Source organism: Equus quagga, chromosome 3 (assembly GCF_021613505.1).
Source record: "Equus quagga isolate Etosha38 chromosome 3, UCLA_HA_Equagga_1.0, whole genome shotgun sequence".
Taxonomy (NCBI): domain Eukaryota; kingdom Metazoa; phylum Chordata; class Mammalia; order Perissodactyla; family Equidae; genus Equus; species Equus quagga.
The window spans coordinates 86,885,787-86,957,875 of NC_060269.1; the positions used below are offsets into that span (position 1 = coordinate 86,885,787).

General features: G+C 39.2%; 2 protein-coding genes across 18 annotated transcripts in view; one reads left to right on the forward strand and one right to left on the reverse strand.

Annotated features, from left to right (window-relative positions):
• The first annotated feature begins 2,761 nt into the window (after window positions 1–2,761).
• On the forward strand, window positions 2,762–28,664 carry SLC10A6 (solute carrier family 10 member 6). 2 transcript variants are annotated; one of them, XM_046657320.1, is made up of 6 exons: window positions 2,762–3,375; window positions 18,838–18,956; window positions 20,570–20,658; window positions 23,217–23,392; window positions 25,964–26,121; window positions 27,303–28,664. In XM_046657320.1, exons 1-6 carry the CDS (start codon window positions 2,999–3,001, stop codon window positions 27,515–27,517), a joined length of 1,134 nt encoding a protein of 377 aa, XP_046513276.1. In that variant the 5' UTR covers window positions 2,762–2,998; the 3' UTR covers window positions 27,518–28,664. The 2 variants fall into 2 exon arrangements, with proteins under 2 accessions (XP_046513276.1, XP_046513277.1); XM_046657321.1 differs by lacking the exon at window positions 27,303–28,664 and adding an exon at window positions 24,572–24,711 and having other exon boundaries at window positions 25,964–26,108.
• Window positions 28,665–33,983: 5,319 nt separating this feature from the next.
• PTPN13 (protein tyrosine phosphatase non-receptor type 13) overlaps window positions 33,984–72,089 on the reverse strand; it is a 204,191-nt gene continuing 166,085 nt past the window's right edge. For 9 of the 16 annotated variants that reach the window (XM_046656433.1, XM_046656432.1, XM_046656431.1 and 6 more), the window contains 21 exons: window positions 71,725–71,884; window positions 70,150–70,364; window positions 69,937–70,035; window positions 67,722–68,086; window positions 66,650–66,833; window positions 65,174–65,332; window positions 64,464–64,635; window positions 64,154–64,364; window positions 60,991–61,061; window positions 58,207–58,268; window positions 55,745–55,889; window positions 54,953–55,090; window positions 54,766–54,854; window positions 48,286–48,341; window positions 45,565–45,665; window positions 43,418–43,566; window positions 41,842–41,932; window positions 39,733–40,070; window positions 37,987–38,202; window positions 36,557–36,619; window positions 33,985–34,716 (listed from right to left, as the gene is read on the reverse strand). In XM_046656433.1, the coding sequence (XP_046512389.1) occupies window positions 34,621–34,716; window positions 36,557–36,619; window positions 37,987–38,202; window positions 39,733–40,070; window positions 41,842–41,932; window positions 43,418–43,566; window positions 45,565–45,665; window positions 48,286–48,341; window positions 54,766–54,854; window positions 54,953–55,090; window positions 55,745–55,889; window positions 58,207–58,268; window positions 60,991–61,061; window positions 64,154–64,364; window positions 64,464–64,635; window positions 65,174–65,332; window positions 66,650–66,833; window positions 67,722–68,086; window positions 69,937–70,035; window positions 70,150–70,364; window positions 71,725–71,884 (3,180 nt within the window). In that variant the 3' untranslated portion in view covers window positions 33,985–34,620. Of the gene's footprint in view, window positions 34,717–36,556; window positions 36,620–37,986; window positions 38,203–39,732; window positions 40,071–41,841; window positions 41,933–43,417; window positions 43,567–45,564; window positions 45,666–48,285; window positions 48,342–54,765; window positions 54,855–54,952; window positions 55,091–55,744; window positions 55,890–58,206; window positions 58,269–60,990; window positions 61,062–64,153; window positions 64,365–64,463; window positions 64,636–65,173; window positions 65,333–66,649; window positions 66,834–67,721; window positions 68,087–69,936; window positions 70,036–70,149; window positions 70,365–71,724; window positions 71,885–72,089 lie in introns of all 16 variants that reach the window. The other 7 variants (XM_046656429.1, XM_046656440.1, XM_046656437.1 and 4 more) reach the window with 3 other exon arrangements.

Below are 72,089 nucleotides of genomic sequence, written 5' to 3' on the forward strand. Positions count from 1 at the left end.
TGGGATCAGTGTGATATTAACTTCATAAAATGTGTTAGGAAGTGTTTTTGTCTTTGAGGTTTAATTTTTAACAAAAATACAGAGTTAGGTTTTTTGCTTTGTGTCATGTCTGAGTAAACAGTCTTTACCTATTTCCTTTAAACTTGTTTTGGATTTGTATCTTATGGGTTTACCAGAACTCTTTTGGATCCTATATGATTTTCTATATTATTCAAGCTTCTAGAAGTTTCTCCTAGCTCTAATTTTCAGAGTTTGGTGGACAATTCCATAGCCACATTTAATTACCTTTCCTTTCCCTTCAGTCTTTACATTCCCAGACAGAAGAGTATGGGCTTTTCAGTTGGTTTTCTTGAAGAATAGCTTTCACTCCTGATTCTATTTGCAGAGAATAGAAGTACACGAACTACTTCCTGTGATTTGTAGAGCTGAATCTCAAAATAAGGTGCATATACACTGAACATAGTCAGGTGCCTTTGAAGCTTGTGCATATACAAGATAAAATGAGAGATTAGGGATTAGTTGGTTTATTTCTCCATCTTTATGCCAAATAGTGTTTTATTCCTGAGCTATGCCTGAGTGATGTCTGTCTTTTCAGCATGATCATGCTGTCAACTACTTTCCATTGCTTCCACTTCAGTGTCCTCCAGGGAAATGAGGACAGGCCGAGAATTAGACTGGAATTATTATGATTTTTTTTTTGGTGAGGAAGATTGGCCCTCAGCTAACATCTGTGCCAGTCTTCCTCTATTGTGTATGTGGGTCGCTGCCATAGCATGGCTTGATAAGCAATGTGTAGGTCTGTGCCCGGGATCTGAACCTGTGAACCCTGGGCTGCCGAAGCAGACTGCACAAACCCAAACCCTATGCCACCAGGCCTGCCCCTGGACTGGAATTCAAATCGCAGTGTTACAATTTACTTGCTTAATAACCTTGGACAAATCACATAGCCCCACTAGACCTTTGTTTGCTTCTCTGTGAAGTGGGTACTGATAGTACTTACCTCAGAGAATGGACGTGAAGATTAAATGGTTTCTCATGACCTGCCTGATTAGATCCAGAGGAACTTGTCACCAGACCAGACACTCCTTTCTTTCATGGTGACTTACTGGATCTTGATATCTTTTTCTACCAGTGGATGTCAGTTGGAACCATCCTAATTCATTTGAGAAATTCTGATAACAATGAATTTCAGGAGGGTAGTGGCTAAGATCACCTTCCCCTCCAGGAGGTTCCCTAAGTCCACTATGCTAATTTAGCCTGGTCCTCCCAGCCATCAGTGCTGAGTACCGAGCAAATCACAAAAGTTCCTGTTACGTCTCCTCTATCAGGAATGGAGTGCTTATTAAAATTATGTAACTAAGAAGGGCCATTCTAGTGACATAGAAGGTCTGCCAAGGAACTTTTTGACATTATCCAGACAGAAATATCTGATACTTTCTCTTACTAAGTAAGTAAAAAAGAAAAAAGTTCTGCATCATCAGACACAGCCACATATGCATACACCTGTCAGCCAGTAGGTGCTCAGAAAATGTGAGTTCTCTCCCTCTTCCATTCCTCCTCAGCTGGACCACACCTCTACATCATTTAAGCTGAGAACATGTAGCTTTCTAGAGACCTAACCCACTCCTAAGTATCCAGTTCTCTGCTTGGCTCTGTGTAAACGTACTACGGATGGTTCTGGGTTGCCTTTGGACAGGCTTGCCAAGCTTGGGGCAAACATTGGCTTGTTCTCCAGCATAAAACCACAGTTGGTGGCAGCAGGTCCTTGTGCTGACGTCTGATGGCCTCCAGCAGGATTCTATCTTCAGAGTGGCCTTTCTTCAAATAGGTAGATTTTATTTTACGGTTGGATTTAACTTGTATTTGTGTATAGTGGACATACCCAGAGCATTTTGTCATGGGAAAAAATTTGCTAATCCAAAAATAAACAATGTGTAGCTAGTATCCTTCTTAAGACAGGTAGAAGTGTTTATAAAGTGTGCCTTGTCACCAGCCTTTGCCCCACAGACTTTCTGCTCTTGGTGAGAAAGGGTGTGGCATCTGCTCTTTTGGACGTTTAGTTTCATGGAACCATATTTTCCTCGTCTGGTTTCGCCAGCAGTGCCTGGTCAGGATGAACAGAGGGGCCCTGGGGCCACTGAGATCGGGGGCTGACCTCAGACCCTGCCTCCAGCCTCCAGACAAGCTCTTTCCTACATTCCCTTGCACAGTTCACCACGAGGCCCCGGGTGTGGCATCTCAAAGCCGACTCTGTTCTCCACAAGAAAGCGACAGCTCCCTTGAATTATTCTGGTACAGAAATGAGTTTCCACATGTTTCATGAGACATAATCAGGTGCTTACTACCATATTATTCTTACAAATGTGTAATTATTGGCTCTAGACACAAATTCGAATAGAAATAGAAAGCAGAAACACAGACTAATTCTGAAGCTCTCTTGAAATTATCCTGAGTCCCTCCCAATATTTCCTTAAGTGGCCTTTTTTTTGCCTTAATATTTTCAACAAAAATGTTTTGCTAATGGTATGAGATGTGGCTTTGGCTTAGCCGCCTTTGTTTTTTCCAGAGTTAGCCTTTCTTTCTACAAAACATTGCATCCTGGCTCTTTGAAATCCCCACTGAATTTGAAGAAATTATTTCTTGGCATCCAGCCTGCTTTCCTGGAACACAATGTGATGCTGACGACACAGCCCAGTCATTCCACTTGACAATAAGCTTGCTTGTTTCCTTTCACTTGAATATTCAGTCTGAGTAAGAACAGAAGTGGAAAGCCTTAGTTACCACAGTTTATTACGTTTCATGCCTATAATAATTACTTTTGTAATGTCTCTCGTGAATTAATTGATCAGATTAGGATGAATCTCCTGGCTGGCCAATAGCTATCGGAATGATTCTCCACGTGTGACTTGGTTGCGTTATCACAAAACGTGGCAGGATAGACCTGCCCAGCCGTCGCGGCAGATACTCATTTGTAATGCTGCCTTAAGGAGATGAAGAGATGAGAGCAAATTGTTCCAGCAGCTCAGCCTGCCCTGCCAACAGCTCGGAAGAGGAGTTGCCAGTGGGGCTGGAGGCCCATGGGAACCTGGAACTTGTTTTCACAGTGGTGTCAGCCGTGATGATGGGCCTGCTCATGTTCTCCTTGGGATGTTCTGTGGAGATCCGGAAGCTGTGGCTGCACATCAGGAGACCCTGGGGCATTGCCGTGGGGCTGCTCTGCCAGTTTGGGCTCATGCCTCTTATAGCCTATCTCCTGGTCATCTGCTTCTCTCTGAAGCCAGTTCAAGCTATTGCTGTTCTCATCATGGGGTGCTGTCCCGGGGGAACCATCTCCAACATTTTTACCTTGTGGGTTGATGGAGATATGGATCTCAGGTAAGTTACACTAGGGAAGCTGAGTAGTCTTCCCCGGTGGCACTTAACCTGGGGGGATAACTGACAATTTCATGTTGAAAACTGCCAATTTTTAGATAGAGATTCCAGAGGGAATCATTTTACAGAGACTTGTTCAGCCCTGGAAGGACTTTGCCTTTTTGAGATTAAAATTTGCTTTGCTGTGATCGTCCTGTTTTATGGCAACTACTCTTATGAGTAGTGGGCTTGTTCATAGGTAATAGTGGGGCAGGTCTCCTCCTCCCGCAGTGGCCCTTCCTAGGTGTGTGTCCATTCTCACCCACACTGGCAGCTTTAACAGCTCCTGGCTTCATAATCTCCCAGGACACAGGCTGAGAACCCTGGGAACTAATGATAGTGGTGTAGTAGTTGCCGTAGGGTGGTGGTGGTGGCATAATGAGAACGAGGCCATCGTCCCTCTAATCAGCATGTGTTCCTGAGCACCTAATTTATGAAATCAATATTTGGGGGGACTGGATAAAGGAGCTTTAGGGGTATGTGATAGCAGATCCTGTTTTAAGTGCTGATGGTGGCCTATTGAGTTGACTTGGGGAGCAACGTAAAGACTTTTATGACTAAAAATGTTCTTCCTTGTGGCTTTGCAGATGCTTGACATCCATCACTAGAATCTCATTCCTTTCATTTAAGCCAGTGACCTTATTCCCGATTATGGTGTATCTAAATACCCCTGGGAGATATTAGGTTTTATCAATCGTTTACACTTTAATGAGGATGAATTAATCGCATATTTTTTGGAGTACGTATTTTGATGGGGAAAGAAAGAGAGAGCTTTTAGGGAAAGAATAGAGGAGTCACGTTGGAAAAATGAAAGCTGAAAACAGTGGCCTTTCTAGATTCTTTGCTTACTTATGAGCAAACTGTTTCACCTCCTGCTGAGGGAAAGAACTACTTAAAAATCGAAATCTTTGTTTGATGTGCATGTCATTTAGTTGAGATTTATTATACTGTGAATGAATGAATCAGAGGTGCTGACTGTGTTGGGAGTTGAATAAGTGAGTCAGGACATGTATGGGTTTCTAGTTTCCCACATGTGCTGAATGGTCAGCATATGGAATGTATTTCCCTTATAAATTTTAATGGTTTCATGCCATGCAGACCAATAATTAATTTTCGTATGGCGATGTTTTTTGCTACCTGCTTTATTAGAGATTTGAAAGGAATCACTTGATTCATTGCTAAATCAAAAAAACACTAATACGCATTGCTAATTCAAATTCAGTAAAGTTAATCATTAACATAATAATTGGGAAATGATAAATTTTCTTTACACAAAGTCCGTATAACAGTGACAATTCCCAGGACCTGAAAGTTTTTCGAAAGAAAAAGAAAACATATTTATTCAGTGTCCTGGTAGGCTGGGGGCGATGCTGTCATGTGTTCCTTTTCTCTTCTTTCCTGGCTCTTGTAATAACCTTGTAAATGACCTTTTATTATTCTGAATTTTACAACTGAGAAAATTGTGGCTCAGATTGGTTAAATAGGTTGCCAAATGTTACAAACGAGTATGGCAGAACTCAGATTTGAATTCACGTCTGTTTCTCATCATTCTGCAATTTGAGCACTTTCTTCCATGCCACTTATTAGCATAACTAGATCTTCTGTTCTGAGTAGGAGCATGAATCTTTAAACAGTGTTCTCAAACACTTCTGTTCTGGGAAAGAGAACACTTATTACTTTCATCTCTTGTTAGCCAACATTGTCATAAAAACACCAATTGATAGGCAATTCTATAAAAGATAAAGCTCATTTTACTTCCCTTAGTTAGCTTTTAAGTTTGGTCAAATTATTTAACCTATAAGCCTCTTCTCCTCATTTGTAAAATGGGATTAAAATTACCCATTCCTGGGCCAGCCCCTGTGGCCTAATGGTTGAGTTCCGTCTGCTCCGTTTTGGAGGCCTGGGTTTGGTTCCCTACACCACACGTCTGTCAGTGGTCATGCTGTGGTGGGTCACATCAAAAAGAAGAAGATTGGCAACAGGTGTTAGCTCAGGGCGACTCTTCCTCAGTTAAAAAGAAATTACTTATTCCTCCCAAGACTATATTTTAAGGAGGAACTACATATGGAGGATACCAGGCACATAGTACATATGCAATGAATACTAGCTGTTTTCCCTTTTTTCTTTTAAAATTTTGATTTTGAGGCCGGCCCCCTGGCCGAGTAGTTAAGTTCCTGTATGCCACTTTGGCGACCCAGTGTTTTGCTGGTTGGGATCCTGGGCGTGGACATGGCACCGCTCATCAGGCCACGCTGAGGCAGCATCCCATGTGCCACAACTAGAGGGACCCACAACTAAAATATACAACTACGTACTGGGGGGATTTGGGGAGAAAAAGCAGAAAAAAAAATTTTGATTTTAAGTCTCACAAACAAAATAAAAAACAAGCAAAAAATAAACTGTAAGAAATGAAATTTTAAAATGAGGACTAAATATTAGATTTTCAAAAGCTTATGGATATGAGAGTAATAAGATTTTAATTCTCAGTAAAAATTGCAAATAGAAAATCCAGTGTTATTGAGTGAAACAATATCCAAGTTCATTACATTTATTCCTGTTTGATTGCCAACAAAAATAACTTTTAAGCAAAATTCAGTAGGTAGTCATTATAGGGATTCCGGTTTTCATGCTGCATAAAATGCAAGAGCATTTAGTACAAGATCTCCATTTTACAAGTGAGGAAATGGAGATTGAGCTCTCTGCAGATGACCCCAAACATGCTCCTCATGCCTTAACTCTGTGCTTCCTTCAATCCACCTGCAGTTCTCCACGTGTTCACCCCAAACAGGGCATTTCAGAAGCAACATGTTTGAACCCATTTCTGCATACTGAGTGTCTGATGATGACACCCATCATTCATCAGTGAGTCACCTGGGCTCATCATCTTAGCTTTTCCCTGCGACTCCCTTCATTCTTCACCTTGGTCACTCAATCCGCTGTCTAGTCCTGTAGCTCATCCTCTTGCATGTCACTCACAGCTATCCCTCCTGCCATGACCTCAAGTCAGGCCCTCACAACTTCTGTCATGGCCGGTTGCCGTATCTTCACAATGTTCCCTCCACCTTCAATCTCTCCATCGTGGTCTTGTAGTAGGCGGATAAGGCAGGCTCTGGGGTTAGATTGCCTGTATTTAATTCGTGATTTAGGACCTCTTTTCTATAACTGGAAATCGTAGTTCTTCCTTTACAGTATTTTGAGGAGAAATGAACACGCTGTACATAAAGGCTTCTCGAAACCTACTAAATCAGGTAGAAACTCAGCCAGGTCTAACTTACATCTCCAGGTTTATTTCCCGTTGACCCCTGAAGGACAACTGGTCTACAGTCAAATGGACCACTCACTGTTCTCTAAACATACCCTATACTTTTCCAACTTTTTTTTGCCCATATTGTTCCCATAGTCTGGAGTGCCAACTGGTCTGATTCTATCCCCTCTAGTCGTGATGTCATCCTTCATTATATCTGTTCTGGAAAGCAATTGGCCCATACGTATGAAGAGCCTAAAAAATTATCCTGCTCCTAGTCTGAGCTCAGCTGATCTTGGCTGGACTCTCACGTGTTTGGGGACTGAATAAACGTAGACTGGTCTTGGATGGCCTCAGCTGGGACAGCTGGGCTCTCCTCCATGTGGTCTTGTTCTCCAGCAGGCTAGCCTAGACCTAACCACATGTCAGTGGCAGGCTTCTGAAAAAGAGGAAGCAGGCAAGGTCTCTCGAGGCCTGGCCTTGAAAACGGTTCATCATCACTTCCACCACATTTCAGTGGCCAATGCAAATTGCAGGGCCAGCCCAGATTCAAGGAATCAGGGAGTAGATTCTGTCTCTTGATGGGATGAGCTGCAAAGTCACATTGCAGAGGGCATGGATAAGAGAGGTGTGAAGAATTGGGGACATTTTTGCAGTCTATTGTACTAAGGATGGACAGAATTCTTGCCTTTGAGAGCAGGACCTGAAAACTAAGATCTGACAGTGCAGTGTAGTAGTTAAGTGCCCGACTCTGTAGCCAGTAAGTAGATCTGTCACTTACTAACTGGCTCATTTGGCAGATTACATAAATTCTGTATGCTTCAATTCCCTGATTTTAAAAGAGGGAGAAACGAAACCTACCTCATAGGTTGTTGTGAGGATTAAATGAGTTAATATATATAAAGTGCTTAGAAACTCACCTGGCACAAAATGCTATATGAATTATTATTATTATATGGAGCATGCGTCTGTGTTTTAGTCTCTGCTCAAGGAGCTATATGTCTCTGTGCAATGTACTTCGCTGGACCCGTTTCCTTATTTGTAAAATCAATGGGTTAGACTCTCTGAGGTCCTTTTTCCTATTGTGGTAAAATATACATAACATAAAATTTACCATTTTAACCATTTCTAATGCACAGTTCGGTGGCATTAAGTACATTCACATTGTTGGACAATCATCACCACCATCTATCTCTAGAACTTTTTCATCTTCCCAAACTGAAACTCTGTGTCTACTAAACAATGTCTACCCCTTCCCACCAGGCCCTGGCAACCACCATTCTACTTTCTGTCTCTATGAATTTGATTACTCTGGGTACCTTATATAAGTGAAATCGTAAAATATTTGTCCTTTTGTGTCTGGCTTATTTCATTTAGCATGATGTTTTCAAAGTGCATCTATGTTGTAGCATGTGTCAGAATTTCCTTTCTTTTTAAGACTGAAGATATTCCATTGTATGTCGATATCACATTTTGTTTATCCACTCGTCTGTTCATGGACACCAGGGTTGTTTCCACCTTTTGTCTGTTGTGAATAGTGCTGCTATGAACATGGGTGCGCAAATATCTTTGGGAGTCCCTGCGTTCAATTCTTTTAGGTAAAACCAGAAGTGGATCTGAGGTCCTTTCAAGTGTTTTGTTAAAATAGGAAAAGAAAAGCAAATTATGATGTCTAAGTGTCCTCCTCTCCCCACCCCATCAACAGAGATGCCTCCCCTCTCTGTCCCCATAGTGCCACATAGGTAATGCTTTCTTGTCATCCACTGGAGACTGTTGCAAGTCTGGGCTACTTTTATGTGCCTCACCTGCTAGGTCTTTAAGCTCCTTGAGGCCTTGTTCGTCTTTGCATGCTCAGTGCCAGCCTCGCGGTGGTAGGCACTCGATAAACCTTAGGTGAATGACTGAAGGAAAGTTTCTGATTGCCTGTGTGTGTTACAAAAACTACTCTTGAAATGGAGTCAGTTTATTGGTGCAACTCAGAACAGCTCTCAGAACAAAAGTTTGACAACTTTTTTTTTTTTTTTAAAGATTTTATTTTTTCCTTTTTCTCCCCAAAGCCCCCCGGTGCATAGTTGTGAATTTTTCGTTGTGGGTTCTTTTAGTTGTGGCATGTGGGACGCTACCTCAGCGTGGTCTGATGAGCAGTGCCATGTCCGCGCCCAGGATTCGAACTAACGAAACACTGGGCTGCCTGCAGCGGAACGCGCGAACTTAACCACTCGGGCACGGGGCCAGCCCCAAAAGTTTGACAACTTTTGATGTATGAGGTCTGTTCTTCCCTGAGCATGTATTTGTGTTCTCAGCTGCAGAGAAAGGATTCTGACCACTGTTGGTAGTGGAGTCTGAGGAGTTCAGTGGCCAATTTTGCCCTTTGAACTTTAAAGACGTTTTTGGCCCTTCAGTAGAGACCCTGGAAGTAGGACTTCGGATTCTTCAGGTCTGTCTGGCATGGCCGGGTAGGGAACTGAAGATCGTCTTAAGAGACAGAACTCAGATTGAATCCATATGCCTTTGTGTAAGTTTCTATAGTTCTCTGCACCTTAGTTCCCTTGTCTATAAAATGGAAATAATACCTCCTCATAGGGTTATTGTACAGGTGAAAAGAGAAAATGCATCTAGAAACATGCAGTGTAATCCTTAGCAGGGAGTGCTCAGTAAATGCTAGTTATTGTTCTTGGAAGGCAGCAGACAGGATTAACATTTATATTTAGAGATGAAAACCTGGCCTTGAACTTTTTTATGGGGCCAAGTGTGTTGACCTACTCTTGTAGCATTCTCCGTGTCCATCTGGCTAGCCAGATAATTCTTCATTTTTTTTTCAGTGGCTAAGCAAGTGTATACTTTCATAGTTTTGAGTGTCAGAACTCCTGATTTTATTGGTTTGAAACTAAAACAACATTTGATTAATTTAAACCCCAATTGCAAAATGGTATACTTATTGACACTACATTTTAATGTAACGTGTATATATGTAATTCCCCTATTTTAAGGGCGGTTCAGGATTTACCTGTTTGTCCAGACTTGCTGAATCTGTCTCATTCTTCTCTGTAATAGTTTGGGGATGGTGATGCCATTCGTCTTAGTGCAAGTGGAATCTTGTTATACTGAAGTCAGATTTTGCCAACAATGTTCCTATATGTGAGCAGCCAAGAGACCCAGTTAGGCAGAGCCTCTGTTTCTGCCGCAGTGGAATCTCATGGCAGTAAAACAAAAGGTGTGACTTTCCACTGAACTCACACGTGTTCACTGTGTGCTCTTCCAGATTTATTGGTGTTCATAACAGTTGGCAGAGCACCAGGATCTCTATCGCCATCCTGGACCATTGCTGTGAACATCGTGGGCTTGAACAATTGTATAAAGGATGGAAGCAGTAATGTATGTAATCAAGGGTATAGAATCAGTCTGATAGAAATCTCTCACTTTGCATCCCACAGTCATGAATCTTACTTTTCTGCTGTTTGAGCCAAAGCCATCCAGGGGGAAAATGCCATGCTAGTTCTCCAGAAGTTCAAGATTAAAGTGATGTAATATGGAATTCCGTTCAGGACTTGGCATTATGAAGAGCCAAGGAGCATAGCACTATCACAGACTAAGAATTTGGAAAAGCTTCCCAGATACACTCTTCACGGATCCAGAGGTTTGAGAGCTGTGTCAGACTGCCTTTCTTCCTTTACCTGCTCTCTAGCTGGGAGAAGCCTGTGCTCAAAGTAAGCATTCTTAATAGGATAAATTAATTTTAAATATCATGTGGAATAAAATATGTGCACGAACTGCTAAGAAAAACGTATGTAGAAGTCTCCGTTCTATCATATACAAAAACACACTATGAAAACACTGTAATCCACAGTCTGGTATTTGGTTAGGAAAAAAGCACATTTTTGGATACACTTGGACATTTAACATTTAATGAAGCTGGCACTCCTATTTAGTGGAAAGTTTTTATTTAGTGAGTAGTGTTGACACACTTGCCTCTCAATATAAAAGACAATAGATTAGTTTCATACCTTATGCCATATAAAATATAAGTTTTAGATGAGTTAAAAATATAAATATAAAATATCAACCTACAAAAAGTAAAAAGTAGGGGCAATATTGGCATAATGTCAGGCTAGGGGGAAATCTTTAACAAGACAAGAGATTCAGAAGCCATAAAAAAATAGACAGATTTGACTCAGTGTTAACTTTTGTGTGTGTGTGTGTGAGGAAGATTGGCCTTGAGCTAACATCTGTGCCAATCTTCCTCTATTTTGTATGTGGGACGCTGCCACAGCATGGCTGATGAGTGGAGTAGGTTCATACCTGGGATCCAAACCCATGAACCCCAGGCCGCTGAAGCGTAGCACACAAACTTAACCACTGTGTAGTTTGTAGGCTGGCCCCTCAGTGTTAATTATTTATTATGGCAAAAGTCATAAACGGAGTCAAAAATATGCGATAAGCTTGGCAAAGATATTTGTATTACATGCGATGATATGTGCTCTAACTTTAGAAGAGCTCCTACAAGTTGAGAAAAGAAAAATCTGATGAACAAGGCTGTTTAGAGAGGTCATCCTAGAGGCTAATAAACATGAAAGAAAGCACAGCCTCATAGAGAGTCAGGTCTATAACAAAATTAGAGTGAGACACGTTTTCAACGTTCTCATGAGAATTAAAAGAGATTGATCACATCTGGTGTGGACAAGGTTGTGAAATGCAACCATCTTTTTGGAAAATAATCTGGTAGTATTTATTAAAATAAAAAACACAGATTTTTTTTTAAATTGAGTTCATAATAGTTTACATCATTGTGAATTTCAGTTGTAGACTATTTCTTGTCCATCACCACATAAGTGCTTTCCTTCACCCCCTGTGCCCACCCCCCAGCCCCCTTCCCCTAATAACCAGTGAACCATTCTCTTTGAAATCATGCTATGTTTGTCTTTCTCTGTCTGGCTTATTTCACTTAGCATAATTCCCTCCAGTTCCAATCCATGTTGTTGCAAATGGGATGACTTTGCCTTTTTTATGGCTGAGTAGTATTCCATTGTATATATATACCACATCTTCTTTATCCAATTATTGGTCGATGGGCATGTGGATTGCTTCCATGTCTTGGCTATTGTGAATAGTACTGCAATGAATATAGGGGTACATAGGTCACTTTGGATTATTGATTTCAAGTTGTTTGGATAAATACCCAGTAGTGGGATAACTGGGTTGTAGGGTATTTCTATTTTTAGTTTTTTGAGGAATCGCTGTACTGTTTTCCACAGTGGCTGCACCAGTTTGCATTCCTACTAGCAGTGTATGAGGGTTCCCTTTTCTCCACACCCTCTCCAACATTTGTTATTTTTTGCCTTAGTGATTATAGCCATTTTAACAGGTGTAAGGTGATATCTTAGTTTTGATTTACATTTCCCTGGTGATTAGCGATGTTGAACATCTTTTCATGTGCCTGTTGGCCATCTGTATATCTTCTTTGGAAAAATGTCTGTTCATATCCTCTGGCTTTTTTTGATGGGGTTGTTTTTTTGTTGTTGATTTGTATGAGTTCTTTATATATTATGGAGATTAATCCCTTGTCAGATATATGATTTGCAAATGTTTTCTCCCAAGTGGTGGGTTGTCTTTTTATTTTGATCCTAGTTTTCTTTGCCTTGCAGAAGCTCTTTAGTCTGATGAAGTCTCACTTATTTACTTTTTCTTTTGTTTCCTTTGTCTGAGAAGACATGGTATTCGAAAAGATCCTTTTAAGTTCGATATCAAAGAGTGTACTACCCATATTTTCTTCCAGAAGTTTTATAGTTTCAGGTCTTATCTTCAAGTCTACGATTCATTTTGAGTTTATTTTTGTGTATGGCATGAGATAAGGGTCTACTTTTATTCTTTTGCATGTGGTTGTCCAGATTTCCCAACACCATTTATTGAAGAGACTATCTTTTCTCCATTGTATGTTCTTGGCACCTTTGTTGAAGATTAGCTGTCTGTAGATGTGTGGTTTTATTTCTGGGCTTTCAGTTTGGTTCCATTGATCTTTGTGCCTGTTTTTGTACCAGTACCATGCCGTTTTGATCACTATGGCTTTGTAGTACATTTTGAAGTCAGGGATTGTGATGCCTCCAGCTTTGTTCTTTTTTCTCAGGATTGCTTTAGGTATTCAGCATCTTTGGTTGTCCCATATGAATTTTAGGATTCTTTGTTCTGTTTCTGTGAGGAATGTCATTGAGATTCTGATTGGGATTACATTGAATCTGTAGATTGCTTTGGGTAGTATGGACATTTTAACTATGTTTATTCTTCTGATCCATGAAAAAACACAGACTTTTGCCATAGCAATTCCACTTTGGGGAATCTATTTTACAGAAATAAAAGAATTATTTCAAGTGAAATCTGTACAAGAATGTTTATTATAACATTGTTTATAATGGAAAAAACTCAAAGTAATATATTTATCATTAATAAAGTAATCAAAGAAATTATGACCTATTTAGAGTATGGTGTACTCTGTGGTTCTTTTAAAAAAATCAGTTAGAGTTATATGTATTGCCCTGAAAGGATGATATTAAGTGGAGGAAAAAAAACCCAATCAGATGCGACTGTGAAGTAGTGCAGCCACTATGGAAAACAGTATGGAGACTCCTCAAAAAATGAAAACTAGAGCTACTATATGATCCAGCTAGTCCACTTCTGGGTATTTATCTGAAGAAAATGAAAACACTAATTTGGAAAGGTATATGCATCCCTTTGTTCATTGCAGCATTGTTCACAATTGCCAAGACTTGGAAACAACCTAAGTGTCCATTGATAGATGAATGGATAAAGAAGAGGTTGTATGTATACACAATGGAATACTACTCAGCCATAAAAAGATGAAATCTTGCCATTTTTGACAATATGGATGGACCCTGAGGGTATTATGCTAAGCAAAATAAGTCAGACGGAGAAAGATAACAGCAACAGACAAACACATAGATACAGAGAACAGATTGGTGGTTACCAGAGGGCAAGGAGGGTTGGGGAGGGCGAAAGGAGTAAAGGGGCTCATTCGTATGGTGCTGGATGGTAACTAGACTTTTGGTAGTGAGTACGATGCAGTCTATACACAAGTTGAAATACAACGATGTGCACCTGAAATTTATAAAATGTTGTAAACCAATGTTACCTCAATAAAAAATGTTTAAAAAGCAGCCAAGTTGCAGACTAAGGTGCATTGTGTAATTGCTTTAAAAGGAAAAAAACAAACCTCTATTGATTGAACAAGCAAGCAAGTGGGAAACAGGATTGCTTAATGGAAAAAAAGGGGAGAAAACACAAATACTTGTGAATTACCTAAGTCTCAATTTCTGAAAGGGACATCAATCAGCTAACTGTTTGTTCTTAAAATGTTACATTTGTACTCGGAAGAGCATGATTTTAGTCATGTTTTAATAGAAAGTCTCTATTCCTTTGGATTGCTATTGGATGTGTCTGCCATTTGAATCCAGTGTAAAGAGGTTGTTTCACTAAAGTTTTCAAGGTCTACCCTCAGACATATGACATATGAGGAAGGCAGAACATTTTTCTAGCACCAGTGTATTGATACATTGGCTCATTCTTCGATTCATACAGTTATTCGGTAAGTATTTAATGAGCTCCTCCAATTTGCTGGAGCATGAGGCTATGCCGGGCCCTAAGCAGCTTCCAGTCCGCCAAATGTCAACAGGTACATAAGCTCTCATGGAGGGTACAGCGTGTAAGCAGCATGTGAGGTGACGGCAATAAAAGTGTGTCCAGAGGGCAATGGGAGCTGTTCCCCAGGGCAGAGAGGTGGTATCCAGCAGCACTGAGGAAGGACAAGTGCCAAGCCAGTCAGGTTTGGGCAGGAAATGCTTTAGATCATGCCAGCATGTGCATAATACGAGATTTGGGACCATGCCCATCAAGGTAAAATATGATAGAGAAAACCTCAGCTAACGAGATTGGTAGCAATGCTGTACAGTCCTCCAGAAAGATGGACATTTATTTATTTATTTTTTATTGTAGAAACTTTCAAATATATATGGAAGTAGATAGAGTAGTATAGTGAACCCCCAGTCCACTTTTATCCAGCTTCAGTGATTACCAACACATGATCTATCTCATTTTATCTCTACTCCCCACTCTCCCAATGGATTATTTTGAGGCAAACTCTAGGTATTATTTTAACTGTAAGTATTTCATTGTTTGTTTGTGAGAGATTGCAAAGTAGGGCCACAAAGTCCTTCCATTCTTGCATGCACCCTTCTTTGGAATGTGATAAGGCTGGTCCTCCCATCCAGAGGAGGGGAAATATTTCCCTTCCGCTGAATCTGGGCTGGTCTGATGACTTGCTTTGACCAATAGAATGTGGCAGAAGTGACGCCATGTGACTTCCAAATCAAAACTTCAAGGGGCCTTGCACTTTCTGCTTCCACTCCCCTGGAATGCTGATGCCCAGACACTGCCATGTCAGGAGATACAGTGAACACGAAGCTAATAACCTTGGCGTATGTCTTTTCCTAGTTTTGACGGTGCATCTTTGGGATAGAGTCCCAGAAGTGGGATTACTGGGTCGAAGGGTAAATGTGTGTGTAATTTTGCTAGATATAGCTAAACTCCCTCTGGTAGTTTGCCATTTTGCATTTTCAATAGCAATGAGTGAGAGTACAGAAGGAGTATTTTTTTTTTTTTCGGTTATTTTATTGAGGTCATAATGGTTTATAACGTTGTGTAGTTTTGGCTGTACGTTATTATTTATCAGTTTCTGTGTAGATTACATTGTGCTCACCACCAATGGTCTAATTTTTATCCATCACCATATATATATGCCCCTTTACCCCTTTCGCCCACCCCCAAACCCCCTTCCCCTCTGGTAACCACTAAACTGTTGTCTTTATCCATGTGTTTGCTTATCTTCCACATCTGAGTGAAATCATGTGGTGTTTGTCTTTCTCTGTCTGGCTTATTTCACTTAAGATCATATCCTCAAGGTCCATCCATGTTCTTGCAAATGGGACGATTTTGTCTTTTTTTATGGCTGAGTAGTATTACGTTGTATATATACCACATCTTCTTTATCCACTCATCAGTCCTTGGGTTCTTGGGTTGCTTCTGCATCTTGGCTATTGTGAATAACGCTGCAATCAACATAGGGGTGTGTAAGTCTCTTTGAATTGTTGATTTCAACATCTTTGGATAAACACCCAGTAGTGGGACAGCTGGATTGTCTGGAATTTCTATTTTTAATTTTTTCGGAAATCTCCATACTGTTTTCCATAGTGGCTGCACCAGTTTGCCTTCCCACCAGAAGTGGATGAGGGTTCCCAGAAGGAGTATTTTTAGTATCATTGAAGTAAAATTGTGGCTGCTTTGCCGGGGGTATAAGCATTCTTCTGATAGAAAACGTCAAAGTAATCATAGACAGAGAGGCTTCATAGGCAGGGCGATTAGATGGAAACACTGGTGATATCTGTTATGAGGAAGAACAGTGGGTGACTTGGAGGACAGTAGCTATCTCTGCAGCAGACCTTAGCCCTTGAAAGGGTCTCTGCCTCTCAGTCTCTCAGCCATTTGTGCCATGGACATAGATTGGGCCTGTGCTATGAGAAAAGCAGTCTGATGCGAGAACTTAAACAATGAGTATTAAAAAGTTCCCAGACTCTCTGGACCAGGTGTTGAGGTGAACAAACTCTTGCTTTACCCCGGGGTTGTGTTGCGATGTTCCATTCGCCTCACCTCATCAGGCAGACCAGCATTAATCGTGTCTGTAAACAGTTTGTACGTGCTTAAACAGATTGTGTAAGAGATTTTTTCCAGCAATTTAAAGATAAAATGTTTTGTTGGCATGAAGGATATCTTATTTCCATTTACCTTATTTCCCTTAACTGTACTGATTCATTCTTTCCCTGGTTCTGTCACCCAGATGGGGACAGGAGACAGCCTGAGCTTGGGAGCTGGGCGTGGAAGTGGGAGATGGAAAGGATAGATTTGGGGTGGAGGTGCAAAACCCTGGGGGAGGGTTGGACAGTACTGAATCAACTTCTTGGGTACTCATCCTCTCTGATGTCTTGTTGGCATTTTCTTTTTTTAGCTTTCATGAAATGTAACCTCCTGGCTCTCCACTCGCTTCTCTGCCTGCTCTGTCTCTGCGTGCAGTGCGGGCTCACCTCCTTCTCCCTGGTCCAGAGCAGCACGGGCCCCTCCAAGGCTCTGCTCCCTGGCCCCTGCTCTCTCATTCACATGCTTTTTTCCTTCTCCAAAGTTATGTATTTTAATGTGTAAAGAGAATGTAAATTTTAATGTGTAAAGTAATGTAAAGACTTACAAAATAAGGCTTTCTATATTTGGAAAAAATAAAAACAATATATTACAAATTCATGAGCAATGACATTTCATACGATACAACGAAAGTACGGTAACTGAGATACGCGGTCTTAGAAACTTCTGAACTGAAGGACTTTTTTCCTACTAGATATTATGTACTTGCAAATCCTTAAGACCCAAGGCACAAAATTTGTTAGCCTTTTTAGTTAGATATAATCTCAATAATGACAAAGATAAACCAACTAGTTTGTCTATTAGAAATCATTCCAGCTTTGTTCAACAAAGACCAAGAGTCGACTCTGTTATTCTCACTTGTTCACCTGATGAAGCTGTGCTGCACGGCTATTGGCTGGACTGTTTGGGTTTGGTTCATTCAGCTCATGCACCTTCATGTCACTCTCAAGATGGCCAGATCTGTATCTCGTGATGGCATCAGCTGTGGTCCTGAGTTTTCCTTTGCCTCCCTAGGATATTTCCAGTAGATGTCTCATTACCACCTCTAACTTAACATGGCCTCTCAAATTGATGCTAAATGAGCCAGTTCTTCTGTCAATCACAGCATCATTTTCAAGTCTAGAAATCTGACTTTTTACTCTAACTCGTCTCTCTACTTCAATTCCTATTTCTAATCATGAATCGCACAGTATCAGAATTGGAAGGGAACTTTCAATTTAGTCTAGCATCCCGTATCGAGCCTTTTTTGTTATGGTTCTGTAGCTTCTCTGGCTCTTCCCAGTTTGCTCTGTCTGAGGATCAGTACGTGGGGTCCCTTCTCTATTCAAAAGGAACCTTAGGACATGTGGTATCTGGGTGACTTCTTCCTGACAGATATCTAACAACACCTCTTACTGGGCAAACACTTAGTCAGCTTTGAGGCAAACTTCTCCCAGTCCCATCCCCCATACCAAAGACATCACAAGAAAAGAAAACTCAGACCAATATTCCGTATGAACATATATGCAAAAATCCTTAAGAAAACACTTTCGTATATTGATGGTAGGAGTGTAAAATGGTGTGGCTGCTTTGGAAAACACTCTGTCATTTCCTCAAAAAATTAAACATAGAATTACCACATGATCCAGCAATTCCACTCCTGTTATATACCTGAGAGAATCGAACACATATGTCTGCACAAAAAGTTGTACACAATTATTCATAGCAGCATTATTAATAATGGCCAAAAATTAGAAACACTTCAAATGTCCATCAATTAATGAATGGACAGAAATAATGTGACATAGTCCACACAATGGAATATTATTCAGTCATAAAAATGAATGAAGTACTGATACATGCTAAAAGATGGATGAACCTTGAAAACATTAGGCTAATTGGAATAAGACAGACACACCAAAAAGCCACATATTGTATGATTGTACTGATATGAAATGTCCAGAGTAGGCAATCCTATAAAAACAGAAAATAAGTTACTGTTGCCAGGGGCTGGGGGAAGAAGCGGATGGGGAGTGACTGCTAATGGGGTCGAGTTTCTTTTTGGGATGATGAAAATATTCTGGAAATAGTGCAGTCTTGTGAACATACTAAAAATGCTTTGAAATGATGACTTTTGGGGTCTACTAATTATATCTCAGTAAAAAAGAACTGTATATGGAAAAAAAAGAATCCGTATAGTGACTAGCAGAACGTTTAGGACAAGTAGATGCTCAAATAAACATGAGTTAATTGATGGATGGCAAGAACTGCTGGAAATCTTTTTCTAGACCCCGGTACAGCCATCATTTGTTGAATAATAAGACAGAAACTTCCAGTAACTTACACCATGTAATCGCTAAGAAGTGGAGTCCCAGGAGTTGCTTTGGGTTAGGACTAGATTCTTCATTTCAAACTCTCCCTCTTAAGCATCATTTTAATTTTACTTTCAGCATCAGTATGACCACCTGTTCCACAGTGGCTGCCCTGGGGATGATGCCACTCTGCCTTTATCTCTACGCCTTGTCCTGGAATCTGGAGCAGAATCTCACCATTCCATATCAGAACATAGGTCTGTATTGGGCTTGGAAAATGGAATAGTAAGAGTAGTGTGATGGTAACAATAATGGCTATTGTTTACTGTGTGTCTCCTTTATGCAGGGTTTTTTATATATTATCTAACTTAATTCTCTAAATAACCCTATAGTATAGATTCTATTACTAGTTTCATTTCCTATATTTTCAGAGTTAGAGAGACTAAGTAACTCAACCCAGGTTTTGCTGCTGGTAAGAGCAGAGCTGGTATTCTGACTTGGGAATCTGACTGCAAAGTCCAAGCTCTTAACCCCTGCAAGAGTTCACTTTTGAAAATAAAGCCCGAAAACCTACTTTAAAAAAAACCCCCCAAACCAAACACTTATATAATTCACTATAAAGCAATTGGACTCGTTATGACCCAAAGGCTGACTGGATCACAGTGGCTCTAATGAGACCTTCATTCCCATGAATCCACCTTTCCCGTTGCCTGGGAGCTTTGACTTCTTTCCTGATCAACATAAATGATTCCTATTGGTGACTAAAGTGTATCCACGTGTCACAACCCCATCCACATCTTTCATTGTCTCCTTTCCTGAATGTTATTTCTCATTAAACTCTGCCCTCTTTCTAGAGATCTCTGTGGACTTACTAGGCTTGGAAGAAAAACATGGTGAAATCACCTACCTGTTCTAGTTTGGGCAGAGTCTTTAGAGAATTGGTGGAAACCATGATTCTTAAAACTCTAAAGTGTCACCTGGAGTCTCCAGCAAGCACTTGGAGGACTTACAACCCATGGCCCATAGTTCCAAACCACGAATAGAGCCATCTCCTGGCAACAGCTGGAGCCCACTGAACTTGTATAATTTGAGTGAAATCTTCATTTAGAAATCATGAGTTCGTGTGCGACTTCTGATCAGTAGGTTATTTAGCATATTCTGTTTGATAATATATTCTGAAAGGCACTCGTAAACAATTAAACCCCAAAATGTTATGAGCAGCTCATTTGGCTTTGGAGCCACTATCGCAGGCATTTGGCCAGATTTGGACAGTGGCTTTGGGAAATGTCAGTGTGTGGACCCTGCTGGTGAGTTGAGCTCCGCTCTATTGAGCCTGTTTTCAGTGCCTTTATTCACATGTGTTAATTAAAAGGCATTTTTTTTTTTTTTACCCACTTTGGGTTATCTGGCTACACTTGGAGAATATGAGAAACTCCTTTGGTATGTGTAACAAATGGTGTTTTTATGTCTACAGTAGGCATTCTTTACCTTGTGAAGCAAATGACCATCGGCTTCAAGTAGGAAAACAATAGCTGCATTTGTAGGGTGGTGACCCCAGACGTGGAAACCAAAGAATTTCACAGACATAGAGAACAGGTCCTCCTGTTGTCTAATCTGTACATTTCCCCTTGTCTCTGAAATCCCATGTCACTGTCAGCGGAATTCCGAGAGAAGTGACTGCCCAGGTTGGTGGCATTAGTAGTATCATATGCCCTTTTTAAATCCAAAGATTTAAAAGAATTTTTTGGAGGTGGATGCAGAAATAAAACGCAGCCTTAATGAAAGCCTTTATCTAACTGAAGTAGAAATTGTTGAGGACTGGGCAGTTAGGGTGAGAGGATATCGTCTGACAGATTTTTCTTCTCTTCAGGAATTACTCTTGTGTGCCTGACCATTCCTGTGGCCTTCGGTGTCTGTGTGAATTACAGGTGGCCAAAACAATCCAAAATCATCCTCAAGGTAAGCAGCTTAGACTTGGAGACTTGACAGACAGACGTAGGTGATGACTGGAACAAAGGGGCCAGTTGAATACAGTGCATAATTTCTTCCTTTCCAAGCCTTGCTCCGTCACTCCCCTTGGTCCATCCGCTGAGACCTATCACACCCTGGAAAGTGAGGCACTCTTGCTTTAGATACAGAAAAGCCGAAGCCTGTGTGTGGCCAGAGAGCCCATTCATTCAGGAGGCTTCACACAGGTCGCTCTCACAGTGAAAGTAGTTCAGATGTGTGGGAAATGGAGCCCCAGGGTTTAGGAGTGTGGCTGCTTTCATGGGAAAGTAGGATGAAGAGCTGTCTTTCAGAAGCATTCCAGGAGCTTCTAAAGTTGTAGTTTGTACACAGGAGCAGGGGCTGCTGACCACATGGCTAACTGTCCAAATGAATCGTCCAGAACTGCACTGAGGACTCTCGCCACGGAATGATGGCAGCCAGAACCTCCTCCCTCCTGCTGACTTTGCCAAGCTGTCTTTTGTCCGCTGGAGAAACAAGCACACGTCCTTGTTGAATGGCTTTGAAAAATATCTAGCTGGAGAGGAGGCTTTCTCAATAACGGTGTCAATCTCCTAGCGTGTCTTCTCTTTTTCCGATTATGTATTTTTTTAGAAGATATAAGATTGTATTATGTACTGCTTCATGAAGACTTTAAAAATGTTTTAGTTATATTTTACATTTATAGAGAAATATACGCTTGGGGCTAATTGGAGCTTCAGCAAATACATCTCAGTTATTTTAGTTTGGGCTTTATGGTTTGGTTCAGTTTAAGCTCTCGATGTTTGCCTCTACTTTACAGAACACTGCCAGGTGGATGCTGCTTTCCTACTTTGGCACAAGACTGAACAGCTCCCACCGCCTGTCCAGTGAGATGAAGAATGAGAGAAGAGGGGTTGACAAGCAGGCAGATCGGTTGGGCCCAGGGAGCTGGATGAGGGCTTACATGTTGTCTATTCAGAGCTCATGTGGGTGACTTTAACATCGATCGTGCCCACTTGAGCTCAGTCTCTTTTCCAGCTGTGCGCATGGAATAGAGTCCTTTTTTTCCACATTCATTATTATTATCTCGGTAGGAGAAAATTTCCAATGTGGCAGTGTATGATTAAAATTTTGTTTCCAAAACAAGGGGAGAGAGTATGGTCGTGGGAACCTCTTACTTTTCAAGTACTCTTTCTTAGATTACTTTTCTTAAAAGGGCACCTAAGAAAAAAAGTCACAATTTTGGTGTTTCCAGATTCTCTATTAGTCCATCAATGTCAATGGAGAAACTAGATAAATTTTCTGTATGTCAGTTTTATTATCTATAGAGAACAGATTTAAAACTCCTTTCCTCTGGCTACTCCATAGGCTTTGTGGCAGAAAATATTTAATAATATGCATAAATATTCTAGAGTACCTTAGTAAAAAACTAGGATAATTTGACCATTATTTTGGTATATTGTAATTCTCTGTTCTTAGTCCTCTTTTAATTTTAGATCAGATACATTTTCTGAACAAATTGCTCTTGGTGAATTTTAAACTTTGAAATCTCTTTTTGGTAGAAAGATCAAGAGGGATTTTTACAATCAAAGGCCTTCCTTGTGTGTTGCAGCATCTTCCCGTCAGGTGGGGGCCCAGTTTGTCCCTGTTTCTAAGCAGTAAAAACACCCTCGAGAGCACACCTATGGTACATTGGGTTGTTTTTGTTTTGTTTTGTTTTGTTTCCCCATGACCACATTTCTCCACACCCTGAGTCACCGCAAATCAAGGTTGATGCTGTAGGTAGGTGCATAGTTGACCGTCTACATGGTGTGAATGAGAGTTTGCCAAGATCCTGACTTTCCCCAGATATTCTGAATCTTACTTCCTCCCCCTCTGATCTAAAACTCAAATCCATTGGAAAATTTTTTTTGTTGATTTTTTGCTTCTGTTAAACAACAAATGTAAGAGACAGTATTCCTTCAGGAGAGGAAAGAGGTATCTGTTAGTACATCTCATATTACTTTAATATTAGCTCAAATTGTCCAATGAAGAGTAGGTAAATTTCACTTGGCGGAGAGGAGGGCAGGGATCCAAGCAGGAAGAAGCTGTTGGTGGTTGCAGAGTGATGGGAGGAGAGTGGTGGATGATCAGGCAGGGCGGTTCTCAGACGAGAGTTACCAGGGAGGGGTCTCAGAATTGTGTGTAGTGGTGTTGGATGTTTATTGTCAGATTTCACTTGTATCACAAATTTATTCCATCCGTGAAATACTCCACTACCCAGTCCTTCTGGCCAAATCTTCTACTTGGAGGGAGCAGCTACTGATCATAAAATAAGAAGAGTTGAATTTGTGTTGAGCCTCACCAGTTTCCAGCTTAGCCAAGTCACTTGACCGCTTTGGACCTCTGGTTTCTTCTCTGTAAAATGAGATTGGATTTGGTAGTCTCTAAGTCATCTCTCTGTTCTAAAACTTCTAGGTTCTAAGCCTTTCAGAGCACTGATGGACTGTGCATCATATAGCAAAAAGACCATGATGCTTACGTGCACTTATTTCATTGGTTTGCTTTAGATTGGGGCCATTGTTGGTGGGGTCCTCATTGTGGTGGTCGCAGTTGCTGGTGTGGCGCTGGCGAAAGGATCTTCGAATTTAGACACCACTCTTCTGACCATCAGTTTCATCTTTCCTTTGATTGGCCATGTCACGGGCTTTCTGCTGGCGCTTCTTACCCACCAATCTTGGCAGAGGTACCGTTAAATTATCCACAAACTTTTTTGAGGAGGATAAAGTAAACATTCTGTCACTGGCAGGCTTTGCTGCCTGGCTGTGTAAGAAGACATTAAGAGTTTTGACTTACAAGGTGGATGGGCAGGACAACTCATCAGAAAGAGGGTGAAAAGATCACAGTACTTCTTTATGTAAATGAAAGCAAAGGCTAATTTGATGGGAAGTTGTAATCTGTGAAATTAGGATTGGGGTGTTGACACCATTTGTTGAAATCTGGACACATTTCTCTTCTTATTTTAGTAATTAAATAGAAGGGGTGAGGTGGTTTCGGTAAATATACAGATCATTCTAGGGCATGAGAAAGACTTAAGAGAATAAGCGTTTATCTGTTCTTTGTGCCAAATTTTTTTAAAGCGCGAACTATAAGGGGCCAGAGGAGGAAGGACAAACTTGAGAAATTTGGGAATTTACCTTAAAGATTATCATTACAAGTTGGGACATATAATTTATAAATACTGTGAAATATTGAAGATGATAATACTCCATGTTGGTGTGCCCGTAGACGAGATATCATACAATGTTGGAGGGAACATAAATTGGCATAAACTCTCTGGAAGGCAATTTAGTCATATCAATAGGCTTATAAATATTTAAAGATGCTAATTCAGTGATTTTACTTCTAAAATTCTGTCCTGAAGCTAGCACTATCAGATAAGCACACGAATATTGATGTGCAAGGATGTTAATTGCAGTGTTTTTATAAATATAAAAAATAGAAACAATTTAAATATCTAACAATAGGGAGATGTTGAATTCATGATGTGTCTATGTGGTGGGATATGATGCATCAATTTTAATGATTTTGGAAAATACTTAAGACAGAAATTTAAGTGAAAAAAGAATAGAAAATGGTATACATTTTGATTCCATTTTGTAGAAGAAAGCAAAAGAATTTTACGCATGGACAAATACTGGAAGAAATACACCATAGGCTAATAGTGTTTAATTTTGAGTAGTGGGATGAAGAGTAATTTTAGTTTCTTAATATTCTTAGTTTCTTAATATATTTTCTAAGTTTTTCAATGAGTATTGTACTACTTTTAAAATCAGAAAAGAATTACGGACGAAAAGTAAACTATAGAATTGAATTCCAAAAGTAGAGTTTGGCAAAGATTGAATTGGCTTTATGCTGTTTCTAGCCCACTTGGGGAACAGGTAGGACGGTACCAAGTACTGGGTAAGGCTGCGCCAGGTGTATCTCATTTACTTCCTACCACAAGCCCAAGAGGTAGATACTATCAGGATCCTCACCTACCGATGAGCAAGCCCTTCAGAGAAGGTAAGGAACTTGACCATTTGGGTTTGATTCCAAAGTCAATAATGAGGAACACAGACTGTTGAGTGGTTGAAATATAATTGGATCTGTAGAGAGAGTATTTCTATGGCAAAGTGTAGGCAACAGTCTTGCTTTTTTCATACCTGATGGCTTGAGAAAGATCAGGACTGAGATATTGCATTTGCCTTGTGAACGGTCCAGGTGTGAGGTCCAGCTTAGTAGCTTCATCATTTCAAGTTATTGACAGGAGTCTGAAACAAGTGAGGGCAGTGTGAAGAATGTGTAGCAAGCAATAGGGTAAGAAGCAGCAAAATAAGAGCCACAGAACTTGCCCTGTATTAGTGACAATATTTTCACTCCCACATTACGTACTCGTTACTTCCACATTCCCATCCAGCTTGCATAGAGATGCTGGTGCATCTTCTGAAACACCTCTTTCCTCTCGTCTTCCATTTATAAAAACCTGAAGATGCCCTTTCAAAATTGAGGACAGATGAAACCGCTGAACCCAGCCCCCAGGGTCCCACCTGTGTCTTTCTTTCTCTCCCTACTGCTTTTTCTTTCTCAACTGAGGTTTATTTCATTTTTTTTTTGCAATTAGAAAACCAATAAAATATAGAGAAATAGAAAGTAGAAAAACTTATTACTAAACCATTTCAGCAAAGAAGTCATGTTAGACATTTGGTTTTCATTTAGGGTTTTATGTTGATTGTCAAGTGTCATTTAATTTGCACTGTGTCATGCCTCTGACTCAACTTTGCGTCTCATCTCCTCCAATCTTCCATTCCACGCAGATTGGCTTACAGCATGTGCGATGCCTCCTGAATAGGCCAAGCTCATACGTGTTAATTTCAATCATTTTTCCCACAATAACGCCTCTTCCACTCTTTCCATCCTTTAATCTCACACCTCCTCTGTGAAGGCTTCTCTAACCACTTATGTCACTTTTCTGAATTTCCATAGCATCTCCCTGGCCCTCGGTATACTTTGTGCTGTGTTGTTACTGAATCTTTCTTGTGTGTGTATGTTGCCTTTTCACCCAGATTCCTAGGACAGGGTTCGTAGGGCCCGATCCTCCGAAGTGCCTCTCAGGAGACCACCTACAGGGTAGGCGCTCAGCAAATAATTACTGAATGAGCAAACATTTTTAATGGCCTAAGCTCATGGTTTACATTTATTGCTATACATAAGAGAAAATTTAAGAACAGTCCTTATTGCTAGTATGTTAACTCTTGAAAAATTTTTTTATTGGTAGGTGCAGGACGATTTCTTTAGAAACTGGAGCTCAGAATATTCAGATGTGTGTCACCATGCTCCAGTTATCTTTTACTGCCAGGGAATTGGTCCAGATGCTTAGCTTCCCATTGGCCTACGGGCTCTTCCAGCTGTTGGATGGGTTTCTCATTATTGCAGGTGAGTATAGCCCCCATGGGGTGCGCTTGATTGAAAATTGTCAACCCAACTTACCAACTCCTTTTTCAGACTGAGGATATGTGTGCTGCCCTTACGACATATTTTTAGCCTGACATTTCAGGGGAAAATAACGCGCATAAACAAGATCCTTTGCCACAAGTGGACATTTCACAGAAAAATGTAAAAAACCATGTGAAAGTGAGCTTATAGATAAACAAATATGCTTCACAAAAGACAATCCACTATGAGAACTTAGATTCTGGGACTTAAGTCTCGATGAGCAATCACTTATTTGAAAAATGACATTTGTTATGTTTCATCAAGAGCCTTGAGGGTCTTCCAAATGTCAAGTTATTTCACAGTGCTTCTGTGACTAAGAGTTGTGCCAAATGGCTGTGAAATGATTTTCAACTATGAAATATGGTATATATACAGATATTGAAATAATATATGTGGGTGTGTATATGCACTTCCCTATTCATACAGCCAAAGATGTATCATTCTGGGGTCATTATGTAGGTTTGCAGAAAGTAAATGAAAAAAATATAGATATACACACATAGATTTTTTAATCTTGGGCCATTGTAAATTTTTACTGTTGTCAGGGAACAGGTTCTGAGTAAGGCTCAATGATTACTGATATTCCTGATTTTATACTGATTACTGATTATTACATATTTACTGACTGCTGACATACCCATCCACATAAAGAATGCTTGTGGTTTAATTTTTCCCACAAGATAAGAGAAATGGTAGCAGAATAAAACACCGGGTCTTGGATCCAAGTTTTAATTCCTTCTCATGGTGAGACCGTGAGGAACAGAACACGTCTGGCTGACTCCCAGCTATCTCCCAGCACCCAGGAGAGCCCCTGACTCATAGTAAGCACTTTACAAGGAGTTGCTGACTGACTGAATGACTGAATGAAGGGATGAGCCATCAGCAACCTGATGAATAAGTCTCATTCACCAATGGTCCATTCCGGACAAAGATAGCCATTTTGATACACTGAATTATTTTGTTCCATAGTTTTCTCTCTTTTTCTCTCTTCTTTTTCCTGTTTTTTTACACATATGTGACCCAAAGAAAACAAACTCCCAGAGTATTGACAAGTATACAATGTCACCAAATTATAGCCTTTACTAAAGTGATTTTTAATACTCGCATGCCTTAACACCTAGCATATAAGATGTACAAGAGGAGAATGAAGAGCAAACACAGAAAGAGGAAGCCAGGTTGTGCAGAAGCCTGCCATAAGAAGAAGTCTACTTCTCCCAAAGAGACCAGAGCTTTCTTGGAGGTGAATGAAGAAGCCGCTGTAACTCCTGGGCCGTCAGGCCTGCTGGAGCTCCACATGGCCCGCGAGCCAACCGGCCACATCTCTTCATGTGCATAGGAGGGGCTTGCCGGCCTGACTGCTCGCCCAGCTTCCTCAGTGGCCAGTAAAGACAGTGCAGAGCTGATGAGTGAATCTCGTTGGCAGGGCCTGTGCGAATATCTGACTGTCAAATGTTAGAATATTTATATTTATATATTTTGATGGCGAATTGTCATATGATCCCTTTTTCCGAACATATTCTGCCCACTTCAGGGAGTGCTTTCAGGGGTTTACGCAATGTATTCACCAGCTGCCATGTGTGTTCTCGTCTTCACATACAGTGAAGAGAAACACCCATTGTCAGGCGAAGTCAACCTCAGGTTGGACTTAATCTCTCAGGAGTTAGGACTCTGTGTAGAGGCGATGTTACCCCACGCTGCAGGGCAAGGACAGCGTCTGGCCCCACTTGACTTCTTGACTTTGGGCAAGTCCTTTGGAGCATTGGAAAGGAAACACACAGCTCTTATAAAAAAATGGGGTCTTTTCTCAAATGATTGATATTTTTTAAGGGCTTGAAAATCTTTTTGGATTATAGATATAATACAAGGTTAGAGAGAATTTAATGAACACTCAAGGTTAAAAGGTGAATGCCCTGTGTTTTTACTCCCTAGAGATAGGCACACATATATCCGTCTAATGTATGTTTAAACATTACATCATTTTAAAAATGTTGAGATATCCCACATATACTGTTTAGTCAGTCACTTAATGACACATTGTGGGGTATCTTTACGTGTCAGTCTGTGTTGACCTACCTCATCCTTTAGAACAATGGCTTCATAGAAGTATTGCATTGCATGGAAGGACTGTAATTTATTTAATCGTTCCTTATTCATGGACATTTAGATAGCTGTCAACTTATTGGTATTACAATGCTGCTACAAATGCCCACGCCCTTGTGCAAGTATTTCTGTAGGATCACTTCCTAGACTTGAAGTGCCAGGCCCATTGCACATTAAAATTTTGGACAGATCGCTCTCGGCAATGTTGTACAGCAGTGCCTGAGAGGGCTGGCTTCCCACAGTCACACCAGGCTAAAGAATGATCAGTTCTTATTTGTGAAAATATCTCATTTAAAATGGCTTTCTCTTTCTTTTTTTTTTTTTTTTGGTGAGGAAAATTGGCCCTGAGCTAACATCTGTTTCCAATCTTCCTTTTTTTGCTTGAGGAAGATTGTTGCTGAGCTAACATCTGTGCCAATCTTCCTCTATGTTGTATGTGGGACACCACCACAGCATGGCTTGATGACTAGTGTGTAGGTGTGCACCTGGGATCTGAACCTGCGAACCCCAGGCTGCCAAAGCAGAGCGGAGCATGCGAACTTAACCACTGTGCCACCAGGCTGGCCCCTAAAATTGCATTTTTAAAATTAAGAATGAAGTATTTTTTTATAATCACTTGCCTATTCATATCCTTTGCCTGCTTTTCTGTTGTGTTTTTTCCTTTTTGATTGATAAATTTTAACACTTTACAGATAGTGACCCTTAGTTCTGTTTTGTCAAGATTTGACTATATCTTTTATCTTCTGTTTTTATATAATGTCTTTTGCTGTATAGAAGTTTTATATTTTTTATGTATTCAGCTTTATTAGTCTTTTTAAAAATGTTTTTTGACCTTGACATCTGTCAAATGTTAGGATATTTATATTTTTGTGAGTTGTGAGAGGATCCCTTTTTGAGAATGTATTTGACCCCTTTTCAAAGTTTTTAGGGCGGTTTATGCACCTTATTTACAGCTGCTGTGTGTACCGCCTGGCAGTAGCTAAACCCATCCTCCTCTAATCCTTACTAAAAATATTTCCCATATATTTTTCTATTTTATGGACTAAATATGTGCATGTTTATTCCATTTTGAATTTATTTTTCTGTACAGTGTGTTAAGAATGTAATTTTTTATGGTTAATTGTCTCAACATCATGTATTGAATCATTCATCTTTTCTCTACTGATTTGAAAGATCACCTTTATCACATAACTTCTGATATAATGTGTTTTTGTTGGGACTGTGTTTGGTTTCATTTCTTTCTGTTGATTGTATTTGTAACCTTTGAAACATGTGAGAAAGTGTATTGTCTGAGATTTGGCGCTTCACAATTTTATTTTATAAGTGTTCTCAAGAACTTGTGGGTTAACATCATGACAACGATTATTATGGTATTTTCCCAACAATTAAGAACACCTTTGTGGTAGTACAGAAACAGCCCCATTAGGTGTCATAAGTAAATTATATGGAAAAGAACTAAGCACACTTGTGACGTGATTGTTAATTCTCCACTGCTGCTTTATTACTTGGAGAGTCCCATTTATCCACCTGACAAGTGTGTATGGGCTGAGATGCGGGGCTGTGCTCTGTGCAGGCACATGGGCCGTGCAGCAGTCACGAGGCAGGAAGGGCTCCCGCCTTCATGGTTCAGTGGGGACTAGACCACTGCAATGAACACAGTAGAGTCGTGCGATAACAGATTCCCACCTCTAAAACGAGCATTACCATGAGTTTTAAAGAACCCACAAAATATGAATTTCTAAATTGTTTCTTTACATTGGCACCTAACACAAAATGGCCAAATCCAATGCTCCATTGTGAAAGCGCTAACTACATGGTTACTGTGTACCACAGTCAGGACAAGGCTGGGGACAGAACCACCAAGAGCCATCCGTTAAGACAGAAATAACACAAACCAATGTACGGGTTTGAAAGTCGTCATGTCAGAAGACTGCCATCTCCAGAGACAGTTTGTAAATGTGTTACCGAAAAGAACTGGAAATAGTCAAGTTGTCCAGGAGGCCACACATTGTCTTGAGGCTGAAGAATGTAACTAAAAAAAGCTCTAACTGAATAAATTGTATTCTAGCTGATCTAAATAATCATGAGTTCATAAAAGCTGGGGACTGGGGCCAGCCTGGTGGCGCAGCAGTTAAGTGCCCATGTTCCGCTTCGGAGGCCCGGGGTTGGTCGGTTTGGATCCTGGGCGGGGACATGGCACCACTTAGCAAGTCACGCTGTAGTAGGCATCCCATATTAAAGTAGAGGAAGATGGGCACGGATGTTAGCTCAGGGCCAGTCTTCCTCAGCAAAAAGAGGTGGACTGGCAGTAGTTGGCTCAGGGCTAATCTTCCTCAAAAAAAAAAAAAAAAAAAAAAGCTGGGGACTATGTGATGCTCAGAAGATGTGGGGCCAGGGGAATGATGTTAAGCAGAATGAGTCCAGCTCTGCGTCTGGAAAAGAGCCAGCTGGAGGGTTGGGGCAGCAGAGTATAGAGGAAGGAGCACGGGCTTTGCAGCTCCTTGATTCCACTCACGGGCGCTAGGGCGCCTTGGGAGTTGTGGGTTGAAGACAGGCAGACTTGGAATTGAGTCCCAGCTCTGTTATTTGGGCAACTTTGGGCAAGTGACAATCCCTCTGGACTTCAATTTCTTCTCTTAAAAAGGATGATGACATTCAATCGTAAACACCCGGAAAAGTAGGTAATGTGAAAACACCTGGTATGATGCATGCACTCTAAGTGTTCTGTCCCCTTCTCGTTCCTTGTGCAATCACAATTAGGCCTAGCGTAGACAAGGTAATTCAGCCTAACCCAGTTTAATGAATCACAGCCTCTAAGCAACCCTCTGACCAGCCTTTGTGTGTACTTTACGCACCGGGAGGAACCCTACCTGGGTGTCCGGCTTACCCATTCTGCTGGACAGAGCTGAGCTAAAACAGTTGGCAACATGGTTTATCAGCAAGTATCCTGAGAGTTTGCCTAGCAGAACCTTTAGAATATAGCTAATTTGGGGTTAATGGATAAAATTATGTTCCTAAACTCGGAGAACTGAAGACTACTTTTAAACATTTTCTGTCTGTGACCCTCTTTACAACAGTTACAAATTCAGATGCTTCTTGGGGCAGGAGGATCTGAAAAGACTGACACAGCGTTGGCTAATACGGAGTGGTGGAAACTGGCGGAAATGGAAAGGCGCGCCCTGCTTGCTGCTGCGCAATGTCTATTGTTTCCTTTGTCCTTATTAACAGAGCTAAGATTTTGCTCAGGACTGCAATACGCCTAGCTAAAAAGAACTTTGTTAAAGAGAGATGGAAATGTGACACAGTTCTTGCTAATAAGACGGAAGTGGAAGTCAGCTTGTGATTTCCGGAAAATTTTTCTTTCTTGCCCTGGGCACTGACTGATCCTTTCTTCTTGTCAATTCCTCCCATTTCCTTTCTGGAATGTGGATGTAATAACTGGAACTGCAGCAGCCATTTCCAGACCATGAAGGAAAGGCCAGGATAATTATATATGTGTTGACATTCTTGAACTGTAGAGTAAGTCCCGGCAAATGCCTACTTCTGAACTTGTTTTCTTGATGAAGAAATCTCTAATTTGTGTAAGCCCATTTGTTTGGTTTTTGGTTACTTGCAGTCAAATGCAGTGCCAAACTGATATACTAAAACTTAAAGTTGTCTTTAAAATATTATGCAGGTCAATGCACAATTATATTCATCTCCACCATAACAAGGGACCTTGAATATTTGTGAATTATGTAAGAGGGGAGCATGTTCTCTGTCAAGATGTCTACAACCAGAGGATAGGTTCGGTGAGCTGTTCCTTTAATTTCTTGAATTTATCACATTGCATTTAGGTAACTAGTCATTTCAAAACCAAGAGCTCTAGCAGGCTATCTGAAACCACAGATGTGAACACCTGATCTTTTCTCAACAGCCATTTCTCTCCTTATTATCATGATAATTCAGCAATATTTCTACTGATGACATCTACAAAAGTTTTGACTTGGGAACAAAAATGATGTTTCTAATCCTGCAATGCCCAGGACTATACGAAGACACCATTCCTTTAGAATATACAGTTTTAGCACAGTTGTATAGACTCCACCACGACTTGTGCATCCCCTTCTACAGCATAGAGCTGTCTGTCATGGGAAACAGCTGCTCGGCCAGCTCATTCCGAGCTTCCTCGTTCTCAGGGGCACCGTCTGGCCAGTTCTTGCTGATGGAATGAGTGGCAACGATGCGCCTTTCTTCCAGGCCTGCCCGCTCATAAAATCCCCACAGGTGGCGCTCCGCCTTCTTTCCCCTTCCTGCCTGGGGGACTGGAGACGAATTCTAGGATGACCTTGGAAGCTATGTGTTGATTACAGAACCTCCATCAGCCTGGGGTCCTAAAAATCGTAGGAAGGAGAGCGGCCATGCTGAGCTGTTCACCTGCCCAGAACTGTGAGGGAGGCTAGAGATAAGCTTCTACTATGTTTGAGTCATTATGTGTTCCGATGTGTGTTTTATAGAACTTAGCTATCTAATGTGTGTTAAGAGCTAAGTTGCATTTATTCATTCATTCGATATTTGAGTGCCTCCAGGTGCCCCCTGGCTCTGTGGCCTTGCCACACTTTCTAACCAGAGCGGCCCTAGCAATTGGCTCAGCCCGTTGCATGCAGCAAAGCCAGGTCCCAGACGAGGGCAGTAGCATGTTTACTAGAATGAAGTTTCCATTCAGGGGTTGTAAACTGAAACCCACATTTTCTTCCCAGTTTCCATTTCCTAGCTACATTCTTTCCAGAAAAAGATCCTTCTTCAGCTTTCCCTTCTTGCATCTCTGTTGACTTGCGATGGTAGCTAATCACCTCCAGCTGTACTGGCTCCCAGAGCCCTGCTGGCCCAGTTTCCTGTGCTTATGACAGGAAAAGGTCTCACGGTTCCAACTCACGCAGGCCAGGGTTTCCAAAGCTCTCTTAAAGCAACAGAAACCTTTTTCCCAAATGAAATCTTCAGCTACAACCCAATCGATAAAAACTATTGACTGAAGTGGAAATGGTCGTGGTGATGCTCCTCCTGCCAGATTTGGAGCTACTTCTGACCCAGTGGGGAGTCAAACAATCACTGTGGGGCCCCCAGCATTCCCTGATCTACCGTCTTCCGCCCTTAGCCTCAGATGCTCAGGAATAGGTCCCAGCAAATTGCTGCACTTGGGTAAGGTCAGAAATCCAAGTTCACCAGCTCAGAATGGGTCGATCCTGTGATGAGGAACCAAGCAGTTTCCTGGATCTCGGGATGGCACCACTCACAGCTGAATGGACGACTGCTGTCAGAGTCAGCATTCAGCGAAACCCGTTCAGTACCGAGTCAGAAGCAGGCTCTCTGAGGCTCACCTCCCCCGCTTCAGGCAGAACCAAATGCAAACCCCCCAGGGAGTGTGATCTTGTCTTCACTACCTTGTCAGCTGAGACATCCTGAGTTTTACCACAACTAGGACTGGAAAATACTCTCATTTCTGTATTGGTTAGGCTGGCACCACCCACAAGGAGGCAGAAGGAAGAGGGACCGAATTTCTCCCTACTGTTAGCCAGTACCCAACCCTCATGTCAGACCCTGATGATCTCCCAGGGTTTCTGAAAGCACCCCCAGTCCCTGGGCGGATAAGGCGGGGAGGTGGGAAGTTGGGATCCAGAACTTCCTGCCCTCCCAGGAACTTGGGTGTTTTTAAGAAATAACACACCGAAAACGTTTAATTTGTCTGCACACACGTTGGCTTGTTCATGTTTTAAGGTGTATTTTTATTTACAAAGTGAGATGATGTATAACAAATGATGCAGTTACAAACATCTGATAACTCCATTTTCATGAAAAAGTATATAAATATATTACAGAAAATTCTATATAGTAAACATTAGAAGTTGATACAGTAAACATTTGCTACTTTTTTCTATGCCAATATTACTGTCATTTAAAGTTTAAATACTGGTTTCAAGTATCCCCTATAAAATAACTCTATTAAAATACTGGAAACAGAATTTTGCTATATACAAGATTGGTGCATTAAAAACAGACTTGGTGTGTCTATGTAACAACGTCAACTATAATCAGATGCTGCCTCAATCATCTCTAAGATCTGCATTATTCAGTTAGTGTTAAAAATCTTTTAATCATTATCACAGGTTAAAGTAGCTGTAAAAATACAGCATTTCAACAATATTTATTGTTATGAAGAATGCCCCTCTCAGGTAGAGGGAATAAGCATAGCGATACTGCATGGACTTGCTGCCCTCCGACCTTTATTTTAAACAGAGAGCAGGAGCATCTGCTGTAGGTCAGGAGAGAAACGGAAGGCAGCCAGAAGCTCTTCTTTTCACGTCATTTCAGAGGCTGGGGCTGTTCTCTTTGCTCTTCTTCAGCCTGAAGACGCGTCAGGACATAAAGGATGACTTGATAGCAGAAAATATATTGATCCTATGGCCCCCCCAAAAAAAGAGACGGAGAGGGAGAGATGTTAGATGTATAATGTGAATATATTACATACATACATAGTTTCACCACTCTTAGAAGTGATATTTGAGTAATTTTGAAAATATGGAAAAATTCTGTTATAATGTGGAATGTAAGAAGCAGAATGTAGAATTGTGCACTGTCATAAAAATTATAAAAACAGAAACCAGATTGACAAACGAGGTGGGAAGAAGCCTTGGGGGTGGGTGGGGTGGGGGGGTAGAAATATCCCAGAGTGCTAAGCGAAGTTGTCTTTGATTGGTGGGCCGCTTCTATTTTTTGTGCTTTGGTAATATTTATGATTTGCTTTTATAAGGGAAAAATAAACTTCCTAGAAAATTTCTTCTAGATTTATTGAACTCATTTTGATGTTTTGAAATGTTAAGAAATTAATATCCAAGAAACTACATGAAAGAATTTTCTTTAAATATTTTGGAAGAATATGGAAATCAAAGTTTTTTGAAAATTAAATTTTTTTGTTGATATTACTCTCTAGTAAGTTGATGGTGCAGGGACCTGAGTTTTCCTGTTATTTGGCAAGGAATTAATGAGTCTGAAAATAAATAGCAAAAATTCACAATATAGTACAGGGAAAGTAAAACAATACTGCAGCGGAGTCGTATTTCAAATGGCTACGTGCGTGTGAGCACGCACACCTGCGCACATGTGCTTAGACCAAAGGATGGAAGAATGTTGCCTAAAACGTTAACAACTCTGCGGAGCAGGAATACAAGTAACCCTTTTATTTCCTTTTTGCTCATTTGTATTTGAACTCTGTCCCATTTTCTACACGTTCATCCTTGACTTTCTCTCAGGTCACAAAGAACCCATTAGCAAACTCACTTTACGCACGTCCTCTACTCGCTATATCCACACCCCCACTCCAGTCTGGGCCACCACTGCTTACCATCCAACTGACGACCCAGCTTCTAACCCTGCATGCTCCTCCCAAATCGGGTCTTGCTGTAAGGCAGCAGCCAGAGTGGTCTTTTACACTGTGAGTCAGATCAGGGCAGTCCATGCTGACAATCCAGCAGTGGCTCCACTTCACTCAGAGGAAAGCCCTGGCTCTGCCCCACCCGCCTCCCCTCCTTCTCCCTCCACCTCAGCCACTCTGGCCATGACCCTTCTCAAATACACAAGACCCATGCCCACCTTGGACCTCCACACAGGTGGTTTTGTCTGCCGGAGGGGCTCTCACTACCAAATGTCTACACGACCCCTCCTTCAAATCTCTGTCCATGTGTTACTTTCCTGGTGGTGCCACCCCAATGTAAGTTTGCACCCCCAATCCGTCCTCTTTACCCGGCTGTACCTTTTTCCCTCTAAAGCACTTAGCACTTTCAAAGACCCTATATAATTTGCTTATCGAAGGTGTTTATTCCCTGCCTTCCTCCTCACCACCGCACAGGAAGATCTTTGTATTTCTAGCAGGGGTCTTCGCTTTATTCACTTGGGGAATTTCTGCAGCAAGAATATTACCGTCTCTCTCTTTCTTAGGTTGGAAGTGGGGAAGGAATGCCACCAGTTACCTGCTATTTTGTACCACCACAAATTTTTGCCCCCAACATGCCGCTCCATTCTCTGAATCTATTCAGTGCAGATATTGCATTTTCTTATTTTTTTAAATTAAAAGGCAATATTTAAAGAAGATACCCTAGAAATATTTTCATTTTTTTTCTGAATTATTGGTTTTAAGCAATAGTGTGGGAACCCTCAAAAAAGAGAAATGGTTTAAACGGAACTTTTAAAATATCAGAAACTTCACAAAAATCCTCATTAGAAGACACCAACCAAGACTCACCTCCGTCTGCACCATTCCATGTCTCTGTAGTCTCATGCAACGCACCAAATCAGAGATGTCAAACTGCCAAAGGAAACAAGCGTCGATATGTGAGATAAAAAGGGCAACCGAATTTGAACCCCAAACATTCAGAGAGGAGCGGTGTCTACAGATTACTGTACTCCCCACTCCCCTCCCCTTCCAGCAGTCTCGGGAGACTGTTCTGAACAAAATAAGTTGGTGAACTGACTGCTATCATTTGATAATTTTATTTATGAGCTTTCTAAGAATTAGGGAGGGTTATTCTATTTGAAAATCTCTACCAAAAATTCTCTTCCCTCTGAAATTGGACTGATTTCTAATATCACCGTTTTTAAAAACAAGGCAAACTATTTTTCCTACATTTTGCCTTTCAGAATAAAATTCCTGATCTTTTTATTTTCACCAATATTTAACAGTTTGAAACAAGGGAGAAAAAGACTATTTTGCTTTGTCCTCCCTCAATTTTTACGGTAGATATAATAGACTGTGAAGAGCAAGACTGAGCCGTTTTTAACTAAAATTATTTAAGAGACAATTATTTTAATTATATATTATGTATAGTAAGATATTCCAATATTTTAAGTAAGGTTTATACTAATTTAAGTTTTAAGCAAGATTATATATATATATATATATATATTAATTTTTTTTTGAGGAAAATTAGCCCTGAGCTAACATTTGCCACCAATCCCCCTCTTTTTGCTGAGGAAGATGGTCCCTGAACTAACAGCTGTGCCCATCTTCCTCTACCTTTTTTTTTCACATGTAGGACGCCTGCCACAGCATGGCTTGTGAAACAGTGCCATGTCCACACCCGGGATCTGAACCGGAGAATGCTGGGTCACCGAAGTGGAACGTCCGAACTTAACCGCTGTGCCACTGGGCCAGCCCCAACATTATACTCTTATTAGCTTTGTTTAAGTAATGATTCTTTAATTGGGAGTAATTTTTAGACACAGACTATTCAGCATCAATTTGTTTTAACAAAATATACACTTCCCACCTATTGGTAACAATGACAAAAAAAGAATATAAGCCTTTTCATTTCAGAAACAGATTTTCTTTTGTGCTTCAATATTTCTATCCCTAGAGTGTGGTTATAACGCTGACTATATCTTACAGAAGCCTCAAGACCACAAAGAATACAATGCGAGGCTGCATAAGGGACTTTTGAGCACATGGTTACAAAAGCTCAGTTAAACAAAGTTTGAAATATTATTTCTTCTTGATTATAGTCTATGCAGTTTTGAACGTTTACTAAAACACAATTTTATATAGTAAGATAATTAAGGCATTCATCCAAACCGATAAATAAGAAAAAAATCCCAAGATCACAAGACATTATTAAAAATTTAGGTTCCATTGTTATTTCTGGTCAAATGTTCGTTCAGCCTGTATCTTGTACTCACTTCAAGATCTTGACTGATTAATCCTAAAACCACATCTATGCATATCAGGGTCCCTGAGCGTCCAATGCCAGCGCTGCAGTGTGTGACGATGGGGCCCGATCTATGAATGTGTCTCATGTAAGAGATAAAAGTGAGCAAGTCGTCTGGCTGAGAAGGTGTATCGTGGTCTGGCCAAGCGGTGAAATTCAGATGAGAAATATGTCGCAATTCTCCTGTCTGAAATTATACAATAGAATAAGTAGAAAAAGGCATACTACATTGTTCACACACAATTAGTTCTTAATATTATTTTGTCCTTTCAAATTACGACCTGTCAAATTATGACTTTGATCAGATCAAAGGAAAAGTGGAAGAGACAGAAAGACTCCATCAAACAACACACAGAGGGCCTTTATCACGGAGGTTGCTAGATCCACATTTTAAACATTGGTAAAAAATTACTTTTTGGAAACCCTAAAAGCAAATTACATTTTTATATAAATAACCACCTTTTTTTATGACCCCATTTTAAATTCACTGCAGATAAAACCCACAGTCATTGCAATGGCTTAAAATTAAGCCCTACGTAATCTAGCCCAGCTCCCTCTCAGACCTCACCTGCTCCTCCCGGCAGCTTCGCTCCAGCCACAGGGACTCTCTGTGGTTCTTTACAAACACTGGGCACAGTTCAGTCTCAGGGCCTGTACACTACGCTTTCTGACAGAAATGCTTCCCCAGATATCCCTGTGGCTCACTCGACACCGTCACGGTTTCTTCCACAGCACCATCAACACCAGTGTCTCCTCACTAGAGAGTAAGCTCCATGAGGGCAGGGATTTCTTTTAGTCTGTGGTGTTAACTGCTGAATCCCTAGATTCCATTACAGGGCCTGAGCTCTGTAAACATGCGTTGATTAAATAAGCAAATCACTGAAGGAATATTGAGCAACTGTGCTCACGTAAGTAATGGATAGACCGGTGTAAACGAATAAGGAAGTATAATCTTTAGTTCTTCATAAAATCACAAATCACAAGTCATGAAGGAAATTCTCAGGCCAAGTTTACATGCCACCAATAGAACTGAGTCAGTACGGTTTGTTTCTATGAACATAAAATTACTCTCTGTTTCTTTAAGAAAGCTAAAACTCCAAGAGGAAACACGTTTCTCTCACCCAGCTAGTATTCCTGGGGGGAAGAGAGAAATAACGTGAGGGGTGTGGAGGTGAGGACACAGCAGCAGCTCTACTTCAGGGAGACTCACTTATTCTAATTGAGGCTACATGTACTCAGTGGTTAGGCGCCCACAGTGGGAACAACCTGAATGACAAGTATTTATGCTACAATTGTCCATGTATTACCAAATATGTGGTCTTTAAGGGGGAATATTTTCTACTTAGAGATATTTTAAAAGTTTTATTGAGTCTACTTAGAGGTTTGACCTTAAAAAAATGACTTTCCTGCACATAGCTTCTGAGCCATTCTGTTCTATTTCTCAGTAAAGGATGATGGATGATCACATTAAAAGTCCTGTCTTCTCATTTTCATTTTAATACAGCACATACTGGAGGAAACAGTTTGGCAGAATTCATGAATTCACATTTAAGCTTATGTTAGATAAAAATTAATAGGTGGCATTAGTTCTGGTGAAATGGGAACCAAGAAGTCACGGGCTTTTATTTAGATACACTGACGCGATCACAGAAAGAGTCCAGGCCTGCAATCTAACTAGTAGATACGCCTTAGTAAACGGAAGACTGAACTCACTGACCTGAATGTCTTCCAGGGCCATCGCCCTTACCACAAAGCCCTTCAGCTGCTGCATCCTCACAAGAGCCAGCCGAAGCCTGTCGTTGACCATTGTTGTTTTGCCTACGACATTAGGCCAATAGCGCTGACATTTGATTTTTTCCCCTTCTACTTCTTGGGTCATCATGGCGATCACTGCGGATTTTTGTTCCCAAATCATCTGCCAGAAATCTCCAACAGTTGTAGGGAGAGGTCCTTGGCAGGCAATGTAAATGAACTCTTCTTTCCCCACTGGTATCTTAATGAAGCTGGCGTTGATGTACCCTCCTTCATCTCCAAGAGGAACTCTTGTAGCATCATCTGTGAATTTCCCACCACAAAATAGAGGCATCTGTGTCAGGCATTTTGAAACAAGAGCCTTATAAACAAGGTGAGTCAAAGATTATGAGAAACTCCTCATAACCGTAGATGAAATCACAAACACATTTCAATAAAGGTGTATTTTTGACTTGTAGTACAGTCAAACCATTTTATATTTACTCATTTCACTCACGTTACAAGCATATCTAAGATGTCAACTCAGTGAGTTTCTTTCTGACAGAAAACTCAGTATTTATTATTTACACAGATTTGGTTGAAGAAATTAAAATTAATAAATGAACTTAGAATTTCTTAATAAGTAACTAGAGAAACACAACTTTGCTACTCTTCTCCATCTTCAATGATGATGACAATAATAATGAATTTAATAACGAATGACAAGGCTAAAAATTATTTCCCAAAACAAAAATTAATATTATAGTGAAACTATTAAAGTACTTATTACAAATACAATTGGCATAATTAACTCTTGCTCATCGAATTAAATTAGATTCTTTTTAATAAGCAGCCCAAATAATAAACAATAAACAAACAGGTAGCTCACTTGACTCTCCAGGCACACAGGCTCTTGTCTTTGTCTAATAGTAATTTCATATAGTCAAAATACACATTTCCAAACCAGATTGCCCCACAGAAAGGTATATATAAGTCATCTTATCCAAGAGAATTAATTTGTATGTACTTTTACATTGGAGGTCATTTCCCTTGGAATAGGTTTCAAAATCCTTCATCAACTGCCCTTCTCTTACTTGGCTTCTCTCTTAGTCCACTCAGTAGTTTCAGTAGTTTTGATCCACTACTAAAAACAAATCCACTCAGGAGCTTTGGATTTATGGCTTTTCCCATTCTGACTTTTGAGATGCCAGTCTGGCCATTTTTTTTTGCCTGAAATAATTCTCACCTCCTTTATGACAAACCATGATCTATTCTATTTTTAAAAAGCTAAGATTTACTTCTTACAGGAAGCTTCCCAAAACGAATTTTGTCTATTCCATCTTGATGAAAAAATTCAACTGTATTATTATTTACTGCGTGATTTGACACTATTGGTTCTGTTATTTATGACTTCTTGGCAAAGACAGGGTCAGTGTGTCATACAGTGTAATCCAATGTGCTAATGTCTATAAATGCGGCTGATGATTACTAGAAGAAGTTTTCTAGATGTTAATGTTTGGCTAATACATATATTCATATATAATTTTTAAAAAATCACATGTTGATTGGTGAAATGGGTAAAACGTGGGTAAAAAGAACTGCCTTTTTTTCCTTCTGGTATCTAAAACAGTTCAAAGTATACTGCAGCCTGGTAGTACCACTGTAGCTACACGCATGTACATGGCTATCACGTATCATAGTCATTTCTCTAAACTTAAAATGAGTGGAATAAACAGATGCTGGTTGTGATAGATGAACGAAGAAATTCCTCATCCAGAGGCCAATTCATATTTTTAAAGACTTAAAATGACTGTTTTAGCATCACTGATTAATTTCTAATACTATGCTAATAAAAATTCATGGATGTCTGAAGAAATATTTAAGATTGCTCTGATTGACTTTTGAAATGCATAGACAATCTTAAAAAGAATTCTCATTGTACATCTAAATTTATTTGTTACTGATGTAAATCTCTGAATGTGTGTGTGCATACAAACTTACGCGAGAGACAGAAAAGGTAAACTAGCATGAAAGTTTTAAATCAGTTCAAATTATATTAAATATACATTTGATTTGAAGCCAAATTGGAACTTACAAGGAAGAATATTTTTATATCGGTTCTTCCTTCTGTTTTCCTTAGTTTGCCCAATTAAACACTGATCCAAAGGTTTTAATTCTTGAAGATTCTGTAAACAAAAATGGAAACAAAGTTAAATTTGTTGAGATAAGCAGTAACTCAGTAATAACTGCAAATGCTTTAAATGTGCTGGGTGCAAAACTGGCTATTGATCAGGGCAGACTTTGAGTGTTAAGAAATATATGTCTGTCAAGACAAATAAGCCTAAAATTCCCATGCTCATTTGCTACACCAGTTCTTGAAATTTATTGTTGCAAATGTCTTTAATTTAACATGTTGTAGTCAATTAACTTTGCGAGGCACCACTTTGCACCTTAATTTTAAATATCAGTTTAAAGACGTCTATAGTTATATTTTAGAAAAAAATACAACTTATAAAAACAACTTTGGCTTAAACGAATAAACTAGAGCAGAATTTCTTGACTATACTGTCTGTGGGATCACAGAATATTCCATGTGGTAGAACTGTGGTTAGATCTCCTATGTTCTAAAGTCAACTCTTTTTCACTTCAATTCATTCACTGATTAGCTAATCCATCCATCCATCCATTCAACTAATATATATTGGAAATGCCTACCATATGCAAGGCACTGTAACAAATGCTGGGAATACAGTGGTGAGAAAGAAAATATGATTCTGACTATCCTGAAGCTTATAGTCCATTGGGAGAAAGAGGCAGTAAAAAAGTTAACAAACAAATACTGTGATATATGCTTTGAAGAGATTAAGAAGCTACTGTGATAAAGAAATATGAAGATCTACTTTTTATAGGGTTGTGATAGAAGGTTGCTGAGATGGTGACCTTTAAACTTAAGGCCTTAAAGAAGAAATCGTTTCCACAAAACGGAGAGGAAGAGTACACTTAACTATTGCGAGCTTGTTTCCAAATCTATCTAATGGGATTTATACATTTTGAGCATTAAATACAAAGCACATAGCACACCACAGAAGCTCTCAGTCGAAATTAGCTCCTTTCACTCCAGTGGATTCAAAAGGCTCAGGAAGCAAGCAAGTAAGCAGATGATTTGCAGGAGACGGGCAGGGTAAACCCAAACCACAGTGGTGCTATGTTTCTCTTTCGCCTAGTGGTAAATATGGATAGTGCCAGCAGGATCCTGGGAGCAAGGGCTCTGAACCTTTGCTGCTCTGACCCGAGGGGCACATTCTTGGAGCCGTATTAAATCAGAAACTGTTGCTAATGAAGAACCACACCTGCAGTGTATCAACTGAGAAGTTTAGTGAGTGACTGGAATTGACGCTTGACTCTTTAAAAACCCTCTTTGTCCCTACATATGAAGCAGGGAAGATGATCTTCAGGGAAATTTACTCAGCTCGAAAGTGGCTCAAGAGATCCCTTTAAATCAATACTATTAGGGTCCTAATCAAAAAATTAATTCACTGCTAGATATGACAAGATGGTGCTCTTATAGTTGGAAGTAAAGTAGTAAAGTAATGGACATTTTCAAAATTCTCACTATTTCTCCTAACCTTGCATGTAACTTTGGGAGAGAACCACTGGCAGAAGCCACTCACCTCCAGCTCCTTAGAAGGGATGCCTTGGTCCAGCAGACCCCGCAACATCCGGAGCACTGCCTTCAGCTTGGAGCCAGTGTAGCGGCCCGAGGGGAGCACCCTGACGATGGGCAGCACGGCGAGCTCCTCGCTGCTCAGGAAGGGGGGATCTAACGGAAGACAGCAGCTGATTTTGTAAACAGATTTCTCTCGGAACTGATTTAGCCAATAAGGGAACTAACTGGAGCCTATTCTCACCTCATCTATTTTTACAAAAGTGAGAGTCTTTAGAATTGATAAGGCAATAGAAATAATAGGGAGGCAGATAACTACTATCAAACAGGAATATCTTGGCCACAGCAAGGCCCTTGTACCCAACTTTTAAGGAAACACCTCACTGACTGTTCCACAAGTTCTTAAGGCTCTTGGCTCTCATTTACCTACAGTTTCTAAAAGAGTTTAAACTGTTTCTTTTCACTTTTCTTGACTCAAATGGCACTGTTTTCTTGACAAAAATGTATCTAGTCCTGTTATTACTCTGCATTTAAATTCTCTTCCAAGCACATGGGGGAAAGATGAAGGGAGGTGCTTCAGAGATTCCTCACAATGCGACACTGCACCAGAAACACTGACGTCTCCTCTCTCTCCCCACCCCGCATTTGTCTGTTGCCGAAATTCCTTTTCCCTCCACCTGACGTGATACAACTATCCATGTACAACCAAATACATGTAAACGTTTTCCAAGAAGAGGATGTAAAACACATCAACCCTTTTCCTATAATGGGATACAAAATCCTTTTTTTGTCTGTAGCTGAAATTCCTTCTGCTCCTATCTCAGGGACCAGTACCTCTGGCAGGTGACAACTTTCCTCATGCACACGAAATGCTGGGGTCTTCAGGAGTTTATCAAACAAGTGATATCAGTGTCTTAGAAGAGACACGCATCTAATTTAGTACCTGTTCTATGGAAACTGCTCCTAACAGAAGGCAACTATATCTAGGAAAAGGTAGGAGAGACTTCTTGCTACAGTCTGCACAGGTGCAGCTTTAATTATGTCAATCTGTTATTTAAGGCATTTTGATGATGCAGCTACGATGGAGGCAGCAATAATGCTAGGCACTGTGGGGACACAAAGCTGTACAAGACACCTGAAGAAGCTGAACATCTGGCTGGGGCGAAGCCTAGCTGTGAAAACAAAATTCACTCATATGAAATAACTGCAAACGTTTTAGACAACTCAGTGTGAATGGAACAGGAGCTCAAAGGCTGGGGAGATGAGCATGAGCTACAGGAGTTGACAGGAGCACCGTCATTGACACTAACAGTCTACCTAAATCAAAAAGTTGGTTTTTTTTAAAATTTTTTATTTTTCCTTCTTCTCCCCAAAGCCTCCCAGTACATAGTTGTATATATTTTTTTAGTTGTGGCTCCTTCTAGTTGCGGCATGTGGGACGTTGCCTCAACATGGCTTGAGAAGCGGTGCCATGTCCGTGCCCAGGATCCGAACTGGCGAAACCCTGGGCCACCAAAGTGGAGCAGACAAACCTAACCACTTGGCCATGGGGCTGGCCCCTAAATCAAAAAGTATTAATTCAACTTCTTTAATTTCTGTTAACAATTAAGATTTCAAATTACAAAACCATGTTCTTTCAGTGCATTAGTATAACATTTCCTTATATGAAAAAAGAGACATGAAACACTGGACAGAACTTAATTTCTGCACTGGCTCTGTTATAAGATGAGAGAGGCAGGAAGAGTCAGGACAGATCGACTGACTCCCACTCTTAAAAATGAAGTTGAGACTCCAGGGTAATAATTTTCCATCTTTGAGCTATTCTACCTACTTTACTATAAACTAAACGTGCTCCCTGACTTCTCATTCCAGAATGGCTAAACGGCAAAATGTGACTTTGTGTTTCCATTTAAAGTCTTTATATGTTTATTTGCACATTTTACTCAAAGCCACTGAGAATTTTAGCCTATAACTGTGCAATATCTGGTTATATAAATGAATGCTGATGTTTGTCTATGTGACTAACTTTACATATAGAACCACAGAGTGCACACATATGGTGAAATAACAGATCCATATATTCTGAAAATTGTAATTTTCAAACACAATTTTTCTATCCATTTTGATGAAAAAAATTGCTAATAAAATTCTTGCCTTTCTCGGAATCTTCATGGTTTGTTGTTTCTGTTGGCAATTCATCGCTTCCCCATGTTATTTCATCATCAGTCTTCCTTTCCTGTGATTTCGGAATTAAGCTATGACAACAAAACACATTTGTACTATTTTCTTCATATAATCTTCGCTGAAATAAATCTAAGTATTATGTCTTCAAACAAGTTATTTCATCTACAATTATTATGGTATTTTAAAATAGATTACCTGACTAAAAAAACTCAAGCCCACAATTCTTAAAATTTATTGGTAGAAGTAAATTAAACTGAGGTACAGAATTGTTTAAAATAGCTTAATATTTATCCTCAAACAAATCCCGTCTTTGGGGCTGGCCCTGTGGCCTAGTGGTTAAGTTTGGCACGCTCCACGTCGGCAGCCTAGGCTTGGTTCCTGGGTGTGGACCTACACCACTCGGTGGTGGCCATGCTGTGGTGGCGGCTCACATACAAAATAGAGTAAGACTGGCACAGATGTTAGCTCAGGGCAAATCTTCCTCAGAGGAAAAAAAAAATCCCAAGTCTCTAAAACTTAGACAAAGGATTCTTCTTGGGGATTGAGAAGGTGGTGGTTTGTTTCCACCCTTTAACATGGATGACTGATTACAATTGTGTCATTTTTTTTTGCATGGCAAGATTTGCCCTGAGCTAATATCTGTTGTGAATCTTCCTCATTTTTTTCCCCCATCTCCAAAGCCCGAGTGCACGGTTGTATATCCTAGTTGTAAGTCCTTCTAGTTCTTCTATGTGAGCTGCTGCCACAGCATGGCTCCTGACAGCCGGGTGGTCTGGTTCTGCAACCGGGAAACTAACTGGGGCCACCGAAGCAGTGAGAGTGCCAAACTTTTAACCACTAGGCCATCAGGGCTGGCTCTCTCTTTTATTTTTTTTAACAGTTGCCTACTATTGTACTGTATGAATGTATCTTAATTTATTTACAGAAGTCCCTATGGATGACATCAGTCTTTTGCTACCGTTGAGGGCTAAAAGAACACTCCTGTATTTGGGCACTCACTTAATGTAATAAAACTCAGTACAAGTTCTCGTTATTCTAGGGGTGCATAGCAGATGCCACCTCTCTGGTAAGGTGGATGGCTAGAAACGAAACTAGGTAGGAGAACAATGTTTAGTACTAAGACGAGATGAAAAAGGAAAATGTAGAAGCCTGAATACATTTTCTACTTTCTGATATTCAGGGGAACAAAGCAGAGTCCATTTGTCTGATGACATTAGTGCACACCATCAAAGCAGGACATGTACTAAGGCTCCCAAAATGTCAGTAACAGGGCAGCAATTACACTGCTTTTATGGTGGATGTTTTCCTCTGCTTCAACTACTTGTGGGTCACAATTAACATTTAATTTGTAAGTTCTGAATCCATGAGGTTGTTTTTGTCTTCTAGTAAGTATACTTTGTCTGCAAGGATTGTCTTCTAGTAAGTATACTTTGTCTGCAAGGATGTATTTTCGAAATCCTTCCATCAGGCATTCCTTCTTTCTCATTCTTCTGCACAACTGCTTAGTATTTCATTGTACGAGTACAGTACACACTAATTTATTTTGTGTCTATTATGGTTTTTTACTACTATAAACAAGGTGGCAATGAATATTCTTGTAGAAATATCTTTGTACACATATGGTAGTGAGACCAATTTCTAGAAATAAAATTGCTAGGTCAAAGGGTATGTACCACAGTTCCTTGAATCTATGATACTCATCATTGTAAGGTACGCTATTATTTTGTTTACATTAAGAAAGAAATAATATCGATGGCTGGAATTTTAAGACTCTTCATGATTTCAGAGATGTTAAAATTGAAAAAAAAGTATACCAAGAATTAGTAACATGCAAATAAAATTTGTATGTTAATAGTGTTTCCAACTGTACCCAAAGAAATTAACACTAATTTACCTTTCCTTCCCTCTCCCCCTTCCCCTCCCAAGCAGGGCAGAGCCTGTATCTTTACATTTACTGGCAGCTGGCCCAGATACCTGCAAATCTTTTAAGTATAAAACTGTATGCATTTCTACATTAATAATAGGTACACCCTTGTCTAACTCCACTTAGTGAAAAATTCACTGTCAATTTGCTTGTCTGGGAAAACGCAAATAGCTCCCTTTGACTGTTTGGTCATTATCTAATATGAAGCAAAATTTATGACAACCACTTTGTTGGCCAACAATATACAGATAATTTTTCCTGATACACCGTTTAGTGTTACAAAAAAATCTTATTTTATATTAGAAACTGTTTTCAAAAAGAAAAAAACTTGTGTGATTTAGAAATGTTTCTTATCTTCTCTGGTTTTATTTTATTAGAGAAAAAAATTGTAAAGTATAGAAGAATAGAGAAACAGAAAAATTTGTCACCTTTAATCCTATCAGGAGAAGATTACTATCATCATTGTTGGCACATTTCCTTTTAGACCTTTCTTCCATTTTTTTCCCCATGGTTAAGAGAATACTGCTTTTTTGGAGCAATGTTATAACAAAAACACTTTCATATGTCACTAGAACCTCCTTGTAACAATAATTTTAAAACATTCTTAATATTCAACTATGGTTCCATAATTTACTCAATTCTCATTTTAGTAGAAAAGAACAAATTAATTTTAAAAGCAACATCTAAATGGAAATCTTCAGAGGACTTCTAAAAAAGAATGGAATTATTATACTTTACAAAATTTTCTGAAAAAATTATTTTCTTACCTTTCACTTTTTACTTTTTCTTCACAACATCCTTCACAGCCATTCATTTTGGTAGACTATAATGAAAACAAATCAAAATGAAATTAACCCATTATAAAAAAATCAATCTCATAATACTCAATTTTTCCTGTTATTTCCTGTATTTACTGTTATTGCTCATCCTCATATTACAAAGACACATGTGACATTGAATTAATACATGTCAAACTGCGGCTGAGGCGTCTTCAGGGCCCAGGAGTTTCTGCAGGTTCCAGTGCCTCACCTTCACATGCACCTTGACTTCTCATTTCTTATATAATATTAACGGTACATTAATATTATATTAAGGGTTATTAACGGTATAATAATTAGTATTAAGGGATATTAATGGTACAGACATAAGGAGAAAGCAAAATGAAAATCTAAAGTAACAATTATTTAGATATGCATATTTAGCATATGTTTTTATACTACTTCAACTTTAAAATCTGAAAATGGGCACTCAAGAAAAATCTTGGTAATTTCCAATGTGTTAAATTATTTTGCCTTTTTATTACTAACGTGAGGGGTCTCTCCACAGGGAACACAGATCAATCAGCCCGCACTTTAACTGAGTATGGTGCTCAGAGACCCAAATACTGCAGGAGCGGTTAGCTACAATTAGAAGGAGACGCCAAGTTGCATTCTTACATGGTTAGTAAATCTTACATTTCAATCTTTATCAGGACAAATTATTTTAACAAATGGGAAATTCTTTTCATTTCAAGACTCTGAATTATCTGGCCTCTGTCCACCTCTATAACCCATATCTCTCTGGTTTTACTGTCCTCTTCACTTAACAGGCTTCAAACCCATGGTTCTGTCTTTCAGTTCTCCAAAATCACTCATCTCTTTTCACCACAAAGCTCTTCCTATGGAAGATACTTTTAGACTGTAAGCTCCCTGGGGACAGGAATTATGTCTGTTTACCACTTTGTGCCCACACATGCTCATGCCTGAGCCATAGAAGGCTGTCTCCCTTACTTAACAAAAATATAAACCTTTAATATGACCTTCCAGTTACAGACTTTGTAGGTTAAAAAGTTTACAATAAAGTTATTCTGATAGCAATTTCAATTTACTTGAGGGAGATGCAGAACTTCTATGGAGGAAGAAAAAAAGTAGGTTATTTTTATCCACTGACAACTAAAAGGAAGCTTCTTAGACCTTATCTGTTTGTAGAAGGTGATAATTTTAGCCTGGGTTAAATTTTTTTCCCCAAGTAAAGTCATTTGGATTTCTTATTTCCCATCATAACCCTGGTCTCAGAATCTACTATGTGTGCAATAATTTTGAAAAGTATAAAGTCTTTTATAAGGGTCAAACGCTATTATTAACATTAAAACAGTAAGAGAAAGCCCAACCGGAAATAAACTACAGTGATACTTGTATTAACTGATTTCCAACTATTTTTGCAAAGTTCACCTGTGTTTTGGGGAGGGCGGGGTTAAGGAGATTGGCCTCAGTCTCCTCATTCTGGGTGGTAGGCTCTTTGCAAGTGGAGACAGCTATAGTACTGTGTCAAGGAAAAGGTTTAAAATTTTTATCATGGCCAGCCATTTCAAGGTTAGTTTGCAATCCTATTGCTCAAAGAATCCAGATCCAGCAACTTGAAGAGTAAAGGAGATATCTCCTGGATCCAGGAACAGCTACATAACTTGTAACGCCCAGTGCCAAATGAAAATATGGGATCTCTTGCTAAAAAGTTATTAAGAATTTCAAGACAGTGATGGCACAGCATTATTTTATAAATAAGTATGGAGCCCTTCTAAGCACTGGGCTGTGTGTGACTGCACTGGGTAACTGCTCATAAAGGCAGCCTTGCCTGGATCCTAAAAGCAGGATTATCTTATAGGTGATGGGAAGGTACTGAAAGTTTTTCATTAAAAAATTTTTTTAGAATAACCAGAATTACAAATAACACAGGAAGCATCCTGATGCACTTCAGCACAGCAACGCCATGTCTTCAGAGGACGTGCCTTTCTTCTCTTCGTCCTGGCTCTTCAGCACTTCTCGCTTTCAGGAAAGTTGCTCGCTCCGAGATGTGGAAAGACCAAATTCCTTGGCATGGTGTCTAAGTCACTTCATGACCTCATCCCTGCCTATCTCTTCAGCCTTAGCTTTCAAGATACCAGGTGATACCCTACTTGCAATTATTTAGTTCCCTGAATGGTCCAGGCTGATCCAGACTTCAGGTCTTTGCTAAGCAGCATCTCTGTATGGCATGCTTTCCCTTATCTTATCTCACCTATTAATTATCTTTAAAATGCTAATTCTCTAGGAAGTTTTAATAACCATACGTACCTACTCCTGTGTAGCCCCTATCGTTCCCCAATTCTTTATAACTCTCTCTGAACTCCATATAAACATTATCAGGATACGTTTTTATTATAGTTTTTTAAAATTACATTTACTTATTTACATGTGTATATCTCCCAAATTGCTAGACTGTACAAGCAAAATTTAGGACAGAAACCCCGACGTCCCTTCTTACCCTGTTATGGTGGAGATACACCATAAGCAGTCAAACAAGTTCAGCAATAGCTAAGTGAATAGTTTGAAACTTTAGACAATAATTTACAATAATGTCGGCATTCATTCGTTCATTCACAAATAAGACAGACTTTGGTCTGAGGTGCTTCACTAAGAGGAAGTCAAGTGTAGAGACAGTTGCAATAAAGTGACAAATTTGATGACTGTGCACATCTAACTACCAGAGGGATAATCTCTCCTTTTAAGAAAGACACTTCTATACTCTTTATAATACCAACGATTAGCAGCTTAACGTTTGGCACATGGTAAAACTTTCAGGGCTGTAGAATATCCTGTTAAGAATCAATTCAGTAAATAACCTACAATTTGTTTAGGGTGATCCCAGTGTGGTGCACTTACAAAACACTGAGCATTTTCAGAAGTTCTAAGGAACTTTTTAAATTACTGAAATGTAGGCAATGTTCTAGAAATATAAGACAAAACAGAAAACTTTTCCAGAATACTGGCTCAGCCTTCCTTCTGGCTATGGAGATTAGTTATATTTGTCTCTTTTGAATTTGTCTGCTTATAATTTCCATAGTGATTTTAACACATTTAGAGTTTGATACAAATGAAACTTCCTCATGTGTTTATCTTAGTACCTTGTCTTCTTTTTTTCTTAAATCTGTTTTTTCACTTTGTTCTGTTTACCATTAGTCAAAACCTCTTCCAAAGCAGAATTCTCATCTATTCAAGTTGCTAATTTACTATTTTTAAGAATGGACTGGCCCAAAATATTTGGTCTTAAACATCTTGAATTCTCAAGGCATAAATTTGTGGGATCTATCTGTAATTTGGTGGCAGGACAACTTGTATTTCTTATAACTGGGAGGATATTCTCCCTCCACAAACCTTAATTTTTAGATTTGCCCTGGGTAGTTTTACATCTTAATTCTTCCATGTGAACTTTAGAACCATTTTACCAAGCTACTCTGCCTCTCATTAAAAAAAAAAAGTCAAAATATTTTATGAGATCATATTTAGTTTCTTTGTGAATCGAGCAGGAATTTAAATTTTAGGTTTTTCTAATAAAGAACAAGAAATATTTTTCATACTTCTTTTATGCTTCTTTGTAGAGTTTTAAAGTTTTCATAATATAATCTTGTACATTTTTGGTTGAATTTATGCTTAGGCTTTTGTTTTGTTGTTCTTGTGAATGAAATTTTATTTAATTAAATTTTATAACTGGTTAAAGCAAAGACGGTGTTATGGACTGAACTGTATCCCCCCAAAATTCACAGGCTGAAGCCCTAGTCCTCAATGTGACGGTATTTGGAGCGGAGGTCTTATGGAGGTAATTAAGGCTAAATGAGGTCATGTGGATGGGCTTTAATTCAGTAAGACTGGTGTCCCTAAAAGAAGAGGAGACACCGTGAGCGCACGCACAGAAAGGGAAGGCCACGTAAGGACACAGTGAGAAGGCGGCCATCTGCAAGCCACAGAGAGAGGCCTCACCAGAAACCAACCCTAATCTGGCACTGCCAGCCTCCAGAACTGGGAGAAAATAAATTTCTGTCTTTTAAGGTACTCAGTGCATGGTATTTCGTTATGGCAGCCCAGGCAGACTAGGACAGACTGCAAACTCAAACGCCAGCAGGAACCAGAGAAATAACATAAACCTTTGAAATCCCAGGGTGAGGGGTGGGAGCAAGGAGGGCTGGGAAACAGGAATGAGGGAAGAATAGGAAATAGGAAGTAGAGTCTATGGAGAAGTAGTCAGAGCAGACAAATCATTTACATTTTGTAAAATCAATTCTGTCAGGGAGGCCTGAGAGTTTACAGTATAGAGAAATAGGGATCATGGTTGCACTGTGGTTTATAGTAAGAAATTTAAAATTCAGTAGATAGCCAATTTAATAAATCATGGTATATCTATGCAATAGAATAACAGGAAGGCCTAAAAAGTTTCAGGCAGATTTTTATGCACTCATGTGGAAAGAGGGTAATGATCAATTGTAAAGTGAGAACCAAATTTAGAACCATGTGATAAAATTTATACTAAAAAAAATTACATAAGTATAGCCATGTGTCCCTTAATGACAGGGATACATTCTGAGAAATGTGTCATAAGGCAGTTTTGTCGTGTGAACATCACAGAGTGTACGATACAAACTTAGATAATATGGGCTACTCCACACCTAGGCCGTATGGTACTAATCTGACGGGGCCACCACTGTGTACGTGGTCCATTGTTGACCAAAACGCTGCTATGTGGCACATGACTGTATATAAATCCTACGTTTTCATAAGCATGATGGAAGGGCAAAAACTAAACTGTTAACAATAGCTACCTCAGGTGAAGATGGGGGACGGGTCAAAAAAGGAACCTGCATTTTTAGATGATTCTGTTGGAAGTGATTTTTTACAATGAGGATGTAGTATTTTCATAATCAAAACAACAAAAAAGCAACTTGAATGAATTTGTCTGGTATAAACTTTTGTTATTATAGCTTAGTATAAATGAGAATCTACATTATGTTAACAAGGTTTTTTTTTAAAGAAAAGGTATTGGATACATTTTAAAGATGGAGATTAAAGATTTTTATTTTCTTAGTTAAAAGAGACTTCAGAACATACAAGAGGCACTTTAAATATTATTATTAAGAAAAATGTAATTAAAGTTAGTATGACTTAAAATGTTCAGAAAATCTTGTTCAAAGAGCTTATTGTCCTTATAATTATTAATATCCTGATAGTACGAAAGAACGTCTTAAGCAAAACCACTACAGTATGATACAGTTTGAGATACTCGATATTTGTGTAATCATTTTTTAGACTAAGACACACATAGTCAATGGATGTAAGTTTCCTTGTATTTATACACATTATTTTTAGATGTTTAATGAACATAATCACATGTATATGAGATTGTGTGTGGGTACGTGCCTGGTAACTACTGTAAGAATCCAAACCAGCTTGGTTTTGACAATTTTGAATATGTTCAGTAGGAAGAGTAACAACTGTGAGGGAAATTATCCTACAATACTGAGCCAGACCAGATTTATAGAAACAGGATGATGCCTAGTTTGAGCAGCCTTACATATAATTTATCTACCTTTTCATGCTTTTTCTTAGCTCGATGTCCCAGAAGATCTGAAATCTTAAAGTCTTAAATAAGAATTTGAAAAGTCTATCAACACTATTTTTAAACTTTCTTTTTTTTTTGTTTGAGGAAACTTGAGTAATAATTCTTTTACCAGGATAAAATGACTTTTAAATGTAATAAATGAAATTCCCTTCTTTTCCCTCTACATGTAATTTTTTAGTAAAACAAGAAATGATCTTGGTGATTCCAACTTCTGTTTTCTAAGATTTCAATACATTCATATAATATATATTGAGCACTAATTCCTGCACACCTTATTCTTATTAGTTTGAATCCAACTATTCTAGTCTATTAGGAATCAGTCAGTTGTCCAAGTCTTTTAAAACAAATTTCAACTAAAATCTCAGAGGAATCGCAGCAAAAGCCATGGAATAATTGGAAAAACTAGATGTTTCCATGATAATTAAGACCAAGGACCCATGAGGGGCAGGAGGGAGCATTCAAGGATAAAAATCAAGTTTTCTACCTAGGTTAGGTATTAACTGGAATGGGATCTTGGAATTCTCAACTTTTATTTGGTGTAAAAATAACTAAAGATTAAAAAAAAAAAAAACCAAGATTTTTTTTTATCTTCTTTTCCTGAATGGACACCTTCACCAAAAGAGATGTAAAGGTAAGTTCTTTCTCTAAAATGAGTAAATGACATCCGTTCTAGCTCTTACTGAGGTTACTAACCAGCCACGGGGATATTATCTTTACCTCACGTCTAGGAGGGGAATTGGGAGGTAGGCAGAGGTAAGACCTCAGCAGAGAAAGGAAGTTTTAAGTGAGGAGATATATAATTCTAACAAAATATAGCACAGTCTTTATCTAGGTATCCTTACCTCCATAAAATCTTGAGGTAAAGGTGAATCATCACAGTCTGTATCTTCTGTTCTCTCTTCAGATAACTTCTCATTGGCTTTCATTGCACCTGGAAGAGAAATGAACAGGCCAAGAGGAATTAAAATGCTCCCTAGAGGCCTTCCTGTTCTCCTTAGTGTATCAACGTATTCATTGTGGTTCATCTACCTGGAGCACAGGCATCTCCTGCTCCACTATTTTGGTTTAAAAGGTTCTGGGCTTCCTCATCCACGACATCCAGCAGAGACTGGATAACTTCAGCTTCTTGAGGATCATCACAAATGTCATCTTCTTGTATATCAGATTCTTGAAAAACAGTAATTTACATGGAGTTTTACTTAAAAATATTGATATGAGAAAGAGACAATGTGTCAAACAGAATATACTAGGTCTTTCAAATTTTAAGCATCTACTTTGAAAAGCAGCCATGACTGGAAAGCAGATTACGCTGACGGGACCTCGTTGTTGTTACTTCTAGAATTTCTCTGGCTGCTAGGACACACCACCACACAGATGCAACGGACAAAAATAAGCCAAAACCAATGCCTGTGATACACCTTTCCAAAAGACATTAATAGTTTAAAGCTTATTTTCTTAAAATAATCCCAAATTATTAACTCATGAAAGAAATTCAACTAAAGAGATTATGTTACAAAGATTAAGGATCTAACAGAGCAGTCCAAACATACCCAAGAAAAATCTTCTAAATTATTTGGTAGCCTGTGAATTGCTGCTTCAAAGAATACAAGAACATTACCAAGCAAAACAGCTATCTTTTCAATCATCTAAAAATAGTTTTAAACTTAGAGATGAGAAGGAATACTAGACATATGTGCAGTAATACAGTCAACGATAATTAATATTACATTGTTCTTTTATTTCTGGAACAATAATCTTCCCTTTTAAAGCCATAGGAACATGTAAGGCACATAGAGAAGATACCTAAGATTTCTTTATTACCTGAATTATTAGGGCATTTAGAGTAACTGGATGACTGATCTGGAAAACTATCTTTGGAGAGACTCAAATTTGCTGATCCCTTCATCTGATAAGTAGAGCTTTTTACTTCAGGGCACAAAACTTCAATTATTTCTTCCCCATTAACCTAAAACATAAATTCAAAGCAAATCATTAGTTTCCTATTTTACTAACTTCCAGGATTAAGGAGGGTCTGCACAGTGCTCCTCTCTGTCCTTCTCCCCTTCCTCCTTAGCACGAAATCCATTTCCTATCTCCCCACCTTAGATCAGTGTTTCTAGGAAATAGTGCAATGAAAAGTGCAAAGGGGATGAAACTTTCTGTCATCAAACACGTCTGGAAACACTAGATTACACAACATTAAATCAATACTTTTATTCCAAGAATTATCACAATGCTAATGTAAATTGAGTTGGCAAAAGAGAAATCTGTTATATAGTATTTCCTAACCTTATTTGACTGCAGAAACCTCATTTTTGAGGCATATTTTATGTGACTTGTCTTCCATAGAGCTTTTTAGAAAAGTTTAATGGGATTACTAAATTTAGAAGTTGAGGGAAAAGAAAAAAAAAAAATCAATCTTTTAAGTATTTGTGAAGCTGTTACACGGACATAGACTCCAGTACAGGTACCTGATCAACTGTTAGGTATGAAGATTTTCAAATCTAGTCTAAATTTCATCTCAATTTAAGAAAAATAACAATGAGTTCCTAACTATAAAGTAATTATTAAATAGAATGTAATTTTATAATTTAATAGTAAAATTATAAAGCACTTCATGATGCATAGCCTATTAAAAGAAAAACGATTTGGGCAAAAATGCAAAATTAAATGATTAGAATAAATTAAAATAATTTTATACAAATAAAAGTGATTTACTCTGAAGATTTTACTTTTTCTTTTCTTTCTTTTTTTGGTGAGGAAGATTGTCCTTGAGCTAACATCTGTGCCAACATTCCTCTATTTTCTATGTGGGACGCTGCCACAGCATGGCTGGATGAGAGGTATGTAGGTCCACGCCCAGGATCCAAATCCGTTATTTCTCCAAAATATTATTTCTTCAAAAGAGTGGTTACAGAATGTTAAACAGTGTCGCTGGACTGTGACACTTCAATTTTCATGAGAAATTCATAGTGCAGACATTAGGATTCAAGGACAGAATGTTGTCTGAGAGACTTCCTGGAAGATTTTAACTCTAACAAAAAATGTTTGCAACCATGAAAACAAAGTCCTAGTTTCTAGGGTTTTATGTTAATTTAAACAGAAACAGAAACCTGTCTCCCTTTCAACAACATGCTGAAAATAAGCACTATACCGTATGACTAACACTAGAAATATATGAAAATTCAGTTGCTCCAGCTCTCTGAAACTGGAGACCTTATGAATAAACAGAGAACAGCAAGTGCTGCCGAATCTCAATCCACAAACATACAAATACCAACAAAGTTTTATTTTCCTGTCCTGATCATTTCTGCCTTGGAATTCTTCTGCTGAAGTATCTTTTCAGGACTTGCTAAATAAACCACGTCACAAGTTTGAATTAATGTAGTGAACTGAAAGGCACAGAATGTTGGGCTTCTGGTCACTACATTCATTTTCTCCTCCTAGACTAAACGCAGCTCATGTCCAGAAACCTTGCTGAGACGGTAAGATTTTCAGGTTACTAGGACAGCAATGCCTCAGCTCTGGATTTTACATGGGAAGACATTCAAATAGTGAGGTTCAGAATGGACTGTATGGGATGTGTGGGAGATGAAATGATTCCACAACATGGAGATCCAGCTGTGATCATTCTAGAATGTACATTACAGGCCAAAAGAAAATCATAAAAAGAACGGTTAGCCAAACAAACGGGCATGCATGTAGCCTTAAAGAGAGCCTGACGTGGAATGTAGCTACGCATTAAAACACTTTTGTTACGTCACCCCCAGATTTCTCTGCCCTAATCTTACATGATGTAGGTTCTTTCAAATTATTATGTGGTAAAGCACTTTCGACATGTCAAAACGCAAGTAAACCTATTTCTTTTGCTGCTACTGTTTTTCCTCACTAGTAGCAGAGAGCTGTCATTTGACAGTCACTGCTGGTCAACCTTAACCCAAAGGACCAATTTCACTTTCAATTACTTTCTTCTCTTCTGGGTATCTAAGAGACAATCAAAAGAATTGTGCACATTAATAAAAAATCCCAGCACTAAGGCTATCTACGTAAGTAATTAGCTTATTTAAGAGCTGAGTAGGTGCCAAATGATGGAGAGTTACTTGTGTGGGGCTTTACGTTGGGTGTTTTACTTGGGCAGGCCTTTTAGTGCACTAAAATATATTCCCACTATCAATACACGCATCTAAAAGGGCAAATATTTAAATGTGAAAACAGTTTTGTTCAAGACATAAACAAGCCATAGATAAGGACGTATGACATGCAGAAAGCAGCCGGTTATTTACCTTAGAGAATGAATTATTAGGAGTGAGGGCAGGCTTGCCACAAGGCTCCACCGTGTGATGACCTAAAAGGAACAACACCGAAAGCAAGGGATGAGCCAGTCAGAACCACAACAGGGACATCACAATAACGCAAGCAAACCCACACTGCTGTGCATGTTCTTATTGCATTAGTACACTAAGAGAAGTGTATCACAAAGTGATTCAAAACCAACTGGACAGAATCAAATATTGGAGAAGGGATTATTCCAAGGAAAAAGCCAATTTCTTAAAATAGTGTGCATAAAAGCTCATTTTGGGCTGAAAAGTTCTAGTGTGGGATATTGAATATAAATTATCCCAACCGGAGGGAAGAGACATTACAGGTGCTGAACTATATTCACTTTACTATTTAAGGGAAGAGAGCAAGACTTTTATCCCATTTCATAAAGGCAATCAATTTAACACAGTAAAATAAGTTATGAATACAACTGGAAAGGACTTTTTTTTTTTGAGGAAGATTAGCCCTGAGCTAACATCTGCTGCCAATCCTCCTCCTTTTGCTGAGGAAGACTGGCCCTGAGCTAACATCCGTGCCCATCTTTCTCTACTTTATACGTGGGATGCCTACCACAGCATGGCCTTCTGAGCAGTGTCATGTTGGTACCCGGGATCCGAACCGGCGAACCCCGGGCTGCTGAAGTGGAACGTGGGCACTTAAGTGCTGCACCACTGGGCTGGCCCCTAGAAAGGACTTTTAATGCATGTCTAAAACAAATGTTTATTTTTATTCTTAGCCATTAGAACAAAAAATCAATACATACATTAAAGTGAGATTGTCTTACAGTGAAAACAATTTGAAAGTAATTTGACTCATTAAATTATGTTTTCAAGAGATTTGACAGATATGGTAGAGTTTAGAAAAGTTAAACAGAAAGAAAGGAGAAGAAAAAAAAAAGAAATAGAGGTAAGTGTATGCAAGGACTTCTATTTGAGAATGACCTAAGAATAATTCCACTTAGAAAGATGAAGGTTGGGATAGAATTTTCAGGGATAAATTTCTATAATTATGTGGATGATATTACAAAAAGCTCAAGAACGCCATTTAATATTACTTTCAGGAAATATAATTCATTATTAAACTCTTAGGAAAAGTAATGAGAAAGTATACCAATAATCAACCACTAGTTCAAAAAAAAATCACACTGGAATAGTATACTACACTGCCCATCTTCCTCTATTTTATATGTGGGATGCCTACCACAGCATGGCTTTTGCCAAGTGGCGGAACTCCAGGCCGCCGAGAAGCAGAACGTGCGCACTTAACCGCTGTGCCACTGGGCTGGCCCCTAAAAACATTATTGTACACGCTTTTGTGTATGTATATATGCTCTCCTTTCTCTTGAGTAAATAAATAGGAGTGGAAATGGCTGGAACATATGGTGGTATATGTTTAAATTTTTAAGAAATTTTCAAACTGGTTGTACCATTTTACATTCCCATCCCTATAAGAGAGTTCCTATTATTGATACTACATGATTGTCAGAACTCATAAAGAAATTAGTTCTATGGGAATTAAGTCCAAGAATCCGGTAAAGACGGATCACTAGGCAGTTTCTACACTAGGGGCAAGGCACAGCTACTCCCTCTAGCTTTGAAAGTTATAAACAAGAGTCCTCCCAGAGGTCACTAGAAAAATGCTCTCCTGATTATTCTGTGTGACATGGTCTGACTCTAACATGAACTGGAACCAGGAGAGAGCAGCAAGCAGGACACTCAAGGCACTCAAGCCAACAATAGAGAAGGACAGTAACAGATGTGCTTTAGCTTTTAGAAGATAATCAAACTGAAACTGCAATAGTGAGATTTCTTTCAGCTGCTTTTGGTATTTAGATACCACTGCCTGATAACCTAAAAGTCTGGTTATGTACGAAGTACTGGATTTACATTACAAAAACACCACTTTCAACCACATTCCCCTGTGCCCAACATTCTTCTTATTATATTAATATTAGCACTAAAAGCTACACTTACTGAGCCTGAATATGTAAATGACAGCATGGAGTCAGACATCCTAGGATCAAGTTCTGATTCTACCATTTATCAACTCTGTGAGCTTGGGCAAGCTATCAAACTTCTCTGTGCCTCACTTTCCCCTTCTATAAAAGGAGGATAATAGTAACTCTAGTCTCACAGGGCTGTTGTTGTGAGGACTAAAGCACTTACAAGAATGCTTAGCGCAGAATATGCATTAAATTAACATTAACTGCTGCTGCAACTACTAATACTACAATTTCTACTATTATGCTGGAATGTAAGAAGACACTTTGTTTACTCATTGTCATATTCACAATGCCCAGAACAGTGCCTGCCACAGAGAAGAAATTCAATGACTGACTGAATAAATTATTATGTGACAATCACTGTGATAAGTGTTTCACATGAATTAATTTGTATTTATGCCTCATTATAATCTTACAAAGTAGATATTAATAACGTTCTTATTTTACTGGTAGGAAATAGAGGCTTAGATATGCATCAAGTAACTTGCTACCATCACACAGGATGCAGAAACTCAGGTCCATCTGGCTCCAAATCCCAGGGTCCACGCTGCTCTACTATTTCCCATTATACACTGAATTTTAGAGATGCTTTTATTTAAATGTAATTTTTTCACTTACAGAGACCCTGTAAACACTCTGATAGAGCAATAAAAACATTTTAATGATAGTTTCCAAACTTGCTTTTGGGGAAAAAAATAGTTACCTCTCCATAACTACTTGTGTCATAAAATGAATGTATTCGTACCATTGGCTTGGGTTGACTTCGGAGTTGAAACAGCAGACCTCCTGGAACTTGGGAACACTGGATGACCATCTCTGTGTTGTAACAGAAAGAAAAGGCAAGTGCAAATTATTTAAGATGTTTGTTTAAATTTCCTTCAAACCATCTGTTAACTACTTAGCCTTAGGAGTTTCATTTTGCATGGGCACCCCCTGAAGCTGTAGACAAAATTTTATGAGTCTTTATCTATGTTATTTCTAGAGGAAGATATTCTTGACCCAAAAAAGATTAAGACTCACTTCTTTACATAATCTTTCTTTGGGTTTCAGTTCAACCCATCACCATATTTTCCCTGTCATTTAAAACACTGGTAATACTCATGGTGTAATAACTTAGTTCTCTGTCACTCAGGGGATACTTCAAAGATAACATAACTTGGAAACCATAGATCACTGAGTTTTATATATCCAAAGGCCTTGATACATGTTTTTCTTTTAAATTATTTAAAGTGAAAATTTAGACAAAATATGTATAGTCACGCATTGCTTAATGATGAAGATACGTTCTGAGAAATGTGTCCTTAGGCAATTTCGCCATTGTGTAAACATCGTAGAGTGTACTTACACAAATCTAGATGGTATAGCCTACCACACACCTAGGCTATATGGTACTAATCTTATGGGGACACCATTGCACATGCGGTCCGTCGTTGACTGAAACATCGTTATGCGGTGTATGACTGTATATTCAGAGGATTCTAAGAATGGTACCACCCAATGTGAAAAACAGCCAAAAGGACAGAGCTTTGGAAATAGAGGATTAGGAAGCAATTCTATTGTTGCTAATACCTGAGAGAAAAGGGCGGTTGCCTAAAGTATATGGCGTTGGGAGAAGCAATTTGCCACAGGCCCTCAGTATCCCTGTATATTCTTCCTGGGTACCCCAGAATTGCAAGGCCCTGACCGCTTTTTACCTGGGCCAATTCTAAGGCTATGTTGCAGTGTGCAAGCTTGAGGGATGATGTAACCTCTCCTCTGAAACAAAAAGCAGGCTTCTCATAGGCTGCCGTAAAGGAGTGGGTGCCCAGGCTCTTCTTAGAGTATTCTTCTCTTGTAACACAACCCACAGCACGTGCGTGAATCCACTAGGCCCACTGTGTCACCTCCATGGGACTCAGAGGACGTGGAACTGACACCAATACCATGCCCAGGCTGCTGTAGGTGTCACTAGTCATCAAGTATTTTGTGCCTGATCTGGGAGTTTTATATCTTCTACGAGCACCCATGAAACAATAACTGGCTAGCTTATTAGCTTGCAAGCAGGGTAAAATCACAGACCGTTTACAGTTGTTGATGTACAGATAATTACAACAAGCACACCTGCCTTCATTATTGCTGCCTGTGGACTTTAAAGAGGGCAGATACGGACAACAGTGGCGAGAGAGCTGGAAGAGGGATGGGGGGAAAGCAATGGTGACTGCCACTGCTATACCTTTAGTGACGACAGCCGAGATAAAAGTGGAAAGACAAAGGAAAGTGATTTCAGGGCTAGGGCAGAGGGTGCTCTTCTGATTTTGAGGCAAAAATTCAGCTAGATCTACGATTAGGAGAGATGCTAATTTGCACAAAAATATCTTCCAGTTTGTTTGAACACTTTCCTCCCCGGCTAATCAACATTCAGCTACACCTCTGAAAATAACTGTACGCCAATCCAATTTTGATGTTCAAGGAAAAAAGTAGACAATCTAACTTAAAGGTTTAGAAGGAACAAATAACTTGATAATCAAATGATTTAATTAATAGTTCCCATATTTTGAAAGACACCTATGTAAAGCTCACCATGTATTAGATACAAATGTGAAGTTTCCCAAAATAACAAATGTCTGTAATCTAGAAAGCCTGGATTTACATCCATTGTGGCAGGTAGAATAACGGCCCCCAAAAGATGTCTGCATTCTAACCCTCGGAACCTGTGAACATGTTACCTCACGTGGCAAAAGGGATTTTGCAGATGTGAGTAAGGTAAGGATCTAGAGAGGAGGAGATTATCTTGGCTTGTGTGGCTGCGCCCGATGTAAGCACAGGGGTCCTTGTAAGTGAAAGAGGGAGGCAGGAGAGTCAGAGTCGAGAAAGAGACGTGATGACAGAAGTGGAGAGTTCTGTGATTGCTGGTTCTGAAGATGGAAGGGGCCGTGGGCCAAGGAATACGGGCAGTCTCTAGAAGGGGGAAAAGGCAAGGAAATGAATTTTCTCCCAGAGCCTAGAGAAGGAATGCAGCCCTGCCAACACGTGGATTTTTAGCCCACTGAGACGCATTTTGTATTTCTGATCTCCAGAACTATTAATAAACCAGTGCTGTTTTAAGCCACTATATCTGTAGTAATTAGAAACTAATACATATTTTACATTTATTTCCATTATTAAGTGAAAGAAAAGTTGCTATTAGTGTTTCTTATAATGTGAAATTGTAATAAGGTTTGGTGGGTGTGGTAATTCCCTGCTTCACTGGTTGTAGACATGAGGTTTGGGTAGGACTAATTCTGTTCCAGCTCTGGGAATGGGCCAGGACTGGCTGAGGCCCCACCACAGTCTTATCCCTTTGCCTCAATTTAGGGACTGGCCTTCACTTAGGTCTAAGGCCATCAGCTCACAGCCCTCGTGTTCCCATGGTGACTGGGGAGCCTTTTGTCTGAAGACTGCTCTGGGCGGTGTGGTACGCAGGTGTGAGGCATGAAGTGACACAGCCAGCTGACTATCATGAAGGAAAAACATTCACAGAGGAGAGAATAACCGAAAACAGCAAAGAAATGGAGCCAGTGCCCTGATCAGACATCACCTGATGACTAGCTTGTCTTTGGACTTTTTAATCCTCTAAGCCAGTAAATTCCCTTTCTTGTTTAAACCAAGTCGAGTTGTATTCTCTGTTACTTGCAACTGCAAACCTCCTAACTGACAACCGTGGTAACCACCCTTTAATAGCTGCAAACATGTATCCAAACGTTAATCCAGGTCAAGTGCTCTCAGAATCTCTTGTCCATCAGGAAGTCTGTTCTAGCTTTATCAACTTCTGCCAGTTTAGTCTGTGAATTACTAATTCAGGAATATCTTTTTAAGAGAACATAAGCATCACCGACGGCCCAAAATGCATGTGCACACACAAATAAAACCCACAAATAATTGCAGAGTACCTTGTTGCTTTCAGCACCACTGAAGGAAGTGACATGTCTAATGCTCTCTTAGCTTCTTCCAAGGTCATTCCTTGTGTGCTGACTCCATTCACATAGTGGATAATGTCTAATAGTTGGAGATTACCCTCGATGGCGGCCACTGATGTCGGATTGATGTCACTAATATAGACCACCTGATGAAGGCTGTCGTGACCTCCAGATAAGGAAAAACCTTCAGGGAACAGAAAATATTTGTTTCCTTAGTCTTAAGAGTACTTACTTTTAATGTAGCCAAGAAAATCACACTGCATGAAGCTTGAATTTGCATTACCTAACTCCTCTTTGTTGCACGTTAATGTAATGTCAGGGAGCAAATGAGGCAGCACTGGCATTCTGGGTAATTCTAGAACTCGTCCAAGAACTAATCTGACTGTCTTGGGTGCAGCTCGAAGCAGATTCACTGCATCTGTGTGAGTCATATTTGTAACATCTGTATCATTAACCTACAAAAATGAGAAAGGGGCAAAGTAGGGTTACAATTTTTTGGAACTAGAGAAGTTGCCAAGAAAATACAGTAATCTCTTTAACTTTTTATATAATATATATCAGCCATTAAGAGAGTCACAAAAAAGTGTGGTCTCTAAGTTACTGGTAATCCTCTTTATTGTGGAAATCATAAGCACAATGATCAATTAATAAGTGAAATAATAACGTAAGATACCTAACAAATCATCATTATGTTGCCGATATAGGAAATCTATCTTCATAGTAACTTCAGAAACTTTCTGTCTCTGAGACTCAAGATAGCTTGTCTAATGCTTTAAATGAGATTTGAGAGACTTCCAAATTAAAAAGGGAACTTTAAACATTTCCCAAACGGTTAACTATATAAAGGCCTTTACTCTTAAGAGGTGAAGAAGCAAAACATAAACCAAGCAGAGAAACAGAGCGTTATATTAACTCAACCTTCTTGTTCTTCCTTCTCCAGCCTGGCTTGCTCTTTGGTGACATGCCACAAACCCATTCCAATAAAAGTCTCACCTTTATCAGCCGGTCCCCAGGTTTTAGCCTTCCATCACTTTTGGCTGGATCCTGAATGACATCATGAACATAACAACCAATACTCTGACTGCCTTTGGTTACTGTAAAACCCAGGCTTCCTTTTTCTGATTTAATTAGGGTAATGAGGAGTTCTACTTCCTAAGGGAAGAAAACAGTGATTCCTTTAGGTTGTCTATTTTGCCCTACAGACAAACAGAAGGATGACTATTATTTCCATTGAATAACAGAGGAGGAAACCAAAACTTAAAAGGTTACTTACCTCGCTCAAATGAAGAAGCCAGGTCTATCCAACTCTAGACAGAACGCCCCCCATGTAAAAGCTGGGTTTAAATACAACATTACGTGCCTGTCTATAGATAGCTGAAACAGAACTTACTCAGGCTTCAATTCTTGTATTTTCACGATAAACAAGGACATATTAGTGGTTATATTTTGATGATCAAAGAATACATTTTGAGGGGAAGGTTTAGAAAAATTCTTCATAAATTTCTAAACAACTATCTTGGTGGCAAGAGCCACAAAAGAAAGATTTTTGGGGGGTAAAAACATGAAGTCTTTGGGTGATTAAGTATCACAACTTCATGTATTTAGTTGTGTAAAAACATTTCTTTAAGAGTTCAACTGAGACATAAAGGCTGCCTACAGCTTATAGGGGTAATGACAGATTTCTAAGGACATTATCAAAGATTGTTTTCACTCTACTGCTGAGAATGAAACTGAAGATATAGACGCTACACACACACACACATACTTACAGGCAAACAAAGTATCTGGAAAGATTAACTGCGAAATGTTTACAGTTTTTGGGTGTTGAGATTATAGGTGGTTTTAATCTTTTTCTTTGTTTTCTAATTTTCCTATAATAAATATTTATTACTTGGATAATAAAACTAGCATTGAAAAAGGCTGACTTTCAACGAATGTACAGGATATTATTCCTGGAAATTTGGCTTCCAAACTGAATTCTTAGGTTTACAAGTTCTAGGGCTATTAGTATAACGTAAAGGATTCCATTTGGCACAAAGGAAAATGCAGAGGAGAAAGGAATTACATTCAAACTTGATTAAAAATTAAACAGGTAACCCCTCAGAATTTGGGAAATAACAGGTACTGTATTGGGTACCCTACACATGTCATTTCATCTAATCCTCACCACAATCCTATGAGGTTACTAGTCCCAGTTTCTAGCCAAAACTACTAAGACTTAGAAGAATTAAGTAATTTGTCCACAGGCATCTGCCAAACTGCAGCAAGTCAGTGGTCTGGTCAGGATTTGTACCCAAGTCTTTTTCCCTAATTCTCAGCAGACAAACATAGCAGATATATTACCTATTTACCCGACTTGGATATGAAGTTCCTCTAAAAGACAGCCTTTCTCCTAAAGGGAAACTGTGTGCAACTACATCTTACTGGAGAAAATATTGGAATTTTCTTAATACAGAGGAAATAACCTACCAGTTCAAAGTCTTCAAGGTGGTTTTCCAAGTCATTTTTCAAAGATGTCAAGCTTTCTTGTCTAGTTGGCTCAGAAATGTGATATATGTGATATTTATCCATTGAATTAGTGGAAGCAGATTCTGATTGGGGTTGACAACTCTGCCCAGGGGTCACATCCAGTGGTAGAGGGGAAGGAGGATTACTACAAAGACAAGGAAGCAAGACTATTTTCAAATACACTTCAATGTCAATACAGTAAGTTTGTGCCACAAACAGAAAATGCTTTACAAATATTCATGTCTGCTCTTGATTGAGATCCGAGCTACCTTCTGACTCTGGATTAAAAATTTATTTCACATCTGCTAATGCTAAATGACAGTTCTCTGTCCAGGTTCTATTTTGAAGCTCTTTAAGCTGCATAAATCAGTAAAACAGGTTAAATAAATATACTCCTGATTCCTAGTTGCTAATTCAAGGCTGAGGCTAATGTTATTACAGAAGCCTAATGTGTGTTTCAACATAAGAAGAAAAAAAAATAGGAAAAGAATAAAGGTCTTATTCCTATGGTTATTTTGGATCATACAACAGGGAAAAAAAAAACTTGAACAAATATGGTTGGACCTGGATATACACAAAGACGTAACCAGAGTAAAGTGTATGAACAACTGCTAGGTTTATAGATGGAGTCTTTGTCTTTTTATGCCTCTATGCTGTCAATCATTTCTTCTTTCCCCGTCCTTTTGCACTCTTTTGAGTCTTACCTTTTCCAAACTCTCTACTGCATTGCTCCCCACCACTTCTGTTTTTATTCCTTTCTCTCCCATCTCATCACTATCTAAATATGCCTCTTCTCTTTCTGTTAAGTAATATGGATGATGGTGAAATACGAAGAACTTTCCTAATTCCTAGTAGAGATGCTCAAGAGAGCAGTGTGTCAGTCACACCAGCTAGATATTCAATATTCATCATCTGCCTCATCATCGTGAAGTTCACATAGAGACACAGTTCTCTCTCAGAGAAATGTAGGTTGCTGCTCTGGTTACTAACAACAGCCAGTTGCTTTGAGTGCTACACATAATACTGACAATACCTGTCCTCAAGTTCTGGTTTATTGGGTATTTTCTGAGGATAGTAAAACATGGTACAAATGGTATTTTCTTGACTCCTGAGGGCTTCGTGTGGACTTCGTGCCTGTGATACCATGTTGTTCAGAGTCTGATGCAAAGCTGAACTCCAGCTCATATTTGGTATCTTTGCTGGAGCTTTCTCTAGGTCGTCTTCTCCACTCTCACTGCTGTCACTGTAACTGTCTCTCCTGGATGGGGACGTGCGTTGTTTCTTGCTTTTGTCCGACATCTCATTTTCATCTGAGCTGGTGCCTTGCTCCACAACTACTGGTTGAGAAGAGTCTTTACTGCTGTTTGGAAGTACCTGTGCTGGAGAGTGCAGTGGGGTCTGTAATGAACACATTTAAAGAGATCAGAGTGCGACAATTTATATTAACTTTAGAACACTTAATTAAAAACAAACATGTTGAATAACAGCACTTTCTATTAAATTTTTTTTTTGCTTAAGGAAGATTATCCCTCAGCTGACATCTATGCCAGTCTTCCTCTACCTTTCATGTAGGACGCTGCCACAGCATGGCCTGATGAGTGGTGTGTAGGTCTGCGCCCGGGATCCGAACCTGCAAACCCCAGGCTGCCAAAGCGGAGTGCGCAAACTTAACTACTACACCACCGGGCTGGCCCCAAAAATATTCAATTAACTTTTTGATTAAAAAAAGTAATTTATGTTTATTAGAGAAAAAATCATATAAAAATAACAACTGTTAATATTGTACGACTTACGCTTTAAATCAGAATTAGAGTTATAGTATACATTGTACTTTGTGTCCTTTCAAAATTTAGGTTTCTATCATGCCTATTTTCTGAGGCCCTTAAATATGCTTTGAAAACAACTGCATAGAACTGTATAAAAATCCTACAGATGGCTATACCTTTGATTTATTTCAGAATTCTCCTTTTATTAGGTACAGAATTGCTTCTAGCTTTTCATCATTAACAGAAATCTAGGAGAACTTCTTAGTATGTAGACTTTCACCTGAGTTTCTCATTATTTCCTTGTAATTTCCTATGTAATAGAAATAGAATTTTCTACAATCAGCAGATAGGATGTTTTTAAAGGCCTTGTTAAATATCTCTAGACTGCTTTCCAGAAAGATTGTATCATTTATATACTCATCAAGAGAGTTCCACTCAGTTCTTTCTATCTGGTGCCCCAAATAAACATAGTCTCTTAAAATGCTCTTTATAATGAACCTTTCTTACAGAAACGTTACTTTCCTATTAACATCCTTGTAACACTCCCCCTCTCCCTGACATAAGGGCTAAAGTTTCCGGGGGCCAGACACTCCTGCTTCCATACCCAGGAGTCACGCTCGCTGGCAATGGAACACTATTTTTTAAGTAGACAGGCCAGAGGCTGTCCTTCTTCACTTATATTATTACACATCTATGTATGGATTCCCACCCATCAGTGTGCAATTTATAAATAACCACCAAAATAGATTTTGGATCCTTTAGCTATTCCTTGACATAAGAAAGTGAAATGGACAAACATATTTGCTTATTCTGTGATTTCCAGTGTTAAAAATGAAGGCAAAAAATCTGGGCCAGCCTGGTGGCACAGCGGTTAAGTGTGCATGTTCCACTTCAGCAGCCCGGGGTTTGCCGGTTCAGATCCCGGGTGCAGCCATGGCACCACTTGGCAAGCCATGCTGTGGTAGGTGTGCCACAAATGAAGTGGAGGAAGATGGGCACAGATATTGGCTTACGGCCAGTGTTCCTCAGCAAAAAGAGGAGGATTGGCAGCAGATGTTAGCTCAGGGCTAATCTTTCTCAAAAAAAAAAGGCAAAAAATCTTAAATAATTTTCGTTTTTATCCAAACTAGCTTAGAATGAGAATCACATTATCTAGTTTGGTTCAATGAAGAAATAGTCAAAAGGTTTCTTTAACCATTATTTTATGTCTTTTTCTATTTATGCTTAGAAAACAAATTCCTAAAATCCTAGAATCCTAGAATTCTGGAACTGGAAGGGAGAGAAGAGAAAGCGAATTGAATTACAGTACTTTACACTACAAATATAGAATGCACTCAGAGGTTAAGTGACGCACACAAGATAATACTCCCAGCTAAAGAAGTAAAACTCAGGACAGCAATACATGATGAAACCACCATTACAGCTGCATTAATCCTTAATCACTACTCTAAAAAAATATAAATTACTTTTCACAGGTCTCACCAAAAGAGCAGGGTCGATTTCCGGTAGCACACCAGGTGGAGGTCTACAGAGAAGCAAGGATACTTCTGGAGATGTTCCCCTGAGAGCAGATATGACTTCCTGGGAGTGTCAGGAACGAGAAATGAAGAGACAGTTAAACCAGCATTACGAAATCCTTCTGGAAGGCCAACTCGTTCCATCATTAAAAATGCTGCACCCCATGCCGGGGCTCACCTGCTGAGACAGTCCTTTCAAAGAGGCTCCATTCACCTTCAAGATAACATCTCCCACATCAATTTTTCCACTTTCTGCTGCTGGCTGTCCAGGAAAGAGCTTTTTAACTCTTACTATGCTGGTATTCATTTGCTCGGGTATAAGATTATCTTCTCGAGAAAAACTGAATCCTAGGCCTGAGCTATTTTTAAACAACTTTACCTCAAATGTATTCTCTGTAGAAAAAAGATACAAAAAATTTAAATATTCTTAACAGGCTATGTATATATATGAACACACATATCTACTTTCAGACACAGTTTAAAAAGCCCATTTCCCCACAATATTTATAGCTCTATAGGCACTATCGCACTCTTAGCCTATACTCAAATCCTATTTCATACTCTCTATCATTATGAAAACTTAACTTAATGAACTAAGTTGCATGAACTAACAAGCTGCTGGAATGGAAAAGAGTGTTCTGAAAATGAAATTATGCTTAATCCCATGTGTTTTAAGATTGTAGAATAACAGAGAAATAGATGGAAAAAGCCAAAGGAAGAGAAGAATGAGAGAAATTTAGGTACACGAGGGGAGAGAGACGGTAAGAGCAAAGCAAATGTTAAAGAGGGTTTGTGGAAGTAAGTTGACATTCTAATGTTTGGTGAGGCATAGTTTAATTCAGTAAATTGCAATGACATGATAAAATTCTCATCAACAAAAGAAATTAAAAGACCAATGGTTACTAAAGAATGAAAAACCTACTTAAAGAACATAGGGCAGTGAGATAAAGTGGGTATGCTAATCTTATTTTCATAATCAGGAAAAATAATATACACTGGGCTATTTTTTTCCCTTATTTTGGGGACTAATTCAGAATGGCTAACATTTGTGTAATCAAATAAGGATTTAAAATAAAAGATGAAACAATGACTATACACCACCACTATCATTTATAAAATAAAGGACACTGATGCCCTTTAAAAGGATGATAGATGGAATTTCAGAATAAAAGGTATTTCTGTATTATGAACACATTGAGCCTTATGAAAAATTCACTACGACATCATTCTTAATTTTGTTATTTTACTACCAATTAATGGTATGTCCAAGGGCTGGCAAAGTTTGAAAGAAAGATCAGTATCTGGGAACTACTACATGAATTTCTGCCCAGGGTTAGCTTGACAAGCCCATAAAATTAAATAGAAATATAAAAAATATATTTTATATACACATAAATATAAAAAATAAGAGGCAAGATTTCATATGGGTTTGAAGCCACTATCAGCAATTATTTATATTTATTTTTTTCCCTTAGAAATTTCATTTTGAATTTTACAACTATTTAAGGTACTAGTAAGTGACCATAATCTGTTTTATGCATGACTTCACTATCCAAAGTCTTTTAGACTCTTAAGAGCTGCAAATATGTTTTTATTTTTAAATTCAGTATAATGCTGCATCAGACTGTTATTTACACTTGACAAGAATAACTAAGACGACTCAGGCATGAACTGTGATCCAGCATTCAAAAATCAAATTTTGAATAAGCCAGGAGTAAGTTAGAGGCGAGCTGACAGTCTCCCAAGGGCTGACCTTCCGTGACAAAGCTGTAGTCTTTGACATGAGCCATTTTCTTCATTTTTTCTGGAGCTTGACCTTGGGCATCTGGATCTAGATAGGCGCATTGTGGGGCTACGGGCACATGTTCTTTGGATGATGGAGATTGTCCCTTTTCTAATAACAGATGAACCACCTGAACAATGGAATAGCACTTCATTAATTAAAAGGAATTATAAGAAAATAGATAAATTTTCAGGACTTTGTATAGTTGATGGCATAAAATCATTTAAAGTAACTACTTTGTCCACCAAAATAAAGGTAAAGGGAGAAAAAAATAGAGGGACAAAAGCAAGGGAGTGAAAATTTCAAAATCAAATTTTTACTATTTTCTGTATAAA

What these genes read in the sequence shown, in the direction of transcription:
- SLC10A6 (XM_046657320.1), top strand. Translation starts at nt 2,999, where the DNA reads ATGAGAGCAAATTGTTCCAGCAGCTCAGCCTGCCCTGCCAACAGCTCG. An exon ending in CATTCCATATCAGAACATAG is followed by an intron (nt 18,957 to 20,569) that starts GTCTGTATTGGG and finishes TCTTCTCTTCAG; the next exon opens with GAATTACTCTTGTGTGCCTG. An exon ending in ACCCACCAATCTTGGCAGAG is followed by an intron (nt 23,393 to 25,963) that starts GTACCGTTAAAT and finishes TTTTATTGGTAG; the next exon opens with GTGCAGGACGATTTCTTTAG.